We start from the raw sequence: 60948 nt of genomic DNA, 5'->3' as shown, positions 1-60948 counted from the left end.
TGGGCCGGTGACTTAACCTCCCTGTATCTCAGTTTCTTTATCTGTAAAAGCACTTCATTTGCAGAATAATGCAAACATTAGAAATAGTATATCTTATTCTCATGAATTAACTTATTCTTATGAAAATATACAATGTATGTATTTAATATAGTAATGTAGTAATAAATACTATTATTTCAAACAGCAGAATTGATAGTATAAGATACATCGTACTCATTTGATTCTCATACTATATCTTTTAAAGAATATGTCACTTTTTTTTATCTTGCTAATGTAAGGTATATAACCTGGATTCTGAAATAACTGCCAGGTTAAAAATCTCAGCTCTACCACCGAGTATCTGTGCGACTTGAACAAACCACATTACCTCTCACTGCCTCAACTTTCTTATTTACAATGTAGGGACGATAACATTATTTATCTCCTATTCCTGCTCAAGGGCACACAAGTAGGAGATAGGAGAGTCAGGATTCAGATTCACTTGAGGCTGGCTCTAGAGCCCACACCCATAGCCACTTTGTGTTGGCATCATTTTCAGAGTTTTTGGGGCCCCTTTAATGATTAGAACACTATCATTTACAGAGACTAACTGATAAGCTTAAGGCTTATGGCCTTTTGGTTTCTGTAAGTAAAAATAGTTAACAAAGTGGCAGCAGATCCAGGACCATTTATTTATGTTTTAGTAGATGCTGGTAAGGAATGACCAGAGCCATGGGGTGGATGGTCAGATAAACAAGATGGGCTTGATCTACTTATGAGAGCTCTGTTGGAAAAGATACGATCTCCCAGGTGGATTTTCTTTATCCTGGTTCTGGCAAGATAACTTGAAAATAGCCCATACATTTCTTTTTCACTTCAAGCCACTCTTAAAAAATTTTGGTTTGAAATTTGTACTATCCAAGAAGTGTAGTGGTACATCTTCCAAAAACAAACTGGCATGCTACTGTGGAACGCCAAAGTGACACTTACTATAAACTGAAAACTGTGCATGAAATAGGAGAGTGTTGACCCTCTCCAAGAATGAGTTTTGGGCTAGGCCCTCCCTGGTTGTGTCTGGAAAAGGAGAAGTGATGATGCAAGAAGTAACAGTAAAGGGGGTACCTGGGTGGCTCAGTAGTTGAGCATCTGCCTTTGGCTCAGGGCATGATCCTGGGGTCCTGGGATCGAATCCCACATCAGGCTCCCCGGGGGAGCCTATGTCTCTGCCTCTCTCTGTGTACCTCTACCTATGTGTCTGCCTCTCTCTGTGTATCTCTCATGAATAAATAAGTAAAATATTTTTTAAAAGATTTATTTATTTATTCATTCAGAGAGAGTGAGAGAGAGGCAGAGACACAGGCAGAGGGAGAAGCAGGCTCCATGCAGAAAGCCCGATGTGGGACTCGATCCTGGGTCTCCAGGATCACACCCCAGGCTGCAGGCGATGCTAAACCGCTGCTGCTGCCCAAATGTTTGTTTTTTTTTTTAAAGAAGTAACAGTAAAGTATTTAAGGAAAAGCCTAAAGACTACTTTGCACACTTCAAAACATCTTCTGGATTTCTAAATCACCTGTCATTGGGGCTCCTAGGTACAGGGATAAAGGAACAGAGGGTGGAAGGGAGCAATCACAACAACCCTGCAGAAAGAAATCTGGGAATGTCCCCTATCCTTTTCAATGAACAAGAACTCCTTATGAGCTTGTGTCCTCCTCCTCAGGTAAATATTCAGTGAAGATACTTGCAATATTGGCTTAGGTGGCATGGAGGGTATGCAGGTATGGAGGAGAGTGAAAGTGCTTTGTGGAGTTACAGGCTGCAGATTGCATGAAAGTAGCACACCTAGTAGAGGCTCAGCACAGAAACCAGGAAAGTGATTTCTGCTTCTCTCAACATGCCATGACTAATAACTATACTCACTTCCTCGTTGTACACTGATGATAGAGTAATGCTTTCATAATATCTATATGTACCAATATACAGGTAATGCAGACTGTACAAATACGCAGATTGTATGCCCAAACCCAGGTGAGCAAAAATCACTTCATTTTTTTTGAAGAACTTTGTTTCTATTAAGGGTTGTGTTTGCGATATGTAGTGTGAACTTGATCTGAGCCAATCAAGTTTTCTTTCCTTGCCCTAAGATTGCATCGAACTTCTGAGAGAGGATATTGGAAGTATCAAGACATTGGATGGGGTAGGGATGGGGAAAATGAGGGGAGCATAGATGTCTGTTGTGAATTATCTTCTACCAATGCCATTATCAACTGAAACATCAATTCTAGTCTTTGGGAAGTCTTGCTCTGATCGGTGTCAGTCCATGCTACTCTTAGGCATGTGTGAGTTGGTTCTGCTCTCTACTATTACCTACTGAATAAATTACCTGTATAAAAGTCATTCATTATCTTAGTTCTGATTTCAGGAAGAACTAAGCTAAGGCATATCTTTAAAAATGAAAATATCAAAGTTTGGGCAAGGTCTTTGTTTAGCTATGGGATCAGCATTAAGAGGTTATGATTTAATATTAGCTCTTTTTTGTGTGTGTGCTTTAGGCTCAAGAAGGCACAATATGAAAGGGATGGATCGTATTGGTAGTGGAATGAACAAATGGAAATTTATTGTATTGGTCAGCTTTGTTGGCACAGTAAGGCTGCATGACAAACTACCTCAAGACTCAGTTGCTTACAAGTACTTATTCTCTTTTTCCTAAGTTGCCATGGTGACAAGTTCAACTTATTTAGGCAGCCCTCATCTGGACAGCTCTGTTTCATGCTATGAGTTGGCTGGATTGGGTTCCAGAAGTAGATCTGTTTCATATAATTTGTTCTGAAAACAGGCTGTAAGGGCAATAGTTCCCTGGGGCATACTCTTCTCCTAGCACTACATCACTGTGAAGCAAGAGCCAAGCCAAACTGTACAAGCACATTGAAGGTCTTTGTTTGCCTCACATCCATTGACCAAAACAAATCACAGGGTCAAGCTCAACATATATGGCCCAAGAAACTACACTCGGTCCACAGGGGCTGAGGGAGTGGGGTAAATGATATCATCATAAATGGTCAAACTAAAATAGTTTTTCAAGAATTCCAGAAGAACTGTTCTATCTGGCTTTTGTCCTTGAAATCCAGCCATCTTCAAAGTCTACCCACTAGGAGAGCTGAAGATAGCTCTCTATTTTTTTTTAAATGCCCATTTGGTAACTTTTAACCATGTGCAGGCTGCAAATATAAATCCAAATACATATTAGGATAAACATTAATTCTTACATTTAATGTAAGAATTTCAAATCCATAAGGAATAAAAGTAATGTCTCCCTAACTACCTCCTAATTATCACAAGGCCCTCCTAGTGGAGATAATAATATCATCATTTATGACTCAGGAGAAAGGAAAGGAGTCTGGGGAAAAACCAACCCCTCTACAAGGAAGAAGTCAGATTCTGAAGTGGCGGGGTGGACATTCCAGCAATGGAGGTTTGAAGCAGGAGAGGAATGTGGGCCTGAGGATGGGGGATCAAAGTTGGAAGCTGGAAATTTCTAATGAAGTGGTCTCTGGGGAGAGTTGAAGGTCAAGCTACTATATCTGGCCTATGAAGAAGTCATTTTTGATGAACTGTTGCAAGTCCTTTCTCTCACACATAGTCCCTTTAGCTTTTGTTTTTCTTTTTTCCCTCAACACTTCAGTGAGGGCTTAGTCATACAACTTTGGATGTTGTGAAAAAAGTAAAAGATTGAGCTATAGAGGAAAATGAAACATACTTAAGTAAATTTTTAAATTACCTTTGAGAAAGCCCATTTTTCTCAAAAGGAATTAGCATCTTAATATAAACCTTCAACTTATCTTTTTTTACAGTTCATTTGGGAAACATGGTAAGAGAAGGAGATCTTGTTTTTGTTGGAAACATGAGCTTTTTTCCTTTTTGACTTAGTGAGAAACCATTTATTCTTCTGAAGTATAAGCATATTTTACATATTCTGGTTAATACATCAAGTGTATAATGTGGGAATTCCCTTAAAAATGCTAAGACCACACATGTTAAACTCAGCTATGCATTGTAGTAAGCTATTAGACAAATGTCACTTTTAATATCACAACACATACATATTGTACTTTTTTTTTTCACTGACAGAGGAACATGCCTTTCAAAAATATTTTATTGGATGAAACTTTCTTATTCTCAGGAAATTTTTGGTTCTTTAATATAATTTATTATGCTTTTTAAAATTCTGATAAAAGCATTGGTACATTATAAATACCTGTAAAGAAAATAGAGTTTAAAATTCCGAGGGAAATATTATATAAGTTTCCTCTTTTACATTTTCACAAAAATCCACACAGGCACTAAGAAAGACTGACAAAAATATTTTATGCCTGAACAATATACTCCAGGTTGGAAACATTCAAACATTACTTATTTAAATATTAAAGCTTTTCTAGAGTGAACCTTTGGCTACAATCCAATGAATTGGTTGGGGTTTTACCCAGGAAAAGATACTGTTAGAAGCATTAAAAAAAGAAAGCTTCTTACAGTGAACATGAAAGTAGGAAAGGGGAAAAGATGAGTTTTTGTTCATTACTATTTCTTGGCCTCTTTGGGCCTTACCTTTGTTATTTAATTGAAAACTTACCTAATAATTCTCTGGTCCTTTTTGGCTTTAATACTTTTTGATGCGCTACAATTTTCAAAATTCCGTCCAACACTCTGTATCAAACAACATGTGAAACTTTCAAGGGTAGAGTGATACTACAGCTCTTTTAGAGAACATTCTTGAAGCATCATGGGGATTGCTCTGCAAATACTTTCATTGTGCACAAATACAAATGGTAGGCTAGGAGGTGAAACTTGGTGAAACTTACCCACCATATTTCAAACCTTAGCAAGTGAAAGACTCCAGTGTTCCTTTCTGGTCTAGTTCAGTGGAGTTATCCTCTTGGTCTAGTTCATGTGTGGCATTATGAAGTTCTAACTTGACAAACAGCAAATGAAATGGGGAAATGCCAGCATTATAGGTGGGTGACTGGAGCCTTTGTGAGCACATAGAAAATGGGAAGCTGGGGGTTGGCAGTTAAAAAATTTAATATAAATGAGCATCCGGGGAGATGAGATTAAATGAATATATCAAGATTTCAGAGGTACTTTCAAGGGTCTAAAATATCATTTTTCCCAACCCATAAGTTAACCAGATCATTGCAAGTCCTCATAGTTATTGATCATATCCTACCTGGAAGAAGTAGAGGATTTTTTTTCTCAATGCAGTTACACTTTGTATGTGTTTGTTTAGTGCAGCAGTGGGAAAAATAAATGCTTGTTGGGAGCTGATCAATAAGGTGGCCTCTGTAAGCAACATGGAACAGGGTACCTCAGGGGCCTGGGACTCAAATCTAGCTGGGCAGCTACTATTCAACTCCAGCCAACTATTGCCATGAGGGAAAAAGGGTCTGAGAATCAAGTTTTACGTGAAATTTCATATTTTCAGTTATCACTCACATTTTTAAATCATTTGACATGCCAAACAAAGTCTACCTGAGGGACATATGAGGCCTGGGAACTGCCAGTCTGTGTCCTCTTGAACTGACTATTGGAAGCAATTTGGTAAATATTTGAATACTATCAGCTGTGAGATTGGAGAAAAACCTTTAGTGGCAAGGAATGAACACTCAGTTTTAAAGATCCAGAAAAACCTGTTTGAATGAATACAATTTTAAAAACAAACAAAACCTCCCCTTGGCTCTTCCCATTATAATTATTTTCCTGTTTATATTGGTTCTCTGTGTCATGAGTGGTTTCCTGTTAGTATTGTTAAAAAAAAAATATGACTAGGAATTTGCCAAGTCCCAAGTCTAAGTTTTATTCTAAGAAAGTAATATGAATTAGTTCTCAGAATTCAGTTTGTGACTGAGAAAGGACATAGGTAATGAGAACTTTCATTAGGGGAAACAGAGGAAGATCAGAACATACACAAGTCCTGGGCACCTTTAGAGCCATGGAGGCCTCTGCATGGCACACCAAGCAAAGAAAAATGTTCTAAAACTACTCAAACCAGGTAACACAGATTGCAAGGACTGTTTCTGGATCTAAATTACTCAGCTTCTCCCCTAAAGGACCAAATGGCCACTCCCTGAATGAGTAGTATGGTGGGGTAGGATAGCCAAGTGTATGGGTCTAATTGTGAACTCTTTTTCTTTTCTTTTCTTTTCTTTTCTTTTCTTTTCTTTTCTTTTCTTTTCTTTTCTTTTCTGAACTCTTTCATTAGAAACTTTCCAAACCCTTTTGGGCATCACAGTTCAGAGAACCATGGCAAACACAGGGTTAAAGTTAGAGGAGCGGTTCCATTTGCAGATTACTTCTTGGAATGAATCTCTTGTCCAGGTGATGCTTTTCTTTTGAGAAATGAAATGGGAGGGCTCAAGGAGGCATTTTAATATGGTGTGAGGACCACAAGCAAAATGAACTACGGCTCCAGAAAGAACTAAACATGTCACTTGTGCAGGCAGGGAAGATGTGATTTGAAAGAGTCACGATCAATTCAGGAAGTTGGGTTCTCTACTTGAGCTCATCCCTTTCATATGTCTAGTTTGGGCAGGAAAAGCAAAAGTACCACAAAGGATATTAGAAGCATAAGAACCAATGGCAAAAACAACCACTTCAGACACAGGCAAAATCTAAGGGGAAGGAGGAAGCATGAATATTTCCAACTCAGGACCACACACTTATTTCAATTTTCTTCCCTCAGAATGTCCACCAGAGCTTGCAGCAGCCGGTCGTCTCTGTGCTTATAAGGTTTCGTGTTATAGAAAACATCAACATAGTCGCTATATAGATTGTCCTCAGAGTCTTTAAGCTGGGAAGGCTTGTTCAGCTTTTCCAGGGCTTCATAGAAATTTTCATAAGGGATGTTGAGCTTTGCACTGGGAGACTTCTTTGGTGATTGCTTTGGGGGTGAGTTTTTGCTGAAAGCACTTTGTAGGAGTCTGAGCATAGCCTCAGATGGGGCTGCCTCCACCAGCTCATCCCTTCTGCCCCCTGAACTGCTGCCACTGGGGCTTTTTGACTCGAGGGGGTTCTTTTTCAGGTTATCTTGTGTGGGCTGCTCCTAAAATACAAAATGCCACCGACAAAAGGAAGGAGATTTGTATTTAGAGCCAAGCAAGTCAGCTGCAGCACATGCCTACTGCTTACTCCTAAGGAGATGGTTTGAGAAGCAGAGAGAGCATGGGGCTTAGAAAACATACTAATTTGGGTTTCAGTCTTCATTTTTGTACTAACTGATGTACCCCTGACACCTGTTTAATCTCCCTGAACTTCACCTGTAAAATGGCAGCAAGAAATCTATATTTCTGGTGGTTCTGAAGACTGAATGAGATGATGGTTATAAGTGCTCATACCTATTGCTCTCCTTCACTTGTCAGCCTACTACAGAAGAGTTCATTTTAGGGACTTTAATAAACTTAAATTCATTAATTTTAATTTATAAATTCTGAAAAAAAAGAAAAAAATTAAAATAATATGGTTTTGTCCTATGGAAAGTAAATAGTTTCCAACTCCTACTCCTTTTCTCCCTGCCCATGTTTTGGGAAGAAGCTGATGTTAAAATATTTAATAACTCCTATAGAAGGCAGAAACAATGCTTCATGTGGAAGAGGTTTTCTGGAAGCCCCTTGTTCTGTCAGGAGCTACTCTTTCAGCCACTGAGGTTTTGAAAGAGGTCTTGGGAGAGATGGATGAACTGGGTAGAGCAGAACCAGAGATATCAGAGAGGCAGCTCTTTGTCAACCATTGTGGAAGTATCTCAACATTTTCACAATTACCAGGGCTTATTAATACCCCCTAAGGAATTTTGGAGGGAGAAATACCCAAAGTCAACTTGCCTCTGGGATTGTGAAGAGAAGGCCCTTGAGGTGGTGACCTGGGGGGAAGCTACTTTGCAGAATATAAATGGAGTCAGAATCTGAGCTGACGACTTCACACAGCTAGTTTATAAATTTCTTTTTTTTAAAAATAAATTTCTTAAACAAATATTATGTCTTTGTATCTTCTAAAATATCTATCACTGAGCCAGACTTCAGGAAAGCTCATTCTGGGAATTCTGATAACCTATTACATCTGAGGCACTGTCCTAATGCTGGGGAATTAAGAGATAAAGAAAATGGGGTGCCTGTCCTCTGTCCGATAAGGGAGAAGCCAGCAGCCTCAGTAGGCTGAGACACAGGAATGGGAATGACTGACTAGTATCCTATGAAATTTTCTCAGAGGAATTGTGATTCAGTAGCTTCCCTTGGAGCTGCCAAAAAAACGTCAGTTAAGGAATTAGTAAAGAGAAGCCTAGAGGACTTGGTCATTTGAGCTTTGGTTTTCTTTCTGGAAAGCAAACATACTAATGTCTGTCCTCTCTAGGTTACAAGAATTACTGATTAAATGAGACAAGGAAGAAAAACACTTAAAAACTCAGTGTATTACAGACGTTAGGCATGTGTGATCATGCATAAAGAGCTGTCTTTACAATTTGTTATGTCATAAATGGTGAAAAGTCATGTTAGAGAATTTCATAATTTTGAATTCATTAATTTCAGCTTCTAAATTCTGGACAAAAGAATAACTTAAAAAATAATAGCGTTTTATTTTACAGAAAACAGTTTAGCACTCCCCTTCCCTGTCCTCCCCAACCATGTTTGACTCTGTCCCTGCCTGAAAGTTAGATATAGTTCCCCTCACTACATTGTCTACTAAGGTTCAAAGAAAGGTGCATCAAAAACAGAGCCACACAGACCTCCCCCGGATCCACCATCTTCTCCACTCCTCTTCTGTCATTCTGAACGGTGTTGTAGGATGTGTATACACGAGGCTGTTTCATATGTTCTGGCTGAGAAGAAGTCCCATGCAAAATCAGCTTCCAGTTAACAATTCTTCCTTCATTTTGCATTCTTCCAGACTGATGAATAAGCATACACATAATTTTAGGGTGTGTTTTGAGAAACATCAAGCTCCTTAGAAATATCTATAAAATTTAACTTAAAAATCTAGTGCATTCCATGAGTAGAGCACCATGTACAAAGAAGCAAATCACTGGAGTCACTGTGGCCATGAAAATGGACATTTTATAGGTTCAAGGATTTAAAGACTGAATATTTGCTTCATTTGATTAAAAAAGGAAAACTCTATATAAGAATGTTCTTTTCTGGGCAGGCTGGGTGGCTCAGCAGTTGAGCATCTGCCTTCAGCCCAGGGCATGAGTCCTGGGATCGAGTCCCACATCGGGCTCCCTGCATGGAGCCTGCTTCTCCCTCTGCCTGTGTCTCTGCCTCTCTCTCTCTCTCACTCTCTCTCTGTGTCTCTCATGAATAAATAAAATCTTTAAAAAAAAAAAAAAGAATGTTCTTGGAAAGTTGACTGAACTTTCTATAAACAGAATTATACTTAATAATTATCAAGTTATAGAAACATTCCAGTAGGGGAGGAGAAAAGCCTCTGTTGAGTATTATGAATAGCCTTCAGTATTAATCAGCCCTTAAAACCTAGTATTTATGGAAAGAGCAATAATTTTTAAAGGCTCAACAATTATGCTGAAAATATTATGCTGAAATTAAAATATCTAAAAAATATATAAAGTGTAGAGTCAGATTTTACGAACCTGATATAAAATAGTCTCATCTTGATAAACAGATTTTCTTAGTTTCTTTAAAAATTGAGTTAGGGTGCCTGGGTGGCACAGTTAAGCATTTGACTCTTGGTTTGGGCTTAGGTTATGATCTCAGGGTGGTGAGATTGAGCTCTGTGATGGGCTCCACACTCTGTGAGGAGTGTGCTTGAGATTCTTTCCTCTCCCTCTGCCCCTCCTGTTCCTGCTTGTTCTTTCTCTCTCTCTCTCAAATGAATAAATAAACCTTTAAAAATCCGAGTTAAAGATCAGAGGCCAAGTTCAAGAATAGAACCACTTCCTAAGAATATTTTCTTGTTTCCCTATGGAAGTTGGAATTTTAGATTCTGGTTCTAAATCACAATTTTAGTAGTCTTTTTTTATATGTATATAAGATTTTATTTATTTATTCATTAGAGACAGAGAGAGAGAGAGAGAGAGAGAGAGAGAAGCAGAGACATAGGCAGAAGGAGAAGCAGGCTCCATGCAGGAAGCCCGACATGGGACTCGATCCTGGGACTCCAGGATCACTCTCTGGGCTGAAGGCAGGCACTAAACTGATGAGCCACCCAGGGATCCCCAATTTTAGTAGTCTTTAGGAGAAAGTTATTCTCAAAGAAAAAAGGGAACAATGACCAAACAGTTTGTATTAACTCAATAGAAATCTTCAGGAATTTAAATTCTTTTAGAATAGTTATCCAGACTTTGAATCTGGTGCTGATATTTGTAACATTTCTATCTTGGGAAAGCTCAAACCCAGAGCCCTATTCATTTATGTGCTCAGCCTGAAGAAAATGCTGGAGAAAAGATGAAAAAGTAGATAATTCAGATGCTTTTGGCTTTTTGTTCAGACACTCCCTACTCTATTTTTATGACTGTGAGTTACAATTTTAGAAAGATATCAAAGAGTGTTAGTAAACAGAGTGAAAGAGAAATGAAAAATGCTTTTCAGTTTGTTGCATAACTGAAACAAAACAAAAAAGTCATGTTAAAGGAGATAGCTTGTCTAATAAGTAAATAGCCACTGCAGTAAACATTGGTAAGAGTTTGTGTGACCCCATCAGAAGGTCATAGCAAAGCTGTTGTAGTATTTATCTTTGTGGCTACAGGGGATTCTGGTGGCTAAGCAGGTCATGTGGCTGGCTGCATTCTGACATTAGAACACTTGGACTTGCCACACTATAATATTATTAACCAGTGTGTCTTGGTTACTAGTTTTCTAGTTTACTAGTACCATTTCTTGGTTTACTAGTACCATTTCCTGGTTTTCTTATAGTATGGCTTATTTATTTATTCATTCAGTCAATTCAATTAATTTATAAAGCCAAGTGGGCAGAGATTGAAACACTACATTTTTTCCTTACTTTTACCAGGGAATAACCAGAGTTCCTTAGGTCCTTTATTAATGATGATACCATATGATACCATACCATACCATACCATACCATATGCCTTAAAAGTGCTTCAAAATGCTTAAAAGTGAGCCTGTGTTCCTATATCTTTTCTTTTTCTTTTCTTTTTTTTTTTTGTTTTTTGTTCCTATATCTTTTCATTTATACTTACCACGTCTGTAATTCGCAAGGTCCAGGTGCCTATGGGATTCTCTCCCCAGGTGTGAACGGACATAAAATCCCAGTTTTTGAAGCCATTAGGAGATGTATCTCTCTCTCTTTCAGCCAACAGTACAGTGCTGGTCCCTATTTTCATGCGAAACATACCAGTTAATTAATGTCCTAACAACTCTGAGAATATGATATACTCTAGCATCTACTAACTGAAAATGAAAAATGAGAGAGATTAGCCTTTCTAATTTACAATTTTTATATAAGACCAGGATAGAGACATTCATAAAAAAATGTTGTTACCCACAGTAATTAGCATATTGCCTGGCATATAATTCCTCACTAAATATTTTGGCAAAATATTAGATGAATATATTAAGGTTTATCTGAATAAGGAGAACTCCTAGAACCACATTTACAAACTATAGAGTCAAAAACCTAAAATACATTTTAGTGCAACTATCATTTGAAATTTAAGTGGAAGTCTTTACAATTTAACTGGTGCCTGAGCCTATAATTTAGTGTAGACATAAAAAAAAAAATAAAGCTATATCAATTTAATAATCTTTTGTCATATAGAGACTAGTAGTAGTTGTTAACTCTAAAGTTTCAAATTCAAGCTCTCTATAGATCTAAGTGAAAGGGTCAAATGAACACTAGGGCCACCAATGAGAAAACATTCCCCCCTTATTTCAGGCCAACTCCAAGATATCTAGAAAGCATAACTCCAAAATTAACAGAGTTCAGTCCAAACCTCTAGGAAGTTTATATCCTGGAAGATGATAGAGAGAGCTCATCTTTCCTCATGATCACCTATAAAAATTGAATTTAGTCAGGTGAATCCTACTAAAACATGAAGGAGTATTAGGAATCATTTCCTGGTTGGATTATAGTTTATGGTTCACAAGCCCTTCCCCATGCATGATCTCATCTGAGTTAGTGCTTTCTCAGGAAAGGCCAATTGACTGTCTATCATACCATATGGACTTTACAATATCATCATGGAATATTTGTTAAGTTTTCCCAATCCTCTTTCATGGATCAGAATTCTAATTTTTCATTGATTCCCTGGATGTGTCTGATATATCTGTCAGTGTTATTATCAGAGTAACTTTCACTAATGCGTTACTTAAGAAATCAATGATAGATCAGTGATCTGGGAAAATGAATACAGTTTGAAACTGTGTATCTCCAGAAAGGTTTCTTAATTGATATTATTTAAATAGACTTCATTCTCTGCTTATCTAAGAACCAATGGGAATGAGTGGGCCAAGAAAAAAATAAGTCTTTTAAGTCCTGAAAACATCTATTGGGAAACTCAGTCATAAATTTTTTTAAAAAATCATTGATTTAAAGTCAGTCAATATACTCTTAAAAATTTAAACAAATGATTTAAAATAAACTTTTGAAGTTTGTGAAAAGCTTACCAGCAGCAGAAGTGAGTGTAACATGAAGGTCTCCTCTTCGGGAGTATTCAATTGTTGCTTCAAATTGCACATGTTCCAGGGACTTGATGGCATTTTCTTGTTCTTCACAAGCTCTTGTTGGAATTTCAATGATAACTTCTCCATTACCTTTCAGGGCTCTAAATACATTTTTAAAAATCACTGGATAAAGTATGTCTTTTTTTCTTTGCATTTTATGCAAATATACACACATTAGTCTTGACTAGATACTTAAGTAAGCTTGTTGTCGCTCCCTCTTAATGAGTAGAACCCAATTCAGAAGCTATAAATAAATCTTAAAGTGTAAAAAATGGTAAGACTTTCATAGAAATACAAATAAAAAGTTCTACAATATTTATGGATCACAAAAATACTACAAATAGCCGCAGTAACCCTGAGAAAGAGGAACAAAGCTGGAGGTATTATACTTCTTCATTTCAAAATATTTTTCAAAACTACAGTAATCAAAACCGTATGGTACTGGTATAAAGAGACATATAGACCAATGCAACAGAACAGAGAACTCAGAATTAAACTCATGCATATATGATCAACTGATTTTCAACAAGGATGCTAACAGTACTCAATAGGGGAAGAGGAGTCTCTTTAGCAAAGAGTGCTGGGAAAACTGGATATCCACATTCAAAATAATGAAACTGGACCCATATCTAATGCCATACACGAAAATCAACTCAAAATGGAGTAAAGACTTAAATATAAGACCTGAAATCGTAAGTCTACAAGAAAACATAGAGAAGAAGCTTCATGACATTGGTCTTGGCAGTGATTTTATGGTTAAGACACCAAAAGCATAGGTAACCAAAACAAACGGGAATACATCAAGCTAAAAATCTTCAGCATAGCAAAGAAAACCATCAATCAAATGAAAAGACAACCTACAAAACAGGAGAAAATATTGCAAACCATGTATCTGATAAAGGGTTAATCTATAAAATATGTAAGGAACTTCTACAACTCAGTAACAACAACAAAAAATTAAGAACGACTAAAAAATGAGCCAAATACTTAAATAGACATTTCTCTAAAAAAGACATACCCATGGCCAACAGGTATATGAAAAAATGTTCAACTTCACTAATCATCAGGAAAATGCAAATCCAAACACCTGTCAGGATGGCTGTTACCAAAGAAGCAAAAGACAAGTGTTGGAGAAGACGTGGAGAAACTTGAACCCTTGCACAATTTGTAGGAATGCAAAGTGGTGCAGCCACTATGGAAAACAGTATAGAGGTTTCTCAAAAAATTAATAAGAGAACTACCATATGATCTAGCAATCCCACCTTCAGATATTTATCCAAAATAATTGAAAACAGGATCTTGAAGAGATCTCATGTTCATTGGAACACTATTCACAATAGCCAAGATGGGGAAGCAACCTAAATGTCTATCAACAGATGAAAGGATAAAAGAAAATGTATATACACATGATGGAATATTAGCTTCTTTTTCTTTTTTTTTTAAAAAAGGATATTCTGAAATATGCAACAATATGGATAAACCTTGAAGACATGCTAAGTGAAATAAATAAATCACAGAGAGAAATACTGCATAATTCCACTTACAAAAGATATCTAAAATAGTCAAATTCATAGATTCAAAAAGAAGAATTATGTGGGGCTAGAGGAAAGGGCAAATGGAGAGTTACTAATCAATGGGCATAAAATGTCTGTTAAGCAAGATGAATAAATTCTGAAAATCAGCTGTACAACAACTATACTTAGAATCAACAATAATGTATTGCACACTTAAATATTAAAGAGGATAGATCTCATGTTAAGTATTTTTACCACAATAAAATAAAATAGAAAAGAAAATGGTAAGGAACCCAGATATAAGAATATAATGCTTATTGCTATGGAATTGAATTCAAGCAGTTGGCCTTGGACCCATTAAAAAATGGTCCATTACTCCAATCAAATCTCTTAAGAAATGATATTATCTCCATAATGAATATTCCCCAGGGCTCCCACCCTTAGATATTTTGTGAGAGGGTCTTTAGTAAAATCATGGTTGCCTTGATAGAATGACAAAATAGTTATACCAGATTCTGCTTCTGTGGCCCGATCTGGTAGGCTGGATGTGGTCTATGTAAAAGCAATATGCAGAGGGTACTTCACAGAAGAGAAATCATGAATCACATAGTACTGTAGCATGAAGTGAGGCCTTTCTATTTTTTAAAAAAGATTTTATTTATTTATTCATGAGAGACACAGAGAGAGGCAGAGACACAGGCAGAGGGAGAAGCAGGCTCAATGCAGGGAGCCCGACGTGGGACTCGATCCCGGGTCTCCAGAATCACACCCTGGACTGAAGGCGGTGCTAAACTGCTGAACCACCTGGGCTGCCCCAGTGAGGCCCTTCTAGAAATAGATTTTGGATAATACTGGTTGGCAAGTACTACATTTAATCAATTCTAAGATGCATTTTAAAAAATAACATCTTTGAATTTGGGATTAATCTTAAAACTGATGGTAATAGTGTAGTTGGCAGTGATTTTCTTACTAACATATAAAACAATGATATATCTTAAAGTGAATACAGGTAGGCTAGGAAATGGAAAAATGGAAATATGCTAACATGATTTGCAGATTTTTGATCTCTCAGTGATTCCCATGGACTCACAGGGAACGATGGTAAATGCTATTCCATCTACTTCAGAAGGGTAATTGAGAAAAAAATAAGGCAGAGTGACACATGTTATGATCAAATACTGCCATGGGCACACACACACCTTTAAAATTCCTGAAGACACTTACCTGGGCTCAAAGTTATTGTCCTTAACAACACACTCTTTCTTCTCAGGCACACTGGTCCAGGTCCTGGGATCAGCTAAATCCACCAGAGCTTTGGCATTTAGCAACCCAAATCCAAATCGACTATTCACCATCAAGCCTGCTCCATTCTTTTTCCATCCAGGGTTATTGGCCAACGGATCATACTCAGAGGTCCAGACAACCAAGTGCTGCATGTCTCGCCACGTGAGATTTGGACTGGAGGGGAAGTGGCCCAAAATGTTTTTTCAGAGACAAAATGATGTTTCCTTGTAAAAGTAAGTGATAAAAACAAGCATCTTCTATTTATAGATTATGCAGTGCCTTTTGTAAGTAGACTTATGTAATTCTGGTATGTATTTCTTTCAGAATGTCTTTTTATTCAGAATTTAAAATACAGTACTGAAAACTTCTCCCATGTAAGCTCCTACTCTGAGTAAAATTTGGTCTTCAATATTGTAGAAATGTGAGAGTTGGTCCCTGATTTTTAATTATTTAAATTTAAGTGGAACAAAAAGTTTAAATGATAACACTTCCTTTGTGTCTTTAGTCTTCCAACTGTCTGTTAACAGCCTTGGCACTTTGAACATTATGTGCCCACAGATGAGGCTTTCAATTTTTCTTAGAGAGACTCAGATTTTAAAGACACAATCTGGTTGCCTATTCTTAAATACTTTTGCCTCTTTTCCTTATAAATAAAAATTAAGAGTACACTTATCTTGATGAACACGAGCAATATATGAAACGATTGAATCATTTTACCCCGGAGCTCATGTAACATTGTATGTTAACAACACTGGAATTAAAATTTGAAGCAAACAACTTATCAAGAAGCTCTTAGCTACTTGAGATCACTCTTGCAAGGTACAATGCTGAATACTTTGGGGACATGGAAGGAAATGGTTCTTGTCTTTAAGAGGCTTACAATCCAGCAAAGGAACTAAAGCTTTTTATAACTACGGTGTATCTGTTGAATGCTACATTCAGGGAATAATGTATTACAGGAATTTAGAGGAAGGAGAACTCTGGAGATGGAAGATGTAGGAAGAAAGCTTTGCTGGAAGGAAATTTCTGTCTGAACTTTCAAGATTGGGTTGAATGTCAGGAAGTAGAGAGAGATGGAAAAAGGAGGGGGCAAGAGAACAAAACCTACAAGGGGGAAAGGATAGGATGTAGCCAGAGAGTACAGTGAGGCGTCTAGTTTGTGGGAGCAGGGAAAAGGTGAGAGCGTACTGAGCCAGATGGTGAGGACTTGGCACACCAGGGAAAGGAGCTTATACTTTATCCCTTGGCAAATAGGGAATCAAGGATTTTTGAGCAAAGAAATGGTACAATCAGAAGTCTTGGTAAGATTAATTTATCAGCAATGTAAGATATATCAGAGATACATGGGATTGTTGGGTCTATTAAAATGAAGATGCAGCCTTCCCAGATCACTCTATTTAAAATTTCAATTCTCCTTGCGAACTCCTGAGCTCCCTTATCCTGTTTTGCTTTTTTCTATTATAGTCCTTATCACCTTCTAACATACTGTGCAACTCACTTGTTTTGTATATTATCAATGTCTGCCTCCCCTGCTAGAATTAGCTGTAAGATGGGCTGAGATTGTTATTTATCTAATTCTCTGATGTGTACCATTGAGAAGAATGCCAGGCACAGGGTATATGCTAAGTTAAACACTGGTTGGTTGAATAATTGAATGTGCCTAAGTATTAAATGGCCCCAATAATTTTAAAACTTACTGCTATTAGTCATTAGATTCTTTCAAGATCACAAGTTTTCCCTTAGCTTTGAGACATGTATTGTTTCTATCAAGCCAATCAAGCATTTTTTTAATTGATAAATACTCAAGTGTTTAGTCTTCGGGTTTTCCATCTTAGCACTAAGTTGTGTAACAACCATCAGGGGAATCTGGCTCAATTTGCTATCTTTCCCCAGAGCCCAGAATGTACTGGTTAAACAATCCCCTTGTGACAAGAAAGAGGCAGCATACATTCTTAAACATTGAGGAATCTGGTCCCTGGTTAAAATCCCACATGTGATTTTCAGATCTCTTTAGAGGCATGACAAAGTGTCTACCTGGCAGGCAAGTAGTTTCCCATAACGGAAACTGCCCTCCCCACACCAACCTGGGTGCCGAGCACATACATTGTGATCTCTGGAAGGAGTTATCATTAAGGTCTCGGGTCCCCTACCTGGGCAAGCTTTTCCCATGTTTCTGTTCCCACCCCTTGTGCTTTCATTCCTAGGTCTCCTATCTGAGATGGTGGGCAGAGGTCTTCTTTAAGCCTCTGGTCTCTGCCCATGTCTTCCTTATAGGGGGAAAAGGAGGAAACCTTGAAGACAGTTTTCCCACTCTGATTCAGTACAGAGTACCTTCCTCTCAACCTAAATTCTTGCCCCACCCCCACTCCAGAGTCAATAAAACTAGCAGGGCCTTAGGTTGAGTTTCCTTCAACAGTGATGTGACGCCCCATGTCTGTGCTACTTCACTCCCCTTCAACTGGTGCACTCTTCCATGGGGGAAAGTGGAATGGAGAAATCGCATTTTCTCTGATTTTTGACTCTTGCTTAAAACATTGTAGTAAACAATTAAATTGATTTTTTAATTTATTGCTTTAAGTAGCTATTCTGATATCTGGCAGCTTAGTTCTCTCTTTCCTCTCAGCTGCTGACAAACATAACAATTAACTCTGGTGAGTGACTGATGGAGTGCACAGAAAGACTATAAGTCAGTGATTCTTATGGGTCCCAGACAGCCTGCCTCATAATTTACATATTTACACTTGTAAATAGTGAAAATTCCTAAATCCCACCCTAAATCTATTGTATCAAAATGAGGGTGGGGCATGAATTTTATATTTATATTTCAACAGACTGTCTAGCCAATTCTTTGCCATAGCTAAAATAGTAGGAGTTGGGGATCCCTGGGTGTCTCAGCAGTTTAGCGCCTGCCTTTGGCCCAGAGCGCGATCCTGGAGTCCCAGAACCGAGTCCCAGGATCGAGTCCCGCATTGGGCTCCCAGCATGAAGCCTGCTTCTCCCTCTGCCTGAGTCTCTGCCTCTCTCTCTCTCTCTAAAATAAGTAAGTAAATAAGTAAGTAAGTAAATAAATAAATAAATCTTTAAAAAAAATAGTAGAAGTTGGAATAAGGCATCCAAGCATATAACCAATTCAGATAATTAGAAGTTATTTCAGATCATGAAGTCAGAATAGGGAGTAATAAACAGAAAGCACAACAAACCCTATTCTACTACCAAAGACCTATGTGATCTTCAGCAAGTCACTTCGTTTCCCTGAGCCTGGGGTAACTCCTCTGTAAGTTGAAAGGGTTGATTATGATAATCTTCAGAATTCTTTACAATTCAGACCTTCTATCTGCCCAATATCATAAATACCTCATTTAGATTGTGTTTCTATATTGGCCAACCCACATTAGGGAATAATTAGCTTAGCAGAAATGGCTATTTTCTCATTGCAGAAACTAATTCTGTTCTATTAAGCATTTTACTGAAATCCTTGCTTCCTTCTAGTTTTTTAAATCAAGTTTTAGGTAAAAGCCTCTTATTGATGTAGCCAATGGGAAATACACCAATTTCCCATTTGAACCATCACTGTAAGCAGGTGTATATATGGAAGCTGGAAAGAGGAAGTGGTATAACTCAGGGTTATAATAAACACTAAGCATAGATTTTCTATAGCAGAACATTTATATTTAGTTGTAGGTTTTATTATTTTTATTTTCTTTTACCTATTCTTTGCAAAATATTCAATGGAGCTTCATTGTCATGCAATTAGGAAAATTAAGCTTGCTTTCCTAACAGAGTTATTCTTCATTTGTGAGATTGCATTTCATAAATGAAAAGGAGCCGCTAACAATAGCGCATCTCATTCCTGACAGCCTTCCTTTGTTAATTAGTGCTCAACAGCATTCACAATAATTAAATTTTTAAAAACTGCATTAGGTTGCTAATCAAGGATATGTTTATAGAAAATAAGGGTTATGGAATTAAACGTTGAAATTAAGCATTGCTTCTAATTAGTGAAGGTAAAGTAAACTGGAGACAAAATTCTAAAGTGAAAAACTTTATAGGCTATCTGGTTCGGCCTCTAAATATATGTAAGTAAGCCTAGATATTAAAGACTTTGTAACCAGGAGACTTTCCAACATTTCACTTTCCAACTCTGAGTCAGGGATTTCTTTGATATGCTTTATCCAAAGGTTTTATGCAGCATTGAAGTCCTATTTCCCTTCCTCTAGCCTTTCATGAAAACAGAAGATTGGTTCATCTGTATGTTTAATACTTCAAGAGATGTAAAGGAATTCAATGTTTTACGTCAGATATTTTGTTCTCTTAGTATGTACTCTAATTCTTTTTCTCCTCCTCAGAAGACTGAGGTAATTGCTTGCTATCTTTCTTAGGTATACTGACTGCTTGACAATAATGGTGCCAGAGGCATTAGTCCAAGGAATTCCTGTCTCTCATTATTATATATACACATACATATATATATATATGTATGTATATATATATATGTATGTGTATATATATATGTATGTATATATATATATGTGTGTGTGTGTGTGTGTGTGTTTAATGCCTATTAAGTATCTATTGATACTATTGAGTATCTTTACAAACACAACTGGATGAGGTTATAGGAAAACCTCTTTATGGCAGTTGTTTCTCAAAATTTAAAGGTACTGGCTGGGCTACTTATTAAAAATGGGGTTTTCTAGGCCAAATACCAGATACTTATGAATCTGAGTTGCTGACATTAGAATTTGGGAATCTGTCTACTAATTAAACTCCTAAGGTCATTATGCATAATCAGGGGAAGGGAAAGTATTCCTCTATACATATTTGAGCCAGAAACCATTCTTTCTCTTTCCTTCTCCTCTTCCCATTCCCTGGTATTCCAGCTATGTCTTTTTATTATTATTATCATTATTATTATTATTATTATTATTATTATTTGTTTATTCATGAGAGACAGAGGGGGGAGGGCAGAGATAAAGGCAGATGGAGAAGCAGACTCCATGCAGGAAGCCCGATGTAGGATCAAGCCCTGAGCCAAAGGCAGATGCTCAACCGCTGAGCTACCCAGGCATCCCCCAGCTATGTCTTATTTAACGTAGCATAATAAGTAACCTGCTGTACAAGGGACCTTTTATGAAAAACTCAGGGGCACATGAATTATGGTGGTCCTCTATCAGCATCAATCTTCTTAACGCCCCTGTCTTGGAGGGATTGATAGACTGCCACTGAACATCTCCTCTCCCTTGCAGGGCTGTGGGAGGCGGTATGGTATAGTATAGTAGAGTAGAGTAGAGTAGCTGATAGCACAGCTTTGAGGTCAGACGGATCTGAATTTGCATCTCTTTGTGGGATCTTGGTTACATTTCTCAACCTCTCTAAGCCTCACTTTCTTTTGTAAAATGCAACTAGAAATTTCTTTGTCACAAGACTGCTGTAAGGGTTTGAATTAGTATTGTACACAAAGAGGTTAGCGCAATGTCAGTCATAGTAAGAACCTGACAAATACTGAATGTTATTATTCTTGATAAATTTAGCCCACAGTTGTTCTTCAGTCTCCATAGTTGTTTTTTGAGCAGCATTTGGTTCAATGATTTCTCCCAATCTTGATTATCTAGGGGCACTTTTAGAAATACTGGCATTCAGAGTTTGAAATAATCATCTCGGTATAGACAATTGAATAGAGTTCAAAAAACTGTCTCTTTGAGAACAGACACTTCAAGAATTTCCATGTACTTTGGCAGGAAGTATATAAAATGTAAGCTAGATTATGTCTATCTTACTGATGATTGAATCAAAAGGAAAGGAATTAAATTCTTTTTATATGTACTAGGGAGATCATGGATTCTTGGTATCTCTTAAATCATGAACAGTGTGAGAATCTGAGAGACCCAACAAAACATTCCTTCAGAAAAATGTCACACAAACACCAGCAATTCTGCATCTAGTTTCAATGATGTTCACAAACTGCTGGAAACTCATCTATGTTATTTCATAGCAATCCGTGAAGCTCCTGCTTTAAAACTAACCTATTAAAAATTAACTGACATTGATGAGGCTAGATCATTCTTCTGTCATTTTCTCCTTGCACAGAAAAAAGCTTGAAATTTTAGAAATCAGAGGTTACAATTTTAAATTTTCAGCTCTTACATGAAGTTGATATCACATCTATTCAGTGAGACAGGTTTTTCTATTATACTGGTCACTAGACAAGGATGGCTTAGGCCTGACTAGTTTTATTTACGTGCATCTGATAGGTGTTGGGTAGACAAAACTTAAAATTTTAAGGATTTTTTTCAGCTTCCTAGAACTAAGAGTTATATCCTCAAATCATAAATATCATAGGACTGTTGTACTACTTGTGTGAAACTGCTTGCCTTCGTTGAACCTTATTTTCTTCTACTTCTGGACTTTGCACCACCAAACTCAACAATTCATCTTGGATTACTTTTATTTGCTGATACCTTCAATTTCCAATCAGAGTCTTATAAAGGGAAGAAGTTTGGGGAAAATAATGGTCTGATCTGACCCCTCAATTTTATAGATGGTAAATTAAGCCCTCAGTTGGAGATTAATTTGCCTAAGGTCACATAGCTAGTAATATGCCTAGAACTTGGAGCCCTATGTTCCTTGCACTTTTGAGTGTTTAGATTATTTTTCTAAGCACTTTTAAAAGCAATTTTCTAATCCAAAATCAAGGATCTGCTGATGCCATTCTTACCTTTTGTTCCTAGACTCTGCCCCCTGTCCATTCTCTTCCTGTTACAGGTGAACTCAGATTCTGAACATAGCTCTTTTGCTGAGCCCCAGGGCTTACCAGATATCCTCCCAGCCCCTCCAAGTAGGTAAATTCTTGGTACAAACCTCTGGGCCTATCTTTCTTAGCCACTGTGGCCATCCCATAGCTGAAATACCAGGACCAAACTACAACTCCACAGGCAGCCCCAGGGACTCTTGGACCTACATTGGACTCTCCAGAACAAAGACTTAGCAACTTCAGGGGTTTTCCAGTGGTGGCACAGGCCAAGGTGTTCTACTTTTCTGCTATCATGAACCTTGTCTACTGAATATTGCATGAGGGGAATGCTTTGTTTTCTCTCTCTCTAGAGAATATAGATGGTCTTCTAGGATAATCTTCTTCTTAAGAAAGATAATAGTAACTTACAAATTTAACCACCTTCTCTATCGCGCAACTACAGCACCTGACTTGATGTTTAAAGTCTTACCACCAGAAAGCAGAAACAAATAAAAAGCAGGACAAATAAAAAGCTGTGGATACACAATGCACAGCAGTTAGATTTTTTTCCTCTGTGTTAAGAGACTATTGGGTAACCCATATGAGGGAAAAATATTGTTAAAACCCTTTTTAACATTATACACTAAAATTCCAGGGGGATTTAGAACTTAAACATCGTAAAGTAAACATAACAAAAGGCATAAAAATAAGTGTTTATCGAATTTGGGGTTGTAAATATTATTCTGAGTGTGAAAGCAAAGGAAAACGCCTTAAAGAAAAGCACAACGAATATAACCATATACGTACTAACTTCACCGCAATAAAAATTACGTATAAATAAAATGAAAAGGTAAATGTCAAACTAACCAAGCATTAATAGCTTCTCTATACTAAGGCCATAAAACAAAATCAAGGTCATAAACGAGCAATCATAGATGACAAATGGCCAAAGAATATCAGATACTGAGCTTCATTAGTAGTGAAATGAAAGCATATAAAATTGAGATGCCATTTTCCCCTATCAAAATAGCAAACATTTAGAAGATGATAAAAGTAACTTTGGTAAGGAAACTGGCACTTTCACACATTTAGTGTTGATGGGAAAATGATATAATCTTGCTAAACAGTAACTTGTCAATATGTACCAAAATCATTAAAACATGCACACTCTTTGACTTAGAAATTCTAATCAGGGGTGTTTATCCTCAGGAAATTATGAGAGATGACAATTGATATTTATGGACAGAATGGGTATTTAAACATGATTCAATGACTTTAATATAATTTGCATTTATATAATGGGATACTACAAAAGGATAAAAATTCTCTTTTTAGTTCTCATGGCCTCTGATATGTTAGATCAGCTCTGGGACTGGGCTTATATAATCTGAGGGGGGTGGGGAAAAGAAGGAAGTTCTATAAACTTGTTCCCAATACTACCCACAGGAAGTTATCTGGATGAAGTCTTTCCTGCTGGGAATAAACAGAAGTGAAAAGGCCTTGCAGCTGAGTGGGAGGGAAGTTGGGAGGAAAGCATGAATTTGTAAAGGTCAGGGAACATTGATTTAGCCAAGAGAAAGTGCTCTTAATAGATTATAGGGTATATTTTAAAAATTGCAAGATAATGGTTATGCTAAGTTTCCAATTTTGTAAAATTTTGCATGTGTGTTAGATCTACATTGAGATGTTAATAGGAAGAGAGCTTATTTTTATTTATTTTTTTTTTTTTGTAGTTTCCTAAGTTTTCTATTGTAACCACAATTCAGAAGACAATAGATGTTATTAAGAAGCAGGAGAGGCAGTCAAGGTGATTAGAAATTTCCTGGGCCTTACTTTGCTTCCAGAGCCAGGGCGAAGATGCCAGCAGCCAGGGGTGCAGAGGCCGACGTGCCCGTGTGGGTCTCGGTGCAGTCATTGTGCAGGTCGGCGCTTGTCTGGGTGGCAAACGGAAGGAAAGAAATGCAGGAGAACATGTGAGGAGTGTGCCCCTGTCCCTGGGGGTTAACTAGGGGCCGCATCTGCTACGGTCAGGAATCTCAGCTGATTCCCTTCCCTACTTCCTCCTCTAAAACCCAGGCGGATGTTTGCCATCTGCTGATATTTTAGTTCACTCTCCTCTACATGCAACTTGTCTATAATTCTGGCATCAGGCTGCCTTTTCTGGGGATGAAGTACTCCCACTATGAATATTTTCTCTTCTGAGATTCCCAAACGAAATGCTGTCTGTGAAGAAGGGACAGTTTCAAAATCACTGTGAATCATGCTGGCCCATTAATCATCAGGTCCATTGTGTTTAGTCTGGCATATTTAGAAATCCTGCCTCATGCAAAATTCCCTTTCACCTTCGGATTAACATTTGACTGCCTCCTCAGCACAAGGATGTAACACCATCTGATGAGGGGTACTCGCACAAAATGTGTTCAGTGTGTATTTTGCGCTTGCTGTTGACATAATTTGATGGCTATGGGTTACTGTCCATATTTGCACTTGGGTGAGAATGGTGGTTTTTTTTTGTTTTTTGTTTTCAAATAAAAAGTGTGCTAGATTCTGATCTGGTTTCAAATTGTAAAAACTCCTCGGTAAATGTGTCCCATGGACATGCCACTTGGTTTCCCCATCTGTAGAATGAGGTTGACGTTTCCTGACTCGTATTCTGAGGCCAAAATGAGATCCTATCTGTGAAAAAGCATTCTTATGCAATATTACTGCACATAAGGAATTACCCAGGCTAATTTTAGCTTAATGAGGAGGTTGCCAAGACTGAAGGGAGGAAACCAAAAAGACTTCCCATCAGGCTGCCTTAAGGACCCCCACGGTGCTGGTTGAGCAAGCAGTGGGGCCAGAGGATTTCTAACAAGACACCCACCCAGGTTCCCGCATGATCATTTTTAGCTAGAGATTTCAATGTGTGGGAGGGAGGTGTAAAAAAATAATTTGTTCTATTATCACCTCCTTTGGCTTCCCACTTGGAGTCGCTGAATTTTGCAAGTTACGGTGGCACGGCTCCTTAGAGGGTTGCGGAAGCCAGGCTGCCCTTTCTCCCTACTGACGCAATAGGCCCCAGAGCTGCCAGAGCCGAGGTTTGCGTAAGACAAAAGCTATGTTATTGCAAACGTCTCAAATAGAATCCGCCAGCTGGCTCTCCTGTGGCTGGTGTACCTAGGGAGGGATCTTCACAAGGATGGAAACTCTTCCTCCACAGCAGCTCACAAGAGGGACAGAAATGCTAATGGAGATGCCAAACAGGCCTTTTTCTGGAAGGCGACTCTGGATACCCCCAGGGACAAGAGCAGCCTGGGACTCTGAATGCAAGGGGGACACATGCCTGATAGGCCTCTTTCAAAGGCTCTCAAATAAGCCTGCCCTAAAGAATTCCTGGGGGAACACTATTATTTGAGTAATTGAATATAAGGGCCTGAGAGGGAGGCCAGTGCTTTTAAGCTGAGCCTAGGGTTTTAACGTCTAAACTAGTGGTAGTTGCAGAAACAGGCAGTGTTCCAGAATAGTGATCTCGTACAAAAAGGAGTACTGACCTTTTTTTTTGTTTTGACGTGCCATTAATAGGAATTTTACACACATCCCAATATCTATTATTGGGTTCACCCACACTCTAATTGGATCATGACCTATTATTATTCTGCTGAGATTACAGTCTGCATACTTTAGCCAGTTGGTTCTTTCTGTATCAGGAGTTAAATTGGGGGCTATACGTTTTAAAATTAAGAGTACCTCTCTTTGTTCTCAGGGGCCCCGAATGGCCCTTCATCATTGTGCCCTTGAAGGGAAATCCAATAATTGCCCTTGGCAGTCTGACTCACATATGTGAAGGCACAGCCAAGTGTGGGCTGGAGATTCTCTGTGAGCACATAACCTTCCTGAGCTGTTTATTCAGACGCTGAGAAGTCCATCTCAGGGGAAATTGAGATGGTTATTTTCCTGCAGGTCATCCGTTCTTAGGAGATGTAGCTAGTATATGCTCTGTATTTTTATCATCTGCTAAAGGGCAAGTCAGACCATATCCCTGCTATTAAAGGATCAACAAGTTACAAGGGTGGTAAACCCTGAAATCTCCGTTAAGAATATTTTCAGGGAGGCATCACACAAGCAGGAGAGACATTTGGATTCTTGGCTGTGTGTAATGACAACTTAGTGGCTTCTCAGGGCTGAGTTTAAAAATGACAGAGGCGCAACATCTTCTTGGCAGAGGAGTCATTATCCTTGAGAAAGAAGCCTTCCCAACGTATGCCAGCCTTTCAGGTTGAGTACAGTGTGAGCCTTTCTGAGTCATCAAGCTTAAGCAAATCAATTTTACCAAAGATACTGACCAAAGGATCTTGTTGAACACAAGCCACGCTCTCCTACCCAAGCAGAGGAGTTAGACAAAAGCAACATACGATTCGCTGGTCGGTGTAATCCCCGCTGCTGTATGAGGTAGCCAGGGTGGAGGAGCACTTCTCGGCATACCAGGGCGACAGGCCTTGCTGTGAGGCGCTGCTGATGGAGATGGTGTAGATGCTGTCCGTGTAGCCATCACAGTCACAGTCATCTCCTTGACGCCCCCCGTTCCCAGAAGCCCACACGAAGATGGAGCCCTTTCCTTGTCTCCCCTAAAGGAAAAGCCAGACCATATCAGATCTATCATGTACTGGGACCGCTGTCACATCCCAGTGAAATCCCCCACAAATACATGCATGTAAGTTCTCAGAGATAGTTATTTGGAGTCTGTTTCCACTCTAAGTCCTCCAGCATCTGGTTGGAAATCTCACAAGACTGCATATTAGAAGCCCCTGAGCTGTGACTCTGATAGTCTTCCTTCACCTGGACCCTCCTGGGATGGTCTGTGTGAGTGCTTTTCTTTCTTTTCGTTACTGTGCAGATTCATAATTTGGCCTTTAGCACTTGCTCATATTTTTGCACTCGTCCTTTGGCTTATGTCACTGTGTTTGAATCTTTGAACTTCCTCTCTTTCTTTCTGCTTGAATCTTCTGGCTGACTGATAGAATGACAAAATCAGGCATTATTCAGATCTGTTTTGCAGCTGCATTAAAAGAGATTCTTCAATTGAATGAAGAGCCAAGGCTACTCAGCCTATGACTTCTGAATTTGCGCTTTGCAAAGTTTCTACTTTTGTTTTATCCCAGGCAGAACAAGGCCTTAGAATCCTGGTAGGAATGCAGTATAAACAGAGCAACACCATCAAGGCACAAGTCTGCAGCAGGCCTTTACAAAATGGGAAGTAGCACGTAGCTATATTTAAGGATGTGTTTCCAGAGATTTGAAAGAAATCTGGGTAGTTGTTTACCTAGTATAAAATCCAAAAGCAGCAGTAAAATGAGAAAGGACATATTCAGAGTATTTTTAAGGTAAATATTCTAAGAGTAAAGAATCTCTGTTGGATGTCAGACCCAAATGGGGAAAAACTCTTAACCCTTAACTTCCATCCCTCTGAAGAATGATTTGGCTTTCTAAATGCATTTCAAATTGTAAGCAATGACAAGAAATTCAAAGCCATTTCTTTACATATAAATTACATGTCCTTCCAGGTCCTTCCTATCCAAATGGTCAGGTTTTATTTCAGGTGGGTCTATATTAAACATCTTACCTGCTTGACACCATATTCAAAAGCCTTCTGGGCTAGTCGGCCAGGCCCCTCCACAGTTTTTCCATCATCATTTGGGCCCCAGCTGGCACTGTAAATATCCACATGTCCGGGATTGAATCCAATTGAACTGGCTTCAATAGCATCAGTCACAATGCCATCCAGCATTCTTATGCCTGAATAGCAAACCAAAAAAACACAGAAGTTGATGTGAGCATGTACATGTAGAATGGTATCATGCTTTTAATATTCATTTTATTTTTATTTTTTAATGTTCATTTTATAAAAGACACTCAAAAGAGTTAAAAACCAGGTAACCACTGGATGCCTCAAGTGCCCGTGACCAGGCTGCTACGAGCACAGAAGAAAGATACAAGTCACTGCCTCCATACACTTTGTTATCTGCCCTTTAGAGATAACTGTATGCACTAAGCAGTGGCCATGATTGTTAATGATTGCAAAATGTGTCCCCTCCTTTGCTACCCCAATAACCTGAAAATGACAGGACAGCTTTCAGAAAGAGGCATCAAACAGCCGTCCCCTGACTTGTCCATGACTATACCACGAATGACTATTGCCTAGCGTGTGCCATACGAAGGATTCTATATGGGACACTGTGTAGCTTGAAAAGATCTACCCACAATAGGAAACTAACAAATAGGGAAAGAACTCTTGTTTCTAAGCACTGATTAAAAATAACCCAGAGGCCATTCTTTTATGTGTTTGTCGAGAAACATTTTCAAGGAACATGCTTCCTTTTCTTGTGAATAATCTCAAGGATGAAATCATTGCCATGGATTTTGCTCCTGAGGGGGAATCATTTTTCATTAGGAGAAGGCAGATGTAGTAGCTCTTTGTACTTTCTAACAGGCTGTCACCCGTCGTCAGACTCATGCATTCAAGAGCCAGGAAGGCAAAGGCAATTTAGACAGATACAGGCAGCTAGCTACCTGGTTATTCCTGGCTTCAGGCTGATAATGAAGTGCACAGCCTTATATTTGCACACTGCTATTTACTATGGAGCATAGGTAAAAGAACATGTAATTAACACAATTAGTGAAAGTTGTATTGATTAAAATAAAATTGGTTAAAAATTTATTTGAGGAAAAGAAATTCCCAGCTCTACTTACTAGTTGTGTGATCTTGGGCAAGCCACTTAACCTCCTGTGCCTCAGTTTCCTCAATTTTAAAATGGGGATGATAACAGCTATGTGCATTGAGGATATACTCTATGCAGCTACCATACAGGTCTAAACGTATGGACTCCTTTATCTTTATGATGTCCATATGAGGGGATGCCATAATTTTCCCCATTTTACAGGTGGATTCTAAGTTCAGAGAGGGACAATGACTTGTTCAGGGCCACACAACTTGAAACTGGGGAGTTGGGACTTGAATCCCAGAAATTTGGCACCCAAATCCAACCTGTGAACTTACGGAGTACAGCGCCTCTAATGTGTTGAAGTGGTGCCTTATAAGTGAAAAGTATTATTGAAAATACATTTTGGGCTAGACCGTCAAAGGTGGAATAATGAAAAAAAAAATCTCAGTAGACTTGGAATCAGAAGTCTTGTGTTTTAGTTCTGCATCGCCACAAACTAGCTGTCACCTTGAGAATCTTAACTTCTGATTACTCCTCTCTAAAATGAAGGGATCAGAAGATTCTCTCACAAACTATAGACACTTCATCATGACTTAAAAAGTGAATTATTTCTCTAGGTGGTTATCCAATTTGTGCTTCTGCTTTCATTTTTTTTTTTTTTTTAATTAACAGTACTTGTAAAAGGGAAAAACGAAGAGCATTTTGACAATGCTGGTATCAAAGGGATTGGGAATGGCACACAATTTGATAGTCTGTTGTATTAGAGATTCATTATATGTACCACGACGTGTGTTTACTTGATTTCTTAAAAGGAAGTCATAATCAAATTCAAGGTGTACTTATGCGGAGTTTAAAGGAGTTTTTCGGTCATTGGCATATTCTACAGTTGATCTTTTTTATGTAGTTTCAAAGACAAACTAAACTCAAAGCTTATAGCCTAACTGTGAAAACCCAAGGTAGAGAGATATGAAAGGAGGAGACACAATTATGTTCTCTGGGAGTCCCTGCATGTCCACTGTCCACCCATCTTCACATGGAATGCATCAGTGGTTTCTCTTGCCTTCCCGTTGGAAATCAGTCAGGGAGAATAGTAGCAAGAGTTGGGGGATGAGAGGAAAGTGAGGTACTCATTCCCTGGGATCCTCTGCCTAGAAGAAGCCCTGTTGTTGGATTCGGAGCCACATCTCCTGTCCAGTGGTTCTCTCCTAGGACCACAACTTGCTCTAGTTGCCACTGACCCTCTCCTTCCCCTTGCTCCTTTAGGCCTGAGGTGGTAATATCTGTTTTCATTAGTTAACCTTTATTTGTTCTCCTTTACTCTTTTTTTTTAAGCTTTTATTTTACTTCCTGTTAGTTAACCTACAGTGTTCTATTATCCAGGTGTGCAATCTAGTGATGATTTCCCTTAAGTCTTGTAACTAGTTCTTTTATTAGATTGCCCCGATGGAACTTACCATGTTTCCCCACAAAGACACTGACTGAAACAACTAGAAATTCTAAATCCGTGCTGTTAGAGACAACCTTTCACTTCTTCATGTAACAAGTATGTATTCTTTTTTTTTTTTTTAAGACAGTTATTTGCTATGAAATGAAAAAGGACAGAATTGAGAGGCAGGGAAAGTCTTTGCCTAAATTTACCTCCTCCTTCTGTTCCCTTAGCAAGCACTCAATAACAAATCCTTGTAAATTAGCACACAGGAAAATTAGATTTGGTTCAAAAGTCTTTCAACCAAAAAAAAAAAAAAAAAAAAGTCTTTCAACATTACTGTTTTTCTCCCCACAAAAAATGTGTAGGCTATATTCAGCTATCACTTTTTAGAAATCCAGATTCATTGATTCGTTTGCAAATCACACTTAAATCCTACAGCATATTTTACATGGAATTCATTTCTTCCTCTGATTATTGAAAGCCCCCTTCCCCCCTCATTCACACCAAGTGATGCAAGACTCAAATTGAAGTGCAAAACTCTGGGAACAACTCTCTGCTTTACCTCCAACTTTGGAATTGTATGCAACTCCGACCCCACACTTGTGATTATTTGCTTGCATGGCAATTTCTCCTGCACATCTGGTCCCATGTCTGAAGATTTAAAAATAGGAATTATAAAACATAAATGAGGGCAAACTGTTGTTTGCACATGAACCCATGGTACATGGTACATGGCCATACTAACTTTTTGTTAGCCTGTTGCCGTTTCCTTCCCATCAGTATTAGATGAAGTGTATGTATCAGATGATACAGGTACTGGAGCCAAAGTACGTGATTCAAATTCTACCTTCTGCCACTGACTAGCGGTATGACCTTGAGTAAGTTATTTGTCCTCAGGGATTTTGTGGCAAAACCATTAGATATTGCATGTAGAGCATTTAGAATAGTGGCTGGCATAATGTAAGAACTCAGGAAGTGCTAGCTATGGATACTATCATGAGCAACTCTGACACTTTTCTTTGAAATGGCTTCTGCTCCATACTTTTCAGTGAAGTGGCTCCTCACTCCCTGTCTAGTGACTTCCTTTGGAGTAGGTTATCCTGGACCAGTCCTAGTAGGATAAGTAGAACAGAATTCTCCTCTCAAGCCCTCTTCCTCCCCTCTAACCATACTCCACCAAACTAAAGCGACTGAAGTTTTCTGATGCCAAGGGGAGTTTGAGATTTTAACAGGACACTACTGGCTAATTGGGAAACCAGGCCCTCCTGCAACTCTGATCAGGGCCAGAAGCCTGAATAAGACTGGTTGTGCAATCAGGCAAAGAGAGCAATTTATGATTTCAGAGTATCTGGAGGGAAAAGTCCATCTCTAAAACAGAGCAGAGTCCACCATTAAAGCATCAATTCTGAAAATCTGGGAATAATAAGCATCTTTTCCCACACCACCACCCCCACACCCCCCTCCCCCGACCTCAGGAGAGTCAATAAGTCAAAAGAACTTTAGTTTGAATTTATTTCATGAGTTCATTCCATTGTAGAAGTACCTGGGAGCAGGGTAAAAGCTGTTGGTGCTTTGGTGGAGCTCACATAGGAAAGGGGAAGAGTTAGTTCTGAGCAACATGGTCAGCCAGCTACTTTTAGGCATTACTACACTGGACCTCTATTACTCTAGCCCAATCTAGAATAAATATTCTAAATTGACTATCCAAAATAATCCTGTTTCACTTTTTTTTTTTTTCCTAAAGTACCAAAGATGATTTTTTGGTCTCCTTTTACTAAATGATGTTTCTGTTTCTTCATGTTAATACTGGAGAGGAATCCTAAGTCAAAACAATATTATTATCTTTAATTCATGGTCTTTCCTAATGCAGCAGACATCTGCCGCCTTTTTTTTTTCTCCTAGCATTTTCTCTTTTAGGGTAGTAGCTCTCCCTCACTCCTTGTGATTCTATCATGAGGCTCCTCTTCCCAGACAGCTTTCAAGGATTGTTGCATATTCTGGGGAAGAGAATTCTATTCTTTCTCTAGAATCTTCGGTTTTAAGCTCCATATGAGCCATGTGGATCTTGCTGCCAGGCAAGGTTTTGTTTTGTTTTGTTTTTTAGAATAAAGCTAATTGGAAGCAAGCAGCTAAGAGATAGAGAATGATTGGGGTCCTAGTAGCATATTTGAGTGCCTGATATTGGAATGCCTGAAGCTAGACTATATCTTAGGTAATTTTTTTTTAAATCCTCATTTTACAGAATCTTTGAGTTAGGATTTTCTCATTTGAAACTGAAGCTACCCTGACCAACAGACTCATTCTCTTGAGAAATGGGTGCACATGGAACGCATAAAAGGACTCTTATACTTCTTTGATAGATTAGCCCTCTTTGCTTTTGTCGAAGGAGAAACTGAGATGTCACCCTCTGGGAAGTAGTTCCTAGAAGTCTCCACTACCAGTATTTCCTTTTACACAGGATAGGAGATAGGGCCAGGATAGCAGAATCTGCAGCCTGAGCCAACAGAATCAAACTGTTGGCAGACATCCCCAGCACAGCACCTCTGTCCTAAAAATGATGCCATGTGACACCACCTATTATTTATCTCTCCTTACATACTGAAAATTATTTTCTTGAAAGGTGCAGTAGGATCACGGTACAAAAAAAAAAAAAAAAAAAAAAAAAGGATTGATATTTTTCCCTCCTCTTACCCTCACTTCCCACCTCCACACCTTGAGAAAAACAGAAGGCTTTATCAAAGTGGTACTATGTCATTCTTTGTAGACCTGCAGTTTTTTTTTCTTTCCTTAAATTAGGCTCTGAGATAAAAGAACCCTTTATTATCTTAGAACAATGGTAGTAACTGGCGTTTAAACAAATTGATTTTTTAAAAATTATTCTACAAGATAGTTTAAAGACTACTATTATCCTGGTTAAAATATTCTTGTGACACATGTTATTTAACTAGAAAAATAATCTGTAAGTGGTATTGAAATTCTGAATATAGATTCATGCCAGCTTAATAGTAAGAGTTACCTGCACTTTTGAGATTTTATTATTTAGCGATTCCTCTTTTGATTTGCAGAGGAGAATTCAAATGCAGCTCTAATAATCTCATTTACATAGTAATAAAGAACAGCAGCAACACAGATAGTTTGGAGAGATAATGCCCTTGGAATTGGGAGATAATAGGTCTCTAACTGCTATAAAGTCCAAAACAAAATGGAGCCATTCATTTTCTAAACCTAAGGTGTTTATTTCTGACAACATGCTAGAAGAGTAACTACTCTTTATTATGCCTTTTGATCAATGATAGGGGTGCTAACTTTTTGGTTGATAGTCAAGAGGACCCAGAGAGGTAGTTACTTATTGTGTAATTTTCAAAAAGCAGGTTCTAAATTGGCTTAGAAAATGGACTTGTCTCTGACTCTGCTCCTCTCTGATGATATTATTCTTGTCATGTTGATTTCTTACTGAAAGGAAGTCTTAGTTGTTCATCATCATCATCATCATCATCATCATCATCATAGCAAACACAACTTTTTCTATGTACCAGACACCATACAAGCTAATTACATATATAAACTCATTTAATCCCCATAATAACCTAACAAAGTAGCTACTATTACCTTTTTAATAGATGATAAAACTGAGGCACAAAAGAAGTTAAATAATTTGTTCAAGGTCACCCAACTATTAAGTGGCAGATCTAATATTTAATCTAAATCTAACTGCAAAGCCCATCCTCTTAACTGTTTGGCTCTTCACACTAACTCTCTGCTATGTGGGAGGTCTATGGCAGGCACAAAATAAGTACTATTATATGGGCTACTTCTTTGAAGGCTTTGGAGCTCTGTGAATGGGGGGAAATGTGGCTATTCAATTGGCTATCCAGTATTATGAATACAGGATAAAAAAAGACTGTTCCCTTTGGAGGGAAGGAAAAGGGATATCTGAGTCCTTCATCTCATGAGTGCAGAAACTCTAGAGAATATAATTTCACCAAGTATTCAGCTATTATGCAACCACAACACAATTTAACACCTACACTGGATCCTGGGGCCAGACCTAGAGGACACTGCCTAGGAGGAAGACTGACACCTCCAGCTAACAGTCTCCTCACATGCACCCATACAGCTGAGAGCAGATTTCCCTTTTGGTCTCGACCAAGGGAGTGGAATGAGAGTTGTCATTTTTACTTTATTCTAACTTCTTAGAATAAAGGCCCTTTTCTTCCAAGAACTTATTGCCCATTTCCTTAGGAAGTTCTGTTCAGAAGGGCAAGTGCCTCATCACCCATTTTAGGAGACAAAATGAAAAATAGAGGTGGAGAGAGGTAAGTGATTTCCTCAAGGTGAGCTTCTATACTGATAATTGACAAGGCTATGACCATGAGCCAGGCTAACATTACAGGGTCATGCTCCAAAAGAGCATATATTGCTCCTGGTCCTGCAGTGCACTGACTCAGAAATAGGGCTGAAAATGTGTCTGGGTTTCCTGCCATAAATTCCTGAGACTTCCCACTTTCCTCCAAGGGCCCCCCAAGTGGTTTCCATTGTATTGTTACTAGAATATTCTAACTCCTAAGCAGTGTTTGTAGTCAACCCCTTTAAGAAATAAGCCTGAGAAGTAAATGGCACTGAAATAAGCAGTATCTTGGAATCCTCCTCAAGCCTCCCTATCTCCCCAAGGAGGAAATATACACCCAGAAGTTGAGGCTAAGTGTATGAGCTTCAGCCCTCTTTCTGGTATTTGTTGGACCTTTAGTGGAGTGAACCATCCAAAAACACAAATGTTAGGTCAACATTACTGCAACAGCCACATGGGAATTTTGAGTGAGAATAGTGAGAAGGAAGAGGAAAATGAAAAAAAAAATCAATTAATCCAAGTTGGATAATAGTCCAAGAGAGAAAGCCATATAGAGAGAAAATGAAAGCATTTCATATAGAATCTTTCCATCCCAATTGTAGCAACAAGCCCTAATTTTGCCTTGGCTTTGATCTATTTTGGTGCAAGTCTCCTCTGGGTTGAGCAAATGAAGAAGAAAATATGAAAGTCTTCTTGAAGTTATGAGACACATCGCAAAAGATGACTTCTCACCTGGATTTGGGCACTTGAGAACATGTGGCTGGGAAAAAAAGGTTAAAGTCTCTTGCCTCTGGCTCTTTATTTGGCCTTTTGCTTTGCCAGTTCTGGCTCTTGGGCTTCCTCATCACATTGTGGTTGCTAGGGAGAATTATTTTAGGAGTCAGAAGATATTCTTTTTCTCCTCCCTTTAGCCTTACAATACTCAGCAGAAACTCTGAGAGAGATTGCTGACTAGTCCATTGTGCCCAGAAAATGTTTTGGATTTGAGGACCGGGCCTCAGAGTACATCTCTGTTGTCTGGTATCTGGCCATATTTTTCTGAGGGAACTGGTAAGCATGGCTGTGGCCACCAAAAGAAGTCATGAGGATTTGTCATCGTCATCTATTTTTATTTTCATAACTAACATCAAATAAGTGCTAATAGTAAGGATTCATAGAGGAATTGGGGTTAGAGAGGATGGGCTGGAGATTTTACTCTTTATGACCTAAACATTCTTTCTAAAGCTATAACTATTCAGTATCATTTGAGGAGAGCATTTCTTAATATAAGAAGAAAGTTTAATTGAAATATGGCTCCATAAGCTAAAAGAAACAAAAAGAGAAGCATTGGATTCTGTTTTAAAAGCAACAAAATATTGTGGTATGGATGGTGTGCATAAAAACTTTTCTAAGAGCTGAAATGCGGATCATATTTATAGTGTAATTTTCTCAAATAAGATAAAAGCATTTTAAAGTACATATTCCCCCCAAATCCACATTTACTCACTTGTTCTCATTTGTGGGATCATAACGGGGAAATGGATCATGGTCATTATCGTTAAAATCATAACTAGCCTCTGGATCCTAAAGAGACAATAGAAATAACCCTGTAGCATCATTTTTTTTAAAAAAAAGTAGCACTTCCCAAGCCTTCTACCCCTACCCCCTCTATCCTGGATTATAGCTCAAAAGTCTGCATTTCAGAGTGTCTGGCCCGGTTGCTGATCATTTATTATACCTATAAACCAGGCATAAATGATGTACACAGAAAAGTGAGCAAGCATCCAATTCTGGATGCTAATGTTACCAAAACCTATATAACTCTTTGAAACTCATAGGATATTAGAACCAGAAGGAATCAGAGTCTACTTAGTTCAACAATGTTATTTTTTAAGTGAGAAAACAGACTCAGAGAGGTTGAATGACTTAACTAAGATATAGAGATAGTTACTGACAGATACTCAACTCTCTTATGATTATAGGAGCAAATAGGTGACTGTGGGGTGGGGCTCAGATCCACAGTGATCTCCTTCAGCCTTCCCAGTTACACTAAATAAACATGTAATTTTATTAAAGAGAGTGTGCTTGAAATTTAAGACAAGTTTCTAGGTCCCACCTCCTTTTCCAAACAGATTGCTACACTTAAACATTTCCCACTTAGGAATTCTATTACCGCTATTGCCTCCTCTCTACATTTTCCATATCTTTCAGTAAGATTATTGAAAGATAATCTTTTTTTTTTCTTCCCTTTTCCTTTGCTCTTTAGCTGGGGAACTTTGAATGAATGGAAAGGATGAAAGACAAGGGACAATATTAAAGATGAAACACTGATCTAAAGACCTAAGATAATCATGTGCAAATTAACAGACAAGTAAGTAGTTTTCATTTACTTGTTTTCTTTTCTCAGCTTGCCATTGTTGCACTATGTGGTATACATTTTGAATTTGCACGATGTCAGAGATATTCACCTATAAAGGATGTGAGGAAGAAAACTATAAAAATGATCTCAGGCATTATTCCTGATTTGATGGCTTTAATGCCCCAAATACTGAATGATGTACAGTCTGAATGGCTTTTAATAATTCAGATGGTATAGGTGCCTCCCCATTTCCTCAACACAAATGCTTTTGTAAAATCCTTAGCTCCACTGAATGCTTTCAGTGCCCACTGATACAAAAAAGCTCATATATGCTTGCAGGAAGGTAAGGGAAGAGCAAAACCTTAGCCCTGATTCTCAGGGCCGGAATTAGAGCACTGTTCCATTTGAGCAAAGGAAATCCTTGTCTACGTGTCTGTGTAGACATCTCCCTAAGTTGCAGTCATGGGAGGGCCCAGACTCACATAATTGGCATAGATGTCTGTGTGATTCCACTCCAAGCCATCATCCAGTACTGTGATAACAACTCCTTTGCCTGTGATGCCTTTTTGCCAAACAGGTATCACATGAAGATCCAGCTTGGGCAGGGCTGCAGTTATCCTAGTATCTTGCTGGTAAAGGAAAACAAAGAATTGACAAAATCATGATTTACTTGTGCAAAATGAGAACTGAAACTCTAGTCTGAAGACCCATCTTTTTTTCCCCCTAGGTCACTCTACTTTTTAGAAGAAGGTGATTAGGTGAAATAAAAAACAAAGTTGATGGTAGGGCCAAGTGAATCATCAAAGTACTGTTCTTTTCCCAGTTGTTCCACTGGAAAATCACTTGAAAGGATGAATCACTCTGTGCCCCTTCTCATTGAGCTACATAGCTTCTAAGAAGTTTATCCCTAAGTTTCATTCATTTGTAATGATATGCTCAAGCTTTTTATCTACCAAAGTTCTATTTGATGTTCCATGTTCCCATCTCTCCCCAAATCCTGAGCCTCCCTTGCCATACTGAACTCACTTAATAATATCTGGTTCCCAGTCATTCATGGATGTTTTAATAACTTTTCTAAAAAAAAAATGCAGAAACTAGAATGCCCAGGAGGCTGCTGTCTCACTAGAACTTGAAATTTAATTGCCTATTTCTAAGTATGAGTGATTTTTTTTTTTCAAGTATGGGTGATTTAGAGAGCAGGTATCTATGAGAGGAGACCTGGAGGTTTCTTTTTTCAGATGAATTTTCTGATAGTTAAAGTGTATGGGACTATAAGGGAGAAGAGCTGGATAGCAAGGGAATAGAGAGATGAACACATTTCCAAGCATGTGAAAGAGATGCCTTAGAAAATTGTCAGGTTTCTGGAGAAAGGAACAGTAAGAAATTTATAAATAATAACAGTCAAAAGTGTCAATGAATAAATTTCCCCATGGCTGATTCTCCTCAGAAAGAAGTAGGGGGAAACTGTTCTTGGTTTTTTTTCTTTTTCTTTTTTTTAAAGATGTCTTCATTCGGGACCCCTAGGTGGCTCAGTCAGTTGAGCCTCTACCTTGGTCTCGGGTCAAGATCCCAGGGTCCTGGGATGGAGCCCCATGTCCCCAAGTCAGGCTCCCTGAGCAGCAGGGAGCCTGCTTCTTCCTTTCCCTCTGCCCCTCCCCCTGCTCCTGCTCACACTCTCAAAGAAATAAAACTTTTTAAAAAAGTTAAAAAAAAGATGTATTTATTCACTATATATATATATATATATATATATATATATATATATATATAGAGAGAGAGAGAGAGAGAGAGAGAGAGAGAGAGAGTGAGAACATGTGAGTAGGGGAAGGTGCAGAGACCGAGAATCTCCAAGCAGACTCCCCACTGAATGCAGAGCCCAACCTGGGGCCCATTCCACAACCCATAAGATCTTGACCTCAGCTGAAATCAAAAGTTGGGTGCTCAACCTACTGAGCTATCAAGGTGCCCCAGTAGGGGAAAACTCTTAAAAAAACTTACTAGCGCACCATGAAGCTAAATCACAGGAGGTTGGAACTACACATAGATATTTGGACAAAGCCAGAGAAGATTCCCATGTCAATTGCAAGAACAATCAATCACACAGTGTGATGGTTAAGAGTATGACCTCCAGAGCCATAAATAATGGCCCCACCACTGGTAAACAGATAACTCTGGTAAGTTACTAAACTTGCCTATGTCTCTGTTTCTTCAGCTTCTAAATGGGTATAATTATTGTATCTACAATATAATGTGAGAAATAAAGGAGTTAATTTATGTCAAACACGTAGAATAGTATTTGACATATATAGTCAATACACAAATGTTAATGAGTCTCTTCCACTGCAATGAGCAAGTATTGCCTAGGTTAAGAGAATATCAAGAGGAATTGATCCCTTTCCCATCCTTTATACAACAAAGATGTCTAAGCCTTAGCTTAGGATTGTCATGAAAACTTATCTTTTGTTATGTTCTGGACAAAACCCATTTCTATCAACAGGTATTACTGCCATGAGGCTTAATATTAAAATGGAAGGGAAAACACTCTGCAGGCCAGAAAGAGCACTTAAAATTTCTCTACTCAATGCCCACAGACCAATGAGGATTTGGTATCTTAAAAGTAAAGTAGTTTGCAAGTCTAGATATCTGCATGTAGATGTCTTTTGTCTCTCCTTGTGTTCCCTCCTTTAGCTTAGTTCAGAAATTCTCACTTCTTAGCATGTAAAAATTGCCATTCATTATATATATATTCATGAATACACACACACACACACACACACACACACACACACAGACATACTTAATCATGTTCACTGTACCCTTTGGGTGATTTAAAGGTTCTCAAGAGTAACTTTGACCAAATGTGATTTTTTCCATGATTGCTGTTGTGGAACTCTTAACTTGCAAGACATGATTCTTCTGCATTTACCTCAGATAAGCTTAAGAGAAGAAATTAACAATCTTTCCTCTCATAGCAACTAAAGAACTGTGGTTCAGACACTTCCACCTAATAAAACAGTTCCAGATCATGGAAGTTCCCATCAGCCCTAATCTCCAGGTAACATAGCCCTCTATTAAATTGCTTATCATTAAAAAAATCTATTTTCCAGATATAACAAAATAAATAGCTCAGGTCGTATACAGTCCTTCTGTAAGTACTTACCAAGTACCACTGCTGATTCCACATTGGATCATTGAAGAGATTTAGTGCTGAGTCTCTTAAAACTGAACGTTTACTTCTCTCCTTTTCATACTGTTGTTCAGCCCATATCACCTACAAGGAATTTTATGGCCAGAAAATCAGCAATAGTCACTTCTGTGTAACCGTCTTCCCTCTAACTGGCTCTAGTACCCTCCCCATCAGAGTTGAGGCAGCTCAAAAATGTTTTCGTTTGCAGACAAGCTGGCAGCTCAGTGAGAAGGGATTGCTCACTGGGGAGATGAATATTCCGTCTATTAGAGTAAACTGTACCTTTAGGGGGAGGAGAAGGAGTCAGTGAAGTGATGATTCCCTCAAATTATTTACACTATGATTCCAGTGGAAGTAAAAGTTAGCCTCCTTTCATCAGCAAATGGACCATAATACTGATTTTTTATTGAGGTCTTAGGGTTTTGTAGCTGAAAATTTGTCCATTTTCATGGAATGAGTCAACAAGCTAAGAGATTCAAGAGACTGCTGTTATGGTGCTCTTACAGTTTAATTTCTTTTTATTCACTTGCAAAAGGTAAAAATTGCAAATGTTATGCAAGACAAGAAAGGTGCTGTGTCTTTGCAGATCGGAAAACCTGCTCCTCTGTGCTTCAAGCTCCCGCTTAAGAGTATTTAATATAAGAAACAGATCCAGGGTGATGAATGAGTACTACTGACCATGCACACTTACCATTAATTTAGTCTTATGTATTATGCAAAGAGATCTGACAGTACAAAAATTACCTTTCCAACATTTATGGCATAATCCTATTATACTCGAGATCCTGAGAGGGTGAGGGACTACCTTGTCGTTATATTCATTATGAAACAATACCATGCTCTCATTTTGCTGGGCAACATGACTGTTTCCTACCCAAAACATATTCTCTCTGTTGTACACTTCATGACAGTTCAGTGTCTGGTGGGGTTAGTTAATTGTGAGAATACTCATGAGTCAGATCCAAAAATAAAAACTAAAAAATAATTTGTTGCTAAAGGATAAAACCATCCACTAAGACTGTCCTGAATTTTGAATCAGAATATCTATGGCAAACCTAATATAAATATTGGGAGGGACTTGAAAGCTAGACATTAATTGCTATAATTTACTTTTAAAGAACCTATATGTTCAAGCTTAATTGTTTTGGCTTAAAATACCTCAATGCTTAGAATATACTGCCTGTCATCTGAGTTAGTCTTTGGAAACTGGCTGCTAGGGAACAAGTACTAATCTTTGATAGAGAGTCTTTTACAGTTGGAGATTTCATTAACAGACTTGTAAAGATAGCCTATTGCTGCATTTCAGAAGGCTATTTTGAAAGAATATTATCCCCCATTTAAAAAAGAGCAATAAAGTGAAAATCAAAAGCAATTTTTAAAAAATGGAATAGAAGAAGAGGCACTCTTCCATCTGATCAGATAAACATTCAGTTGTTGGAAACAGTGTTCTGATTCATGTCATTAACTCCAAATCCCATGCTAATCTCTATAAGAGCAGACCAAATGGAATAGAGGAAATTAGTGGTATCTTTCTATTATATATAAAATAGGTACCATGTTCTTAATTGTAAATAATTCTTTCAATTTGGGAAGAGCAGTAAAGATCATCTAGTCCAACTTTCAACTGCTAGCTTCTATGGGTTCTAGGATTTTTCCTTAAAAAAAAGTTATCGTGGGGATAATTTTTCATAAGATTGTATAGACTCCTTTTTTTATGAAGTTAATTTGGAGATTAAATTCTTAGTCTTTCTTCATTATCATTTGAGATTTTTGCCCCAAAATCAACTATTAAAGAAATAGCTAAAGAATAGAACTGGGCCATCTGTTCACTTTAGTGAGATATTTGTAGTAATAATCACAGGTATGGCTCCACTGTGACCAATTTTCTTCTGTGAAGATGAGAAGGGAGGTCAGTTTGACTTCCTTGTGCATCAATGTCAGGCATACATTTAGGCAGACAAGGAAATCTCTTTCTTGTTTTGCTCAAGGACTAAGCCTAGCCAGAATCTTGGAAGTTGTCCTACTTTTTCAGAGCCCATGCAATGAGTCATCTGCTTTGGGATGGCAAAAGGAAGACTTTACTGGACAGGAACTTTTCAACCAATGTTGAGCCTCTGATTCAGTCTCACGTATCTAGCCATGAACTTGGGTAAAACCCCTGGGTGCATAGCAGCTCTGGTTCGCTGTCCGTGGTCCTGACTCAGCCTTCTTTGCCTAGGTGTGGTTGTTGTTTACCCAGGTCCGGTCATTCCCTACCCTGATACTTTGCCTTTTTATTCTTTCATTTAAAATTCCATCAGTTTCAGAACAAAGAAAATTGCAAATTATTTCACAGGGTTTGTAAATTCCATGTCCTTTCAATAGTTTTATCACCTTTCTGTCACTTATAGTTTCTTTATAGCAAGTTGAAAGGATGTATTCTATCTCTCATAATTCTCTGGAGTGTCCTAGGCAACAGAAATCATGATAACAGAAAACAGGCCAGCCAGGATAAATTTCTACCAGTATGGCACATTCTTGAGAAAAGGCAACATGCATACACAAATTTCAATACTCCCAATATGGTCACCATTTCTATTGTTATGTATGCTGATCTTGAAAACAGACTTCAAAAATCAATAGGTACGCTAGATGTACGTTCAAATTGTCCTCACACTATTTAGCTATATTCATTCTAGACATTTCCTGCTCTTGCCTAATCATTGAATATATATACAAACCAGGATAAAAAGATATCATATGCTTTCAGTGAAGCAATACAATACTTATAGAAACACTTGGCTCATGAAGACATGGATTTGAAACTTGCTCATAAACACTAATTCCCCATATAATGAAACCAAACCGAAATGGCAAGATATGTTTTCAGTTATTCTGAAATGTTTTTAAAATCCATGTTCATATGTAAAATTTCTTTGGCATCCTCCATTGGACATTAAAGTGCTCGGTAAATAACAGGCATATAATAAAAGGTTGTTAATTGATTATATTGGTAAACATTTTATTAGAGCTGCCATTAGTTTTCAATATTCATTTTCATGCTTTTAGACTGGATTTGTGAGCTAGTATTTTAAACATATTATATATATATAATATATATAAAACGATTAACTCAGCCTATCCAATCCAATCCAGTTATTATGTGCAGTGATAACCCTGTAGAAATAACAAACACTACAGATAATTGTGACCGCTAAAAAATAATCATATTTGCAAACTTTTTGCTCTTGTTGGAAATCATAAAGTAGATGTTTGAAAACAAATGCACAACACTTACACGATCATCATCAGATAACCTCTTAGTAATATGAAGGGCACTCCTTCGAGACCTTCGGGGATGGTTTTTATGTTTGAATAAGTAGTGATTTTCAAGTGATCCAATCTATAAAAGAAAAATATTAAAATAAAAACTTTCCAAAATAAGTATATATGGATTAGATTGTAACCCGAGTAACTTAGAGACAGGCAATTTTTATTAAGCCCATTCTTTAGGAGGAAGACACTGATAGACGCCTTCACTCTCTCGTGACTGTGTTGTGTGAGATGAGCTTACAATATCATCACTTTTGCTAATGGTATACTTGGGGGTTAGTGATACCTCTTTTTCACACATTTCAGAGGAACTACATTGGTTTTCCTGTGTAACAATACTGTGTAGGTACATTTCTTTAAAAAACTCTCTTTATCAAATTTATCCTATCAGAGAATAATTTGTGGAAAGCTGGCAAACCCTTTGGGTACTATATATGGCAGGGTTACCTTCAGCTAAAATAACTTCTTCTTGTTATAAAATATAGTCACTGAAATATAGTGACAATTGTTATAAGCTACCAGTAGAGACCATTTGACTTTCCACTAGTTCAAGGCGTTCTATACATGGAGTTGGGGAGAGGGAAGAGTAGCCATAAGAAAACATCACCAATGCTTAGCTCTTTCTCTGTTATCAACTGGTTTTGCTTCTGGTCACTTCTCTAATTCTATCTTTATCCCGAGGCCTTTGGGAGCTCAGGGTAATGATGCTAAATTACCGTAAACAACGGGAGAGATAAACAGAATCAAGAAAGCACTATCAGTATTTTCCAAAGAATTTTTATTTTAAAAATGTTTGTTAGTAATGTCATTTTAGCTGGAAATGGCTAGAAAAAAATCTATTCACGTGCAAATCATATGTAGATATAGATTTCCCCCCATTATTTCTTAAAGATTCCTGTGATCATTCCATCCCTTCTTTGAAGAGCCTACCAAGAATACTGATTTGTTTTTTGGTTTGGAATGTGTGATTTTGAAAATAATTCCCATAACGAATGGTGCAGGTTTGGATATATGTCTGGGGCTAACAGGTGAGAAGAGGAAAAAGGGATATTTTTGCTCTCTTACCCAGTCTTTTTCCACACAGTTACCAGTGCCATTCAGCTGCCCAAAAGACATAGGATCAAGTCCCCAGTTATTCCTGTATAGGATGGGCAAGATTTCCATGATGCCCACAGTAGCTACCAGTACAATTCCACCTACTGCTCACACTCTCCTTAGATCCCAACAGTTCGCTGCAGTTTCTTCTAAGCTGCTCTCTTTGAATCTTCCACCTGTCCCACAGTCTGTTTTCTATGCCCTGAGTGCCTTCTACCTCTCACAGTGTTCTCCTGGCAACCTTTGACTCTTCTTCCTGAACCCTGTGCAAATGTTTCCTCCACTTCGCTCTTTTTTTACTCCTCTCCAATTCTTGTCCCTCTTAAATCCCTCAATCAACAAATACTGAGATCCAGGTACAACTTCTATTACACCAATTACATGCAATTCCAGTTATTTGTTACTAAAAATCTCTCCTTTAGCTTCTTGATTCCTTGAAAGTTTCTTTTCCTCCTATTATTCCTCAGCCCCCAAAACAGAGCCTTGGTACAGAACAAAATCTAGGCAAAAGCAAAAAGTCTTGGTCTGCTACTGGGACGCGGGGACCGGCTTTTCTGCTGGGCATTTTAAAGACAATTTGGCTCATAAAATTAGAGAATGAAGCCTCTGGCAAGGAGAGGCGTATTCCCCAAGCGGATTCGATCTATGGAATCGCCAACGCCCACGCCGATTACTCATCCGTGACTTCAGCGGCATCTCTCCAACCACCTCCAGAAAAAAAAAAAAAAGAAAAGAAAAAAAACGCGCCAAAATGTTTTACAACTCCCTCCTCCCCCGCTTTGAGGCACACTTCCAAGGCAAGGGGCGAGGGCTTGATTCTGAGCCAAGGGAAAGGAAAGCTTAGTTTAAAAATCATACCCCCTGGGGTTTCTCCCGGAATCGCACACCTAAGCTGTCACTCTAGTAATGCCTTCCCCCCCTTCCCCCCGCCCCCCCAACTATCTATTAAACCAGCTCTCCCTAGCATAGGCAAGTTCTTATCAGAAACTGAAACCCTCGCCTTGGGGAAGCTATTAGGCATTTGGCTGAAGGATAGGAAAGAAAGAAAACCTTGCCCCCACAGTCATTTCTGCAGCTTGACCCTTCAGGCGGACTGACCCAGCGAAGTTGGGAAGCTCGGACTTTGCAAGTTCCCCGGGAAGACCCAAACCTCCCCGCTGAGGTGAGCAGAGTTGGTCCCGCGTGTCTCACCCACCTCTGCTCCCGCCGGCTCCCCAGGCTGCTCCGCGGGCCCCCAGCCTCTGGGTCCCGAGTCCCGGCCTCGGGCGCTCTTCCCATGCCCTGGGCGTGCCCGAAAGGCTGCGGGCGCACATCGCCAAGCCCGTTTGACCCCTTTGCATCAGGACTTGGATCTGATGCTGCCATATTGAAAAAAAAAAAAAAAAGGAAACAGCCGGCTCCTGACGCAGAGCCCAGCTGAGTCCCAGGGGACAGAGCGCAATGCCTCTCCCGGGGGCGCTCGGTTGGTAAGAGCTGCGTGCATCTCAAGTTCGGTGAACAAGCGTGGAGGGATTTTTTTTTTTCCTCCCAAACCACGCGGGAATGGATTTAAATGCCAAAGCGGACGACAGCAAGAATAAGCTCTCCCCAGCTGCAGCGGCTTCGTTCTGCCTGGCTGCTTCCAGCCCAAACAATAAATAATGCAAGCCTTCTTTCTCCAAGCGCGCCAGGGGCGAGAGCTGCAGAAGCTCCTGCTCTTCGCCCACTGGGCTCAGGAGAGTGCGACCTGGGGCTCCCACTTGGGAGATCGCGCTTCAGTCCCGCCGGTCCCCGTGGGCCCCAGAAAGTTTCTGGAAAGTGCAAACTCTTACCTGACCCAAAAGGTCATAGCCCAGCTCCTCGGCTATGGCCGAAGCTGCCTCCGGTCCCCCGGGGATCTCTGCCGCCCATTCATTCACAAACTGCCTCTTGGCTTTTACACTGTTCAATGCACACCAAGCGCAAAAGAGAGCGAAAGCAGTACACTGCAGAGTCCAGGCTCTTCGCTCCATGGCTCTCACGCTCGCTTGCACACAAGTCAGAAGGAGATGAGGGAAAAGAAGCAAGAGAAAGAAGCAAGCAAGGAGAAAAGCTAGAAACACTAGCCCTCTTCCCCCTCGGACTCTGGACCACTTCTCGCTCCCGGTGGCTCTGCAAAGAGATAGGAGGCGCGCGAGGAGAGGCTGGGCGGTGGCGAGCGCTCTTTGGTCTCGCGGCTGAGTGGAGCCCCAGCCCTTCCAAGCCGGAATGGAAATGAGTGTTTACACGTCAAATCGACGAAAGCCATCTCTTGACGTCAGATCTACCTGGACTAAGATCTGGATGGTATTCCCGGGGGGGTTGGAGAATCGGCTAAAATAAGCAGGGAAGGATTAGGGAAAGGAAGGAACCGTTTGCTGGGATCAGTTAAGTCTGCTCCCTGACTGTAAATTCTGTAGCCATGAGAAACACCTTCACTTCTCAAAGAGAAGTGCCCCTATTTGAATGTTACTACCAAGAAGCAAAGGCTGGGAGTTACAGTACACTTTGCCTCCCTTCTGTCCGTTTTTTAAAAAAATATTTACTTAATTATCTCACGGGTTGGGGGGGGGGCAGGAAAGGAAGGAGGTGAGTTCTTATAAGAGCCCTGTGGATATCAGCACCTGCTATGAAGAACAGGGGTCTTAAGTCTGAAATCGGACAGAGGTTGGTAGAGCAGAGAGGAGGGAAGCTTCTGTTGACCAGATTCTGATCTAAATTGCCTAGAAACATAAGCACATCAGGAAGGCATTGTTAAAGCCATACTTTTAAAAATGTATTCTTAACTAACATTTGAAACCACCTTAAAGGGGATTCCTGGTTGCCTCAGCGGTTTAGCGCCCGCCTTCAGCCCAGGGCGTGATCCTGGAGACCCAGGATCGAGTCCCACGTCGGGCTCCCTACATGGAGCTTGCTTCTCCCTCTGCCTGTGACTCTGCCTCTCTCTTTCTCTCTCTCTCTCTCTCTGTGTCTCTCATGAATAAATAAATCTTAAAAAAAAGAAACCACCTTAAAGAAAACAAGTTTAGTTCATTCTCTCCTCAGTTTCTCCACTCAGTAAAACAATATCTAAAATTCTATTCTAGATATTGCAAAACCTAGTATCACCCCCCCCCTTGCTGTGCTTATCAGGAAAATGATTAATCACATAATTTTTAATAGAAAGTTATTTTCTTTAACTGCCAACAGTGGGGTCTAGGGACCCATACACTGTTGTGTTAACTCAGGGAGAGAAAGAGCAGGTGAACTCTGAACTTTCTATTTTTTCTCAGTAGGGCTCTTCACTTTGGTTTTAAACTGAAGTTGTGCCATTACTTTTCCATAAAATGCTCAGTGTCACTTTGTGGGAGAGTTTTTTTTTCCCCCATGGAAAGAGAATAAGCGAGAATCTAAATACCACCCCCCCCGCACCTCTTACCCACCCCCACATGGACCCCAGAAATGAATTCAGTCTGCCTTGGCTGGCTGAGCCTCTCTGGGTCCTGAGGGATTTAACCTGCCTGGCAAAGCCCCGGGCGTAGTGTTCAGCACCGCGGAGTGGACAGCGCCCCGCGCGGCTGCGGCCAGGGCGGCCCTTCCCGCTGAGCCTCGACAAATTGAGGTCCTTGTGCAGCTCTCCAGAACCAAGCTGTTTCTCATTTGATCTGTCTTCCCCTCTTTAAATAGAAAAAAATAGGAAACTGACTGCAGGGGGGAAGTGTGGTTCGGTTCCTGATCGTGACTACTTACCTCAAGCTCCCAGGAGCGTGATGGACTCATCCCAAAAGTAGAATTGTGAAGCGTTAAATGTCTTGTCTGTGAAAGGTTTTTCTTCTCTTCTCTTTTCTTCTCTTCTCTTTTCTTTTCTCTTCTTCTTCTTTTTTTTTTTTTAAGCTCCCAACCACCGGGGGGCGCAGCCTATTATAAGAGAAAGAAGAAAAAGCATAAGATTGGAAAGAGGGCATATGAGACTGAGGAGAAAGGAAGCGATAAGACTAGGTGGAGGATGAGACTGAGTAGTGCTAATTCTTCATTTGCTTTCATGTTTTCAGAAATGTAGACTAGATCAATAATTTCTTTAAACATAAAACTTCTTAAAAATAAATGTTAATGTTAATAAGGCATGTGATCCAGTTAAGTGTATAATAATAATAATAATAATAATAATAATAATAATTGTAACTCTCACTTAAGGTGTTGTGGAATGGGCTCAGATTAATAGCTCTTCTATCCTGTAGATTCACATGTGTGAGTGTTGATGGCTGGGTGAGCTTTCTTTTTTTTCCCCTTCATGTTTCAGCTTGAGTTGTGGCCTCAAGCTCTCAAGCTCTCTAGGATATTTATTCTCACAGCTAACTGTGTGCTGGCAAGGCAAAAGAAACTCCTGGCACATATTTAATAAAGGTAAGTTTGGTTAGAGAAGGAATATATTTGCCTCTTTCTTATTATTGTTCAAGTAAATAGGGCTGGCAGAGTGTAGGGCAATGAGTGTCTCATTAGTGAAGCATTTGTGTTAAATGGTGCACCGTACAAACCTGGAGGAAATATTTGATTGATATGCCTCCTAGGATAAACTAAATTCTCATAGCAAAAGCAGAATATTGCCATCCAAACTATATATATATATATATATATATATATATATATATATATATATAATCTCAGTAACTTATTTGGAAATTGTCTCAATTTATCCTATGGACCTGATTTACTACAATTTCTGGGATGCAGAAGAAATGAACGTTTGCCAAAGCAAAAGATGCAAATAAGTATAGAATTCGTCTTTGTCATATCAAGGGCTAGCCCTATTCTGTTATGTGCATAATGGTAATAACCTCCAGGCCCATCAGTGTTGTATTTTATACCATGAATTAAAAGAGCCAATTATCACACTTAAGTTGCTTTGAACAGCATTTGATTCATCTGATTAATTTATATAGAAAACAGGATAATCTAGAAACTAAAGAGAACAGTGTTTCTATTATGAATTATCAAGTGAGTGTTATGCCTTTCTTGACTGCTTGCAACTGCCGAGCGATACAGTTAATCATTTATTAAGTTTTCTTGGCAAGTAATGAAAGCAAGGCTAGTATAAGCAGGAAGTAAGAATATACTCAGAGATCTATAAGCACCATATCTCTTAGTCTTAGAAAACAAATTTTAAAAAATTTTTGTTACTGTGACATAAAATATGTACAGTATAGTGCACAAAACCATGTGTGCAATGATTTATGACAGGATAAACACTATGTAACCATTCAGGTCAAGAAAAAGAACATTGCTAGCCTTTCAGAACCATATCTCAATATTTTCAAGAGGCATAGGAGGAGTAAGGAAATAACTTAGGTTTAAGATTTTTAAGTGGTCATGTAAGCTTACTTGTTTCACTTGTTTCCTTTGAGTAACAGTAACTATATATTAAGAAAAATCTGTAAATAACTAGTCTGTAATTTAAGTAGAAAATATTTGGTAAAAGAACATATTAGAGTAGTGAATCTACCTATTGTAATATTTCTCAAAAAAGAAAATATCAGTATTTGTATGGCAAACTGGTATAAACTGGAAGAAATTTGGGGACATATGTATGGGATTTGAGATCATATGGCAAGAGATTCATCACATTGCCTTTATATGATACAACTTTGATAAGAAAATAAAATACAATATTTAAGGAAAGATATAATATTGAATTCAGATAAATTTAAGTTTAGAAATACGAGTATATTTCCATCGATATAACCTTTTGTCTCAGTTTTTGTGTTTGAAAGCTTATATATCATTGCTAATCAACAATTTTAAACAATGATCTTTTCAAATTTATTTATAGCTGCTGTCAACACAAAATTTTATTTGCACAAGTAGAGACAAAAAGGGATATGCTTGCAGCAAGTTGCTGAAGTAGCTATCAGGGTGATAGACATTCAGCTAGGTTGAGCTCACTGCCTTGAGGCCAGGCCAATGAGTGATAATCATAAATGCTTAAATGCCAATCTAGTTGGATCTTCTTATGAGCCTAAGATAAAGCTATTTGCTTGGCCTTCCCAATGGTTGAGAAGACAAATATCTAAAGGGACATCTATAATCCCACCATTTGGAAAGCTCTGATCTACAGAAATGGAAGTAAGAGATAATAAAGTAAAGTCTGTACATTGAAAGACTTTGAGGTGGATGAATAATTATGTAGGACTTTGTTGAATAAACTAGGCAAAATTTCAGCTTTAATATTGAATTGAATTATTAAAATTGAAATAAGTGCTATTAATTCCAATTGCTTTGTAATGACCAAATGATTGGTCGTTTCTTATGAAAGTAGATAATTAAATGTAGTCTTATACAAGTATTTATTAACAATTTTTCTTTCTTTAGAGCAAGTTCTTTGAACACACGCATTTACTGAGAGAGTTTTGGAGTATTCCTGCTTCTGTTTCCAAGCATGCTCCTGCTTCCTTTATGCTCTCAAACACTGACATTTTCATATGGAAAGTTTAAGATATAACTGCTTTCTAGGTTCCTGAAGTGCGTTTTTCTATGAGAATTGTAGACTCTCAATAGTGAAAAGTGATCTTAAAAGTTATCTAGTTCCTTGATTGTCAGTGTGGTCTACATACCAGTGTGATAGCTGTTACTTGGAGCTTGTTAGAAAGTCAGTCCCTGAGCCCCCATTCCAGAACTACTGATTCAGAATTTGCATTTTTAAAAGTCCCTGGTGATTCATATACAATTAAAGTTTGAGAAGCATTGATCTAGTTAAGCCCCCCAACCCCCACGTCCCCAAATATATAGCATTTCTTGGGAATATTCTTGTCAAGAGTGAGGTAATTTATGGTCTCCCAAAACAGTCCTTTCTTTAGCTTGAATTGGGTCCAGTGGTTACAGAGTCCTTCCTTATAATGACATAAATCTTCCCTCATTACGTACTTCCACTCAAGCATGCTATTATTGCCCTAGAGCACCACACTGATAAGTCTCAATCTCTTTTATATATGATAGCTCTTCAGACTTTGAAGATAGGTTATTACATCTCACCTAACATTTTTCTACTCTAGGTTAAACATCCTCAGTCTTTTTAATGATTTTGCATGCTGATTGGTCTTGTCTGGACAGGATCTCTTAGTATATACTTCTAAAAATATGTCATATAAAATGTAATATAGTATTGTTGGCTAAATCCAGCTGATTAGGGCAAGAATTTCACCTCTTTTTGGAAACTATCTTTCTGCCACTATAGCCTAAAATTGAGTTAGCTTAATTTTTTTCTTATTCAACTTAGAGTCCACTAGAATCTCTATTTATAGTCACAGGTGCTGTTAAGTCACATTTTCACCCAGACTTGTACAGTTTTTTGTTATCTATGTATATACCGGCAGGGGTCGAAGTGTAAGACTCATTTCAGCCTCTCAAGATATTTTGAATCTTGATCTCATCATCCAATTATTCTCCCTAGCTAGCTTTATGCTATATACAAATGTAGTCAGTTTTCCATTGGTGTCTTCATTCAGACGATTAACAAAAAGATTTGCAAAAACAGGACAGAAGACAGAGCCACAAGAAACTTCCATACAAGTTAACTGACTTAATAATTACTATGCATTAAAAACAGTTACCAATTTACCTTTCTAGTAACTGTTCAAAAGGATAGCAGAAAGACCTTGTCACATGACATGCTGAAGTCTAGATACATAGAGACTATAGGACTAACTTTCGCTAGCATTAGTATGACTTGCTCTACGTCATGCTAGGTGCCACTGATCAATTATTTATTTTGTTAGTAATGAAACCAAAATTTTAATGATTCGTTCTGAAATTAATAGTAGTCCACTGATCTGGTTCATGGAATTTACCTTATTATTCTTAAAACAGAATTTTTGACCAACTCCAGTCTTTCAGTGGTCCTTCTTCTGCTTTCTAATATTCCTCAGTGATGATCTCTGACACTGAGTTCAGGTGCCTCCCTTTTATAGTGAATTTATTCTTGTATTGAAATTTACCCATATTGCCCATCTCCTCCTCTTGAATCAGCCCCAGGTAGTACTGGTATAAACAGTATCATCTGATACATAAAAAATTTCATCTATCAAAACAAAAGTCACTTTGTATGAATCAAAATTATTTTGGTTTCAAAAGTCAAAGGCATACATTCTAATTGAAACTAACTTAAACAAGAAAAAAGAAATTTTATTGGCTTGCATAATTGAAGAATGAAAAAAGAGCTGGTCAAGGACACTGTACCCAGAGACTTAAATAGCAATAGCAAGTATCTCTCTCTCTTTCCTTCTTCCATTCTCTCTTTCTCTTCCTCACTTCTCAGTTCCTGCATCTCTGTAGCTCTCATTTCTAAGGCTCTTCCACACGGTGATTACCTGACTAATGATGTCTCTGGGAACAGGAACTTCCCAGTTCCTGAAGAGAAGAGAAAAAGTGTCAATTTCTGCAGTTACGTTTATTCACCACATTTTTTTCTTATGGTGGAGTTCAGGTATCCTTAACTCTATCAAAAGTAGGGGGGGAAACACACACACACACACACACACACACACACACACAACAGAGGGAACCAAGTGTTTGAAGACAATATTCTCTTAAGTCTGACTTACTCCATTGTTACGGTATTTGCGGTATTTGCCTGTCTCTGAACATTTGTGTCTGCCTCTCTTTCCCCAGAGCCACATACAGACTCTCCTATACCAGACTTGGCCATACTGTCTCCATATCATAGCAAGGAGGCAAAGATCAGTGGGTCCAATATCTTAAGCAAACCTGAATTCGCCAGATCTGGGTTGTTAAATCCTAGGGAGAAACTAACTGGTGGCAAGAGTTCCTTCCCAGGCTGTGAATTTAGGAAAAAGATGAGCTTGTACGTGGGGGTGTGAAGGATGTTAGCAAGACAAAGAGGTCAATTTAAGGCTATTTACAGTCTTCTGACTCTCCAGTCCAGACTAATCAGGGATTTAGGGTGAGGCCACACCTACACAGGGGTAAAGGTGGTAATTTGGCAGTGGGAAAGCTGGTGGCAAATGGGTTTGAGAAAATGTTTTGTAGGGTATCCTGGCTGGAGATCCACTCTCTCTTCTCCTTGTCCTCTGTTGCTGGACACAGCAGAAGCAGTGGCTTTAATTTTATTTGCAAGGTTAGTTGAGAGTTGACTGGAAAAACTGGCATTTGACAAACTGGACCCCAAATCTAGATGGACACTATTTCAAAAAACAGTAAGCACAGAAATGAGAGCAGACCCTAGAGCCAGACTGCCTGGGTTTGAATCCCAGTTCTGCCATTTAAGAGCTGGGGATGTTTTGATGTGTTTTTGATCCTCCTTTGCTTTAGTTTCCTCATTTGTAAAATGGAGCTACAATAGTAACTTTCTTGATGCAGTTATTATGTATAACATACCTACAATATTTTCGAGTACAAATAAATAATAGTTATTTTTACTTAGAAAACAGCACCCTGAAAACATCTGTTTGTTTAAAAAAAAAACTGTTTTTCAAATGGAGAGGAGGAGGTTGTAGGGTTGTGAAGGGACATTTGATAGGGAGATGATTTCAGAGCTTAAACCTGCCTAACTCTGGCACCACCTCTGTCTCTCTCTTTTCCTACTCACTAGTTTCCAGTACACTTCCCTTCCTCTTTTATTTCCTTCTATCATAGTCTTACATATTCTCAGTTCATTTTTCTCATAAGCCTGCTGAGAGAAGCAGGACAGATTTGATTAGCTCCAGTTCACTGAAATGCAGAAGAGTGAGGTAATTTACCCACAGCTCACACAGCCGACTTTGGGTAACAGATCCTTCCTCTTTGAACATTTGGCATTTGATTTCATGGCGGAAGATAAACAGTGACTGAGTTAGAGGTAATGGGAAGACATAGAGACTTGCTCCTTCTAAACACGTTCTGTGAAAATGGCACCTGAAAAAAAAGAAGACTCAATATGGTGAAGTATGCTGGAAATGTATTGTGTGAAAACATGAGTCAGCGTGTCCAACAGTCAACATTAAGAGCGGTCAGCAGACCTCGAGGCACACAAAGAAAATTGACAAAGGGGGGACCTTCTTAAAATATTTACCCCCACCACCTTGTCTTCCTGATATTAGAACCAGCCTGTGATTCTATCTGTGTGATTGAACAGTCACACAGTTACTTCATTTTTATTTTCTAACTTTTGTGTGAAGGTTTAGATCTAGCTCACATGAGCCTGATTACAGGAATATAATGATAACAGGCATTTATATGGCTCCTTATACTTTTCACAAAGATTTCACAGCGACTAGGTTCTCACTCCATCATCATTTCTATTCTCATTTCACAGACAAATAACGAAAGTCACAGGCAGGGAGGCCACCCAAGTTTGCGTAATTCTTCTGACACAGCTCAAGCTACAACTCTAGTCTGCGTTGCTTCTATGTCCATTTGCATGGACTAGTTTGACGTGTAATAGTTCGAGCAGTGGAGGGTGTGAGTCCTCTGTTTCTTACTAGCATTGTTAAGTAGCATAATTTACTTACCCTGAAGCTTCGGCATCCTCCTCTGCACAGTTGGGAAAATATTGCTGAGTACCGCTTATGAGAACTGAAGGTGACTAACTCATGTAAGTCACTTAGGACAGGGTTGGGCACATGTCACGTTCTCAGTAGAGGTAATTGTCATGATTACTGGTCTGTCTTCTCTTGTTACTTTATTGGCTTTACATCAAAGAGAACTGCCCATGGTCTGAAATTAGTCCCAGAACCACTATGTCCCTGGGTTTATATTATCTCGAAATTTTATTGCCCTTTGTTGCTTTGGAAGGGTGGAAGCTTAAAAGATAAACGGATTCTATTGGATAGCATCCCTGACATTAGTACCTAGCTTATGGTCAGCCAATAATTATCAGCTTATAATGCATAAAAGTCACCTGGGGAGTTTGTTTAAAATGCACCCCTCTTTCCACCATGATTTTGGGATGATGTCAGGCCTAAGAATCTGCAGACTTTAGCAAATACCCTGAGAGGTCATGAGAAACTTGTGAAAGGCTCTGAACTGGTGTTGCCTGCCCCCCTCTTCTGTTGTGGTCTTGTCATCATAACCTCTTCATCCTCCTTCTTTTCTTTCTTTCTTTCTTTCTTTGCATTTGAAATAGACTGCCTGAGGTTATTTTCCACTATTAGGCTAGCTCTATTATTATCTCTTTAGAGAAAATGCCACTGAACCTGGGGAAAAATACAGAGTAATTACTCAAAGGAAAAATATATATATAACTTCCCTGGAACCAATTAGAAAGACAATCATTAGGTTGAAGTGATCATTTGCTCACACTTCACTGTAGGGCTCCAGCCCTCTCACAAGGAAGAAAATATCCACGTTTGTTTCTAGAGCTTATTAATGTTAGACCCGAAGATAATGCCCTGACCATAAGTTTTAAAGCCTTTCCTATAAAGATGCATAGCTAGATTTAGGATCATTATTCATGCAATTCAACAGAAATCTTACATATATAGATCTTTAGCTTTACATCAGTCACCCCAAGAAAGACGTTATCAGTTCCCACATCCTACCCCAACCCCCACCTAATTGTACTTAAGTGCTAGGGAAGTAGGGAAGAGGGCCAAGTGTCAAATATGAAACCATTTTACCAGAGTACGGTCACCCATTTGGGCATTACATCTGTAAGTTCCAAAATAAAGTAGATATTTGACAGTAACCAGCTTTTAACGAAATATACATAGCCATTCCAAAGCACAAGCTTCCAAGTGTTTTTTTAGCTTCCATTATAGATTCAATTATCAATGGTTGTCAATTCTTACTGCTCTCTGCACCCCTCTGCAACGTATAGACATTGATTAAGACTACACAGGTGCCCCCTAGGATTTCTTCCTAATTGCCTCAGTTCTCCATTTTATTTTGCTAGAATATACTTGATCTTGTCAAAATACTCTCAGCACCTAATAACATACAGAACCTCACAGACATTCCAGATGAATCTTAACAATATAAGAAATGAAAGTAAAAAAAGTTAAGTCTGTTGGTTAATAATTTCTCTTGGCTGAATCACAGCAGTCATAGGAGAAGCCAGAGGAATTATGAATTTATTCACTATCGCTCCCCCAACCTTTTCAGAAGCTTGTAAAGACTAGGGGGGGTAGGGGGTTACATAAAGAGGATATATTTTGTACTGGTCTGCTTTTCTGGCTTAGGCCTTTTCAGTTCTCATCAACAATAGGTGCATCGAGGTCATGATTTGCCAATAAGCCTTATGTAACAGATTTTTTTTAAAATTTTGCTGTTGTCAGGCATAAAATTTGTTTAATTTAGAAAGATTGTTAATAGAGTTCTAGTACTTGCTTTTCTGTATTTTTAAGACCTTTTAGAAATTAAGTTCGTTTCTGATCTTATCTCATGCTACAAAACCTGCTGGATTATGTAATTAAAATTTTTTTCTTTCTAATATTGTTCATCAAATCATTGTCTATAATACTTAAAAATTCTCTTTTCATTCTCATATACAGTTCTTTTTCTTTTGCAGTTATTTCTGGGAAATTTTGTTTAATTTATATTCCATTCTCTCCTGACTTTTTCATTTTCATTTTTGTCATCATACTGTTTATTCCCAAGAAGTCTTTTTGTTTGTTTTAGAAATGTTCTTTTGTATTTGTCCCTGTTTTTCTCTTATGGTTGCAATATTTTTTTCCATGTCTTTGCAAATATTCATACCAGGTTTTTTTTGGGGGGGTTGTCTTGTTTTGGGGTTTTTGTTTTGTTTTGAAGTTTTCCTGTTTGATTTCAGCTCCCTCTATCATAACAAAGTCATTCCTCTGATCTCTGGTGATCTTTGGTTGCTGGGCCTTGTTTAAGAATAAGGTAAGCTTAGGCCAAATAGAAATTGTGATAATTTCAGGGGCATTTGGGTGGCTCAGTTGGTTAAGCGTCTGCCTTTAGATCAGGTCCTAGGATCAGGCTCCCTACTCAGTGGGGAGTCTGCTTCTCTCTCTCCCTCTGCCCTTTGTCCCACCCTGCTCATACTGTTTTTCTCTCTCAAATAAATAAATAAAATCTTCAAAAAAAAAGTTGTGATTATTTTCATGAGAACTGACAATGGAAAGCTTTGCTATAGAATAGTCTAGCCAAATAATTGAATTGAGAAAATTTGGAAGTCATAGACTTTAATTATTTCCTCATGGGTCAGTCAGGTTCTATAGAGACTTGAAAATCTTCCATCTGAAGGGAGAGGAATTGGCTGCCAGAGGGACAAAAACCATGGAGAACTCAGGATTCATTATACCTCACTTAGTTCCATATGAAACCTCCACCTTTAGCTGTGCCTGTGAATCCTTGTTTCGCTTTCTTTGGGGAAAAAAACCTTCTATCTTTGGCTGGGGTAACGAGTTATTGGTTTCCTGGCAGTGGAGACTGATGAGGTAGGGGTCTGGTTGCTTCTAAAACAGACTTTCAAGTAATCCTGTTCATTTTAGTATCTTCTTTTGTTCCAGCTTCCAACTTAGACTGTTATAAATTGTTAAGTATAATCTATGTAATCACAAAGCAAAAACCTATGGTAAAAACACAAAAGATAAGGAGAAAGGAATATAAACATATCACTAAAGAAAGTCATTAAAGCACAGGAGACAGAGCAAGAGAAAAAGAAAAGAACAGAGGAACTACAAAAACAGCCAGTAAACAGTTAACAAAATGGCAGTAAGTGCATATCTATCATTAGTTACTTTAAATGTAAATAGGAGTAAATTCTCCAATCAAAAGGCATACAGTGGGTGAATAGATTAAAAAAATCCGTCTTTTTTTTGAGATTTATTTATTTATTCATCAAAGACATAGGGAGAGATGCAGTAACATAGGCAGAAGGAGAAGCAGGCTCCCTAAGAGGAGCCTGATGTGGGGACTCGATCCCGCATCCCGGGATCACGCGCTGAGCCCAAGGCAGATGATAAACTGCTGAGCTACCCAGGCATCCCAAAAGATCCATCTATATGCTGCCTATAAGAGACTTGATTCAGATATAAGGACACATACAGACTGAAAGTAAAGGGACGGGAAAAGATATTCCATGCAGAAGGAAGAAGAAAGCTGGAGTAACCTATACACACAAAATAGACTTTAAAGCAGAGATCAGAAAAAGAGACAAAGATGGATGTTACATAATAATAAAGAGGTCAGTCCAACAAAAGGCTATAACATTTGTAAATATTTATGCATCCAACATAGGAAGACCTAAATATATAAAACAATATTAACAGATTTAGGAGAAATAAACCGAATAATAGTAGAGGATTTTAATATCCCACTTGTATCAATAGATAGATTATCCAGACAGAAATCAACAAGGAGACATCAGCCTGAAATGACACATTAGACCAGATGGACTTACCAGATATATGCAGAACATTGCATCCAAAACCAACAGAATACACATTCTTCTCGAGTGCACATGAAAGATTTTTCAGGGTAGATCATTTGTTAGGCCACAAAACAAATCTCAATAAATTTAAGAGGACTGAAATCATATCAAGCATTTTTTTTTTACCACAACTGTATGAAATTAGAAAATAACTATATGGGGGCACCTGGGTGATTTAGTCAATTGGACAATTGCCTCTGGATTTCAGCTCAGATCATGATCTCAGGGTCATGAGATTGAACCCTGCATTGGTCTCTTTACTCAGTGTGGAGCCTGCTTGAGAGTCTCTCTCTCCCTCTCCCTCTGGTCCTCCCATGCTTGCTCCTGCATGCTCTCACTCTCTCTAAAAATAAGTAAATAAATAAAATCCTTAAAAAAAAGGAATTAATTACATGAACAAAACTGGAAAATTCACAAATACGTGGAGATTAAACAAAATGTTACTAAAAAAACCAGTGAGTCAAAGGAGAAACCAAAAGAAATAAAAAATACCTTGATGGAAATATACCAAAATTTGTGGGATGCAGGGAAATGTAGTTCTAAAAGGGAAGTTTGTGGTAATAAATGCCTACCTGAAGAAATAACAAAAGTCTCAAATAACAACCTAACTTTATAGCTTAAGGAACTAGAAAAAGAAAAAACAAAGTTCAAAGTAAGTAGAAGGAAGGAAATAAAAAAATCCAAGTGGAAATAAATGAAGTAGAGACAAAAAAAACTCAATGAAACTAATAGTGGCTCTTTGCAAAAATAAATGAAATTGATAAACCTTTAATCAGACTGGTCAAAAGAAAAACTCCAATAAATTAAGTCAGAAATAAAAGGGGAGATGTTACAACTGACACAACAAAAATACAAATGATCATAATACTACTATGAACAATTACATGCCAACAAATTGAATAACCTAGAAGAAATTAATACATTCCTGGAAACATACAATCTTCTAAGACTAAATCATAACAAAATACACCATCTGGACAGACTAATTACTAGTAAGGAGATTGAATCAGTAATAAAAAATCACCTGACAAAAAAAGTCCAGGGCCAGATGACTTCACTGGTGAATTCTACAAAACATTCAAAGAATGATTAATACCAGTCTTTCTTATACTCTCTCAAACAGTAGAATAGAAGGGAACTCTTTCAAAGTCATTTTAGGAGATCAACATGATCTTGATACTAAAATCAGATAAGGATATCATAAAGTGATAGGTGAATATCCATGCAAAAGTCCTCAACAAAATATTAGCAAATCAAATTTAACAATAGATGAAAAAGATTATACACCATGATCAAGTGGGATTTATTCCAATGATGCCATATTAACATTAAGAATAAAAATCATATGATCATCTCAATAGATGGAGAAAAAGCATTTGACAGAATTCAGCATTCATTTATGATAAAATCTCTAAACAAAGTGGATATAGAGGGAAGGTACCTCAACATGAGAAAAAAGCCATATATGACAAATCCATAGCTAATATCATTCTCAATGGGGAAAGGTTAAAGCCTTTCCTCTAAGATCGGGAACAACACAAGAATACCCGCTCTCACAACTTTAATTCAACATGGTTTTGGAAGTTCTAGCCAGAGGAATTAGGCAGAAGGGAGGGAGGGAGAGAGAGAGAGAGAGAGAGAGAGAGAGAGAGAGAGAGAGAGAGAGAATTCTTTTGGAAAGGAAGAAGTTAAACTATTACTACTTGCAGAAATTACTTATAATAATAATGGAAAGCCCTAAAGACTCCATCAAAAAACTATTAGGATTAATATATGAATCCAGTAAAGTTGATACAAAATCAACACACAAAAATCTGTTGCATTTTTATATACCAATAATGAACTATTAGAGTAATAAATTCCATTTATAATTGTGTCGAAAAATATTTTAAGAATAAGTTTAACCAAGGAGATGAAAAACTTGTCTATTGAAAACTACAAGACATCAATGAATAAAATTGAAGAAGACCTAAATACATGGAAAGATACTCCATG

The 60948-nt window shown here is 38.4% G+C and overlaps 1 protein-coding gene across 1 annotated transcript; it reads right to left on the bottom strand.

Annotated features, from left to right (window-relative positions):
• Positions 1–5799: 5799 nt before the first annotated feature.
• Positions 5800–48543, bottom strand: PCSK1 (proprotein convertase subtilisin/kexin type 1). Its single transcript, XM_025992876.2, has 14 exons — positions 46406–48543; positions 43465–43569; positions 40161–40271; positions 37483–37629; positions 36149–36225; positions 30877–30965; positions 27787–27959; positions 26579–26791; positions 24018–24118; positions 15395–15628; positions 12600–12757; positions 11174–11307; positions 8744–8905; positions 5800–7069 (listed from the first exon to the last, which is right to left on the bottom strand). The coding sequence occupies exons 1-14, from the start codon at positions 46583–46585 to the stop codon at positions 6692–6694; spliced, it is 2262 nt and encodes a 753-aa protein (XP_025848661.1). The 5' UTR covers positions 46586–48543; the 3' UTR covers positions 5800–6691.
• Between the last annotated feature and the right edge of the window lie 12405 nt (positions 48544–60948).

This window comes from Vulpes vulpes, chromosome 14 (assembly GCF_048418805.1).
Source record: "Vulpes vulpes isolate BD-2025 chromosome 14, VulVul3, whole genome shotgun sequence".
Classification (NCBI taxonomy): domain Eukaryota; kingdom Metazoa; phylum Chordata; class Mammalia; order Carnivora; family Canidae; genus Vulpes; species Vulpes vulpes.
This window is presented reverse-complemented; position numbering and strand designations above follow the sequence as displayed.

What these genes read in the sequence shown, in the direction of transcription:
- PCSK1 (XM_025992876.2), bottom strand. Translation starts at nt 46,585, where the DNA reads ATGGAGCGAAGAGCCTGGACTCTGCAGTGTACTGCTTTCGCTCTCTTT. An exon ending in GGAATCAGCAGTGGTACTTG is followed by an intron (nt 37,630 to 40,160) that starts GTAAGTACTTAC and finishes TTCCTTTACCAG; the next exon opens with CAAGATACTAGGATAACTGC. An exon ending in GCCCTGGCTCTGGAAGCAAA is followed by an intron (nt 15,629 to 24,017) that starts GTAAGGCCCAGG and finishes CTTCCCCTCCAG; the next exon opens with TCCAAATCTCACGTGGCGAG.